This window comes from Vigna unguiculata, chromosome 1 (assembly GCF_037176805.1).
Source record: "Vigna unguiculata cultivar grain cowpea cultivar isolate G323 ecotype 2 chromosome 1, ASM3717680v1, whole genome shotgun sequence".
NCBI lineage: Eukaryota > Viridiplantae > Streptophyta > Magnoliopsida > Fabales > Fabaceae > Vigna > Vigna unguiculata.
The window spans coordinates 38,959,434-39,030,866 of record NC_140792.1 but is presented as its reverse complement, the minus strand read 5'-3'; the positions used below and the strand labels follow the sequence as shown (position 1 = coordinate 39,030,866).

General features: G+C 30.9%; 7 protein-coding genes and 1 pseudogene across 8 annotated transcripts; 4 read left to right on the top strand and 4 right to left on the bottom strand.

Annotated features, from left to right (window-relative positions):
• Positions 1–2,710: 2,710 nt before the first annotated feature.
• Positions 2,711–10,273, bottom strand: HAG1 (histone acetyltransferase of the GNAT family 1). Its single transcript, XM_028086675.2, has 13 exons — positions 9,647–10,273; positions 8,832–8,896; positions 7,881–7,961; positions 7,667–7,738; positions 7,052–7,220; positions 5,551–5,594; positions 5,276–5,375; positions 4,768–4,836; positions 4,571–4,619; positions 4,078–4,196; positions 3,777–3,870; positions 3,097–3,238; positions 2,711–3,014 (listed from the first exon to the last, which is right to left on the bottom strand). Exons 1-13 carry the CDS (start codon positions 10,271–10,273, stop codon positions 2,951–2,953), a joined length of 1,695 nt encoding a protein of 564 aa, XP_027942476.2. The 3' UTR covers positions 2,711–2,950.
• Positions 10,274–20,096: 9,823 nt separating this feature from the next.
• On the bottom strand, positions 20,097–21,548 carry LOC114185340 (uncharacterized). Its single transcript, XM_028073011.2, has 3 exons — positions 21,145–21,548; positions 20,865–21,060; positions 20,097–20,752 (listed from the first exon to the last, which is right to left on the bottom strand). The coding sequence occupies exons 1-3, from the start codon at positions 21,544–21,546 to the stop codon at positions 20,280–20,282; spliced, it is 1,071 nt and encodes a 356-aa protein (XP_027928812.1). The 5' UTR covers positions 21,547–21,548; the 3' UTR covers positions 20,097–20,279.
• A 16,195-nt stretch (positions 21,549–37,743) lies between these two features.
• LOC114164465 (uncharacterized) lies at positions 37,744–38,765 on the bottom strand. Its single transcript, XM_028049156.2, has 3 exons — positions 38,391–38,765; positions 38,186–38,302; positions 37,744–38,043 (listed from the first exon to the last, which is right to left on the bottom strand). The coding sequence occupies exons 1-3, from the start codon at positions 38,715–38,717 to the stop codon at positions 37,966–37,968; spliced, it is 522 nt and encodes a 173-aa protein (XP_027904957.1). The 5' UTR covers positions 38,718–38,765; the 3' UTR covers positions 37,744–37,965.
• A 148-nt stretch (positions 38,766–38,913) lies between these two features.
• LOC114164475 (histone H2A variant 1-like) lies at positions 38,914–40,326 on the top strand. The gene is made up of 2 exons (XM_028049167.2): positions 38,914–39,165; positions 39,815–40,326. The coding sequence occupies exons 1-2, from the start codon at positions 39,052–39,054 to the stop codon at positions 40,109–40,111; spliced, it is 411 nt and encodes a 136-aa protein (XP_027904968.1). The 5' UTR covers positions 38,914–39,051; the 3' UTR covers positions 40,112–40,326.
• Positions 40,327–42,535: 2,209 nt separating this feature from the next.
• LOC114191685 (calcium-transporting ATPase 12, plasma membrane-type pseudogene) lies at positions 42,536–45,821 on the top strand (annotated as a pseudogene). The gene has a single exon (XR_014994589.1). The product of XR_014994589.1 is annotated as a calcium-transporting ATPase 12, plasma membrane-type pseudogene (transcript).
• A 1,429-nt stretch (positions 45,822–47,250) lies between these two features.
• D27 (beta-carotene isomerase D27-like protein) lies at positions 47,251–56,393 on the top strand. The gene is made up of 8 exons (XM_028065397.2): positions 47,251–47,589; positions 47,665–47,804; positions 48,219–48,314; positions 53,000–53,061; positions 53,594–53,700; positions 55,037–55,129; positions 55,279–55,327; positions 56,166–56,393. Exons 1-7 carry the CDS (start codon positions 47,370–47,372, stop codon positions 55,317–55,319), a joined length of 759 nt encoding a protein of 252 aa, XP_027921198.2. The 5' UTR covers positions 47,251–47,369; the 3' UTR covers positions 55,320–55,327; positions 56,166–56,393.
• A 2,397-nt stretch (positions 56,394–58,790) lies between these two features.
• Positions 58,791–64,769, bottom strand: LOC114185788 (peptidyl-prolyl cis-trans isomerase CYP63). Its single transcript, XM_085672668.1, has 14 exons — positions 64,671–64,769; positions 63,995–64,182; positions 63,836–63,890; positions 62,839–62,927; positions 62,327–62,351; positions 62,186–62,224; positions 61,930–62,047; positions 61,493–61,659; positions 61,034–61,387; positions 60,826–60,942; positions 60,493–60,712; positions 60,101–60,388; positions 59,930–60,010; positions 58,791–59,406 (listed from the first exon to the last, which is right to left on the bottom strand). Exons 2-14 carry the CDS (start codon positions 64,070–64,072, stop codon positions 59,034–59,036), a joined length of 2,004 nt encoding a protein of 667 aa, XP_085528794.1. The 5' UTR covers positions 64,073–64,182; positions 64,671–64,769; the 3' UTR covers positions 58,791–59,033.
• A 4,163-nt stretch (positions 64,770–68,932) lies between these two features.
• Positions 68,933–69,840, top strand: LOC114194969 (uncharacterized). The gene is made up of 4 exons (XM_028085371.2): positions 68,933–69,104; positions 69,193–69,350; positions 69,445–69,522; positions 69,618–69,840. The coding sequence occupies exons 1-4, from the start codon at positions 69,029–69,031 to the stop codon at positions 69,750–69,752; spliced, it is 447 nt and encodes a 148-aa protein (XP_027941172.1). The 5' UTR covers positions 68,933–69,028; the 3' UTR covers positions 69,753–69,840.
• The last annotated feature ends 1,593 nt before the right edge of the window (positions 69,841–71,433 follow it).

The window sequence follows — 71,433 nt, the reverse complement described above, 5'->3', positions numbered from 1 at the left end:
GTGGATTAACCATTTGAGAGAGGAAAGACACCATCTTCTATTCAAGAGCAAGAAGTGGGTGAGACGAGCCACGAGGCACAAGGACCCATTGATGCGGTAACAAAATTGAGACGTAGCAAATGTGAAAGAAAAAAGGCACGAAAACTTAGAATTCATGAGGTAATAAAGGAATTGGAAATGTGATTAAAGTGTAGTTGATTTAGCGATTATTCCTTTTCTCGTTGTTTGTTGTTCTTTCTCCGTGACCAAACGTCATTCCGTGACCTTGGGTTCTCTTCTCTTTTCGTATCTTGTTTTTGAATTCTTTGCACTTGTGGAAACTTGTCATTTCTATTATATTGAATCAAGGGGAATTGATTTTACTAAATATTTCTTATTGTTGTTTGAGAATGGTTACATTTGGTGCTTTTGTTGTACCAATGACAGAAAACACTTGTTTGAAAGAGCTTTAGGTTGTTGATTAGCGTGCTACTTGGTTCTATGCGGTGGGATGGAAGCTTGATTCCTTGGTCTAGTCGCATGACCCAGATTAGTTTCATCATCTCCATCATCTTCGCCAGGTCTTCTACCCCTACCGACGAACTTCTGAACTTTTTTACTGATATGCATCCTTAGTCGCATTCGAACATTATGACTTTTCTTTTGCAAATGGCTCCTGTCTTTCACAAGCCACAGGTTTGCCACCTTCTAAGATTCATGATCATGTTATACCTCTTCTAACTGATGTACCACTAATGAAGGTACGTCCCTATCGTTATCCTTTCCATTATAAGACTGAAATTGAAAAGATTATCTCCAAGTTGTTGCTTGAAGGGCTAATCAAGCACAATATTACTAGTCTTTTTTTCTTCATTGGTCATACTTGTGAAGAAGAAAGATGGGTCTTAGTGCTACCCGCTGCATCTTTCTTTACTAGATAACTCCTTCAGGAATTTCATGATTCTGTTATTGGGGGATATGCAAGGTTCTTTCAAACATATCAGTATTTCATTTCTCTATTTTATTGGAAAGGCTTAGAAGAGGGTGATCGTGTTTATTTATATCCGTGACTGCCAAGTTTGTCAAATAGCTAAATCTTCTCATTCTTTACCATTTGGACTCCTCCAACCTCTTCCAATAGCAGACAAAATTTGGGAGAATATTGTCGTGGATTTCATGACAGGGTTGCCTCTGGCTAATGGGTATCTCTGCTTATCTTTGTGGTTATTGATAATTTATTCAAATATGCTCACCTTATTTCCTTGAAAATGAGGTTTACTAGTAATGTGGTTACAGAACAAATTCTTAATCTCGTTTCCAACTTACATGGTCTGCTCAGGACCATTTTATCTTAGACAGAAACAAAAACTTCAGTAGTAACTTGTGTCACACTTATTTAAAAGTTAAGGGACCTAATTGCTTGAGTATGGCTTACCATCCTGAAACTGCATTGGGACTGATATGACTCCTTTCCCGATTGTTTATGGTCGCCAGGCTCAGCCATTGCTGTTGGATTTCGTTAGTGATGCAGCCATGTGACATTGTGTTATTGACACTAAAAACGAATCTTAACTGAGCGCAAGTTTGAATGAAGCAGTTGGCTCATAGAAAACATGATGAGTTTCATATTGTCGATTTGGTCTTCATTAAACTTCAGCCTGGCCTTCTGTACTTTGTACTCACTGTTAAATATATACAACTCAATCTTATAAAATTAACTTATAATTTGTTTTTCAACACTCGTCAGCGTCACCTGGGGGCTTCGCTGTTTTAAAGTGGAGGGTGTTGATAAAGGAAGAGCGCCATTGACTATTTAAGCGAAAGAAGAGGATGGAACCAGCCACATGGCACAAGGACTACTCATGTGGTAACAAAATTGATGCGTAGCAAATTGGAGGATTGTTGTGGATTTGGGGTTAGTCCCTTGTTTTTGTGCTCTCTCTCTCTCTCTCTCCATGATCCAACGTTATTTACTGACTTTTGGTTTTCTCCTCCCTTTATGTTCCTTATGAAATTACATGTACTTTATACTCTTGAAAATTTTGTTATTTCGTTATATTGAATCTAAGGGTCTTTCTTTAAAGACAATAATTTTTTAATAATTTTTTTTATAATTTGAGGTGACATTTTAAATGATTTTAAAATATATAAAAAATGAGAAAATAGAAATATACAAAGTCTCTTAAAAATACTAAGCTGTCAAAATTTAGTTATTAATTTTTTTTTTTCTTTTACTTAGAAATATCTCTGATTGTTGTCTGGCATAAAAATAAAAATAGTAATAATCTTTTTTTAATTCTAACTGAAAAGCATTTCTGATAGAAGAAAATGTGTAATTAAAGTTAACGATTGTTCATTTTCAGGTTATTTTTAATCTTTAAATTTGATCAAATGCGGGCCAGTTTTTGTAACTGTAGCATTTAATCACAACAAAATTCTAATTTTCTTAAATATCATGTTCATTTTAAAAACATAAAATCAAATTGATTTTAATCATTAACATATCAGTTTTCCCCTTTCATATTTCTTGTTAATTCTCTTAAACCGAAAACTCATATTTTCACTTTATTTATCACTTCTTTCTTCGTTTTTCTATCATTCAGTTTCTTTCCTCTCCCTTCTACCTCTTTCAAACCCACCATTAAACAACAAATAAATATAACTAGAAAAACAAACTCGCATCGTGTAAAATGTTGACGCATTCTTAATAATAGAAACATATTGCTATGAATTAAATAAAAAAATTTAAATTTAGATACTATGAATATTTACAACAGAACATTCGGATCAGGTACCAGAACCTATTTTTCTAGCAGTGATAACACAATCCATGCACCCACCTGGGCAGCATTGGCTAGAATAACTATGAAACAACAAATTTGTTGGGACTATGAGAAAAATTAGCCTAGTCATAAACAAAATACTTCGTATGGAGTTTATTGAAGTGCCCCAACGGTCTCCATTGAAATGCCTACTGAATTTTTGAGCCAGACTGAAGACCCGCTTGTACTTTGCTTTGAAAGTGGGATTCTAACCTGCATTCAAAATCATAAATGTAAGAAACATCACAGGAAAAAAAGGGTAAACCAGGAGGTGGAAGAAAGTTCGAGCACATGCCTTGTAGCACATTTGTAATAAATGGTTTCTGGAGAATTATAGGTGCGTGCATTTGCAAACATTCTTCTGACATCGGCAACAAACATCTCAAATGTTACATAATATAGCTCTGATTCCACCCTCTTAGACATTGTCTTCAAATCTGCACTCAGAACGATTATATATATTAGACATAGAAAATAAGACTTTCCAAGGTTGTGTTCACAGATTTTGAATTGAACCAAACTAGTTCTGAACTTAACTGCAATGTAAAAAACTAAACATTTTAAGAAAATTAAACTGATCTGTTTAAAAAAATTAAACAAAACTATTCTTCTACTTGAGTTTTAAAATTCTGAATTATCCTTAACTGAAGTGTAATTCATGAGATTAAAATGTGTTTTAAAATAAGATGTTAACAAAGAATAATTCAAACAATTTGAATAGTTCAAAAATAATTCAAAGCACTTCAGTTCACCAAAGTTGTTACGCAGTTCAGTTTACTGAACAATATAGTTCAATTTAGTCAAACCTCTTTTACATGTGGAACACAAACGCACACATGAGCGGGCAGGCGTGCCCGCAGAAGAGGACCAAAGATAAAACAAGCTCCAAATAAAACATAGCTGATGAGAGGAAATCATAAGAATGTGATTAATAAAAGTAGCAGGTACTCAATGTGAAATATTTAATATACTTACCCATTGGATCTTTGATGATGTCATAATAGTCAGGGACATCCCGTGCATCAACTGGCTCCTTGAATGGCCATGCGTCGGCGTGATCAAGCATAGACTGCTCAAAAAGATAAATCCAATTATAAGAATTAATTTCTCAATCATGTGATTCTTCTGGTCTCATGCATGTTTTGACTTGCCAAGAATAAGGATCTATTCATCAATACTCTTGTGGAATTTTGCAGAGTTTCCAATGAAAATTAAATTATAACGAGTTAAATGAATGGAAATTAAACTAAATGTAAAGAACATGTAAGCAGCTTGCCTTTAGAAGTGATCGCATAAAACCAGACAAATGTTTTTGATTAGTAGTATTGTCAGTAGAGACATTTAGACTTCTGAATCGAGAATGACCCCACTGATCAGGAGTCCATCCAGCCTCTCCTGTCATTGCATTCAGTGAAACATTAATCAGGAAATTATCAAAGTACACAAAAAATAAATCATCTCACTCTAGCATATTATTGGTCAATTTTTTCCCAACACCCCCCGTTAGACAAACTAATCTATTGTCTGGACACTTGATAAGGAGGGGCACTGAAGACGAGGGGGAAAAGCAGTCAAAAGGTTAGGACCAAGCATAAGGTCTTGGACAGGAGGTGGACATTTCGTCGTACCCCATTAAGTTAGCAAAACCTAATATGAAAGGATTGACATAAAGTATCTATCTTTAGAGAGAGGTAATGCATAATTTTACACAAAGGTATAAAAAATTAATTCTTAAGTTATTTAATTCAGATTAGGAATTAAGTACTCACTCAAACCGGGGATGTCATCAATAATTTTTTTAGGAATGCCCGCTTCTTTCTGCACATCATATCAACCAGGAAGGACACTAGTTAATATTCCATCAATCAATGATTTTACTAATACAAGAAAAGAAAAGAAAAATGCGTAACTTCAGCCACGAAATGGACGACTCTCTCTAACACAGAAGTAAATAACGTGTTTGTACCTTCTGAAAATCAATTCCAGCATAGACTATGTGACAGTTTGACAGCTCTCTGATTTTTTCATCAATAGCCTACAATTATAACCAATAATGACTTAACACAACATGAATTGAGAATACAAAACAAAATGAGAAAAGAATAGGCAAACAGTCTCCACACAAGATAGAAACAAGGATAATATTGCAATTACAAATAAGGTCCCATTCTATCATAGCTCTCAGCTGCAATGTTTTCGACAGCCCCCTCCACTGCACATACTCTAGCAGTGGGTGTGCGAATGTCATAAAGAGAAAAGCCTATAACAAAAGCTGTAAAACAGAGGTCTGTTTTACCATAAAGAAAAACTAAGATCAAGTGAAACAAGCACAAACTTATACATTTGATTGAGATCTATTTTAGAAGTTTTAAGAAAAACTTCCACTAGTACATCTTACAACATGCTAATCGTAAACAGCATCTCAAATAGTGTAAAGAAAAACTAATAAAAGTAGCAAATAGAAATGATCTTACCTGTCTTTGACGACGGATCATAGTTGACAAATCAGTGTAAGGGAGCTTTGGATCTATCTTGCATTCCATCAAAATTCCTCCATCGTAATCCTTTATATAACTGAAATGACAATTGTATAAAATGAATCATCATAGATAGTATACAGCATATAAAAATAATGAATGATGAAATTATTATCTAATGAGATGTAAAAAAAAATAGAATGTAACTAAAATCCTAATAATAAAATCTTTAAATGACCTTTTCCACACAAGAATATCAAGTACAATCATACCCTTGCCATCGATCTTTCTCCAAGTGAATCTCCTTTGTAAATCCCTGAAAACAAAATCAAACATCCTCAAGATATCCAAAACAGAATCCAGTGAATTCAACATGGTCATTTCACAAACTCCGCCCCTCCTAATGCACAAAAATACCATCAAGAGTATTACAAGATGAAACCAAAAAACATGATACAGATTTCTATCACTGCTATAGAGCTGCTACTGGGAATTCGCTTCTATGTCTATCAGATTTTAGACTAACTTAACAAGGAAATATAAATCTTCACGAAAGTTTCTTGAAGGAAAACTGAACTCAATGACCTCCTATGAACGAAAAAACTCAGTTGACAGACTGGCTCAACAATCATTTTCTACATTTGGGAGCAATGTTCTACAACTCAGACAGGTAGAGAGATGCTAGGTTGGTGGATTAGTAGTTCAACTGGCGGGTCACTGGTTAAAGAACATGAATAGACAGGGTGGATGCACAAACACAGAATGATCCTTCTATTACAAAATGAACACTGATGTGTGAGGAGCTGTGCACCTGAGCATGAGACTTGAAAAACTGCTGCAGTACTATGAAGGCACAAATTTGAATAATCTCAGTTCACTCATACTGGACTATATCTATACTGGCTCAATCAAATTTTACACCAGTTTAATGACATCATCAGTCAGAGCCAGGTTTTAAAATGTTGCTTGCGAGGGAGCAAGACTTTGAAAATGTATTTGTTGACCTAGTTGTATGTGTTCTATCTTGAATGAGAGGTTGGCTTCACATGAAGGAAACTTATAAAATACAGTATAGTGCGAGCTGGTCATGTCTCAGATACATGATGTATGTCTTTCTTCCTTAACTAAACCAACTAGGACTATCTATAAAATCTCCCTTGTCAGACAGTAAGATCTTTAAACCCAAATTAGGCATTTTTTATTGATACAAATACCAAAATAATACAATTCCCAAAATGTGCTCCTCTAGCCATGACAAACTTTTTTCTGTATTACAAATGGCTGCACAATCCCTATTGGCACAATCCAAGTGGGACTCAATGCCCAGGTGGCACAATCCCCCCTCAAAACCATCCGTATCCCCTCCTATATTCCCTCTCCTCACCCTCTAACAGAAAATCTCCCAGATTCACCACTCTCTCTCCTATTGCCAACTCAGCTAAAGCCGTTAGCACCCTTCCCTCTCATGTTCGTGGACCCCAATTAATGGGTTTCCACTTTTTCCTTCATACACCTCAGTAATTTTTTCTACTTGTCTCTCATTTTCTTGGGCCTAGGCCTGATTCTTATCAATTTGAAAAGTATATTGTTTTTGTATTAAGTTAGAAAAATTGCAATTAAGAAAAAAAATAGTTAAAGCGTGTTTTCAACCCAATAAATTTGTTTTTAGAAAGTAAAATATTTCTCAGATTCTTGCTATGAGGTATGACTTAATGCATAAAAGGAATAAATATCAACACAGATATTAAGGATCTTAAATATAAATAATCAAACCTGTTTGATAAAATAGCCAACAGCATTGTTGTCAGCATATGTGAGAAAATGTGTCAGCCCATCCACATCACGTGCATACTGTTTTAAGTGATTCATCAATCTGGTACCATAACCCTTTACTTGCTCATCAGCTGTAATTGCACAAAAGGCTATCTCACCAAACTTCTGGCTGTCAATCATAATGCACTTATTAATAAATAAAACCATAGATTAGCCTCAAAGGAAGTGCGTCGAGGAAGAGAAAGACTAGTTCATTCTTTTTCTATTAGCTACTTTGGTAATAGCCATTGTAAAACAGTTCTCAGACATTAAAACAGGAAAAATAACAAATAAATGTCATAATAAATTTGAAAATTTTTAACCTGAATGAAAGAGATGATTAGTATTGAATTGATTCTTCGAAACAGTACATCAGCCTCTATAAATAAAGAACCCTAATCCTAAAGTAATGATTACAGAGAGATTTCTAGAATCTTCTAACAGCGTACTTGTAATTAATTACAATGTCCTATTGCAGTTTATCAACTATATTTTCTCCAGAATCAACATAATATGTAAATTTGAGACAAAAAATAGAGACTTGCACAAGAAAAAATAATGAAAACAAATTGTTACCTAGCATATGGGCGATATGTAATGCCTCCAACAACGTGATTACGCCTTATGACCATTACAGACTTGTGGCTCCTACAAATTTATAATAAAGGATTTATGATTTTAAAGAAAAGAGGAAAGAAAAGTCAGTTCAAAAAAAAAAAACTGAACAGAAATGGACAATTTGTATAAGAGATATCTCAATATACGTCAAACAACAGATTGCTAACATTACCTATCCATGACAAGTCGAACAATGTACTCCTTCGGCATATTGGGAAGTTGTCTAGCAAATATATTCTTCAATCCAATCAACCTAAGGAACAAATAACAAAAGCAAGAATGGAACTCATTATCATTAATGAACAATTGATAATCTTGCTAAAATTAAAATTTGCCGAGGTTTTAATCCAAAATAAATTGCCAACTCAATCTCGTTAAGCCAGTTCCAATGGTAGGTTATAATGTATATGCCGAGTAGATGTAACGGGAAGAGACTGGTGAGAGGTGTCATGGCATAATATATGTTCAATTTTACATATTAAACATATGGCTTAGGAGTTAATCTTATACTTAAAAAAGCCAAAGTAATCGTTAGATTATATCTATGTTAATGATTATTTTGTCTACTAACTCCATAAACACAAATAAACAAATTGTATGGAAAGAAATATACCAAGGTCTGTTTGGCCAACTTAGACAAGTTGTGTTTTAATATATCTTAACTTTTACTGTAAACATTCATTTCGACTTTTTATCCTTAAGTGTGGTTATTTGTTTGCCGTTTTAGAGGGCTCCCAACATCAGTTCATACTTTCCCAAACACACAATGGAAAAGGAACAACACTGGTGGATTGAAAATAAATGTTGCATTCAACTGAACTATAACCCAAAGACGCTGTAAGATATAAAACATGGAATCACATCTGTCTTCTATTATTAATTAGAATCAAATTACCCCTCAATGCCAATGAAGAATGTACGTAGTCCTTATATTTTACATTATTTTATTTTAAATTATTTGCCATCTCAAAAATAAAAAATGTTAATTTTTTAGTTATATTTTTATTAAATAAAATTACATGCTAGATAGTATAATCGTACGAGTGTATAATATATGCCAATAATGATATTGGTGACATAGTCAAAGGCGACACAATGTTAAAGGGAAACAAAAAACACATACCAAACCATATGCTCATCAACACCATCGTTTGAATGGCATACGAATTTAAGCCTTCCCGCTTCCTCCTGACAAATTTTCAATAAACAAGGTCACAACCATGAACACCTATCATCTCAAATAGTTTTTTAACAATTTATTCATCAAGATATATAAACCAATGAAAATGCACCAAATTATTAATCTAAATGTAAACAATGAAAATGCCCCAACTTATTAATCTAAATGTAAATAATGAAAATGCCCCAAATGTAAAAGACCATCACATTACATTGAACGAAATAATTATAACCATTGACAAGCGAGTAAAAATATTCATATACAGCAGGCAATGGGGCTAAAGGACGAATAATTGAACCTAAAAAATATTTAATAACTTTTTGGCTTAAATCCACTTCTACTCCCTCATAATTTAATAAACGGACATCCCTACAAAAATTTAATAACACGTTTGGTTATCCACTTCTCCAAAATTAAGCATTTTTTGTTCAAAATTATTATATCATCATCATCTAATTGCTAAAAAAATGTTGATGTGTTTTAAGAGACAACATAGGTTAAAACTTAGTTATTAAACATTGCTATTAATACGATACATGAATAAGTAAAATTGCAAACACACACTGACACCTCCATATTTCTAATTTTCCGTTAGAAATTGGATATCATAGGAATTGCTTAATTTTGACAAACTAGGATCAAATATACAGTAAAATTTCGAAATGAACCGAAATTTCACATTCACAAAAAGTATGGGATCGAACTGGATTTAAGCCTAATTTTCTTCATGAAATGGATGAATCAGACAAAGTGGTTACCTCCTTCTTGAGACTCTCTTCCCGAGCTGTATAAGCCCCACTCGTTTGCAAATTATCTGTAAAAATCTTAGTCGGGTCCTCCTTAACCACAATGCCAGGGACGGATCCAACTACCTCCATGGCACCAGCTCCGGCATTTGCGGCATCTTTTGCGCCGTCGGAGTTCTCAATTTTTACAGCGGAGTTATCAGTCTTGAGCTTGGTATTACGGGGAGCGGAGGGAGGGTTACCGAGTCTGGAGGCGGTGAAGGTGCGCATGGAGGAGTCGTTGTCGTAGTCCTCCTCGTCATCGTCGACGACGGCGTCCTCGGAGTCGTCGTCTGAGTCGGAGTCGGCGCCACGGGCGGAGATGCTCTCCAGGTCGTCATTGGAGGTGAGGGCACCGTCGCGAGTGTCGGCGGAGAAAGAGGAGGGAGGGAAGGGAGGCGCGTGGTCCTCGGACGCGCGTTTGCGCTTGTGGATTGAGGATGTGGCGGAGGCTGAGGCGGAGTGGGAAGGAGAAGGGGACTGGGAACTGCGAGAACGAATGGGGCCTCCGCCGTGCGACTCCATGTTAGGGTTTGCTCCTTCCCTCGGAATCCGAAGATCGAAGGTACTTAGTTTCTGCCACGTAGGTTTTGTTGTCATTTACATAACAGATTTAAATGTATGATTTTGTATTTATTTATAATAACTTATAATAATATATTATCTACTATCTATTATAATTTATCAAAAGAAAAGAATATAAAATAAAATTTATTTTATTATATATTTTATAACGTTCTAAAAGTTAGTTTTCGGATCATTACAAAGGTTTAAAAAGTAAATTTGTAATAACAAAAACATATTTCTTAATATTATAATATTAAAATAAAAATTTATCGAATGACATAAATAATTAATATGTTTAACTTTTTAACATAAAGATACATAAAACTTTTATTTTTGAAAGAATATTAAAATCGTCTTAAAATTTAAAAACTAAAAACATAATTAATCATAATAATAGGAAGACAAAACAAAAGGAAAAAGTTAAAAGATTAATTGGCTAAAAATATACTATCAATGTATTTATATTATTATTAAATGAATCTAAAGACATACATTAAACATTTATTGATTATATGAGTTTAAAAGCACACACTAAATGAGTATATAAAAAGAATAGACAAGTTTAAGAATATATCGAATAATTATCTCCATACAGATAAAATAGAAAAAAATTAGACAAGTTTAACAATATACCTTAAACAAGTCTATCTATATATTAACTATAGAGTATAACAAAAAACATTAGACTATCATTGTACACGTTTTTTTTTTTTAATTTGACATTAAGAGTTACAAATTCAGTTTTATTTATAATAAGATTTGTGTATTTGTAAAAAATAGTTAACGATGGCATATTTAATTAAAAAAAAAAAAAAACAAACAAACAGTCCCAATTATTGAATATAAACAGATGTATCCATAATAACATAAAATGATAGGCATATTTTAGCGTTTAGGAGCCTTGGTTAATACAATTTGAAATTAACATATCCTGACCATGCTCAAAGAAGTGGCATATACATAATAGAATGAACATAACGAGGATTAAATAAATTATTAGTAAGTACTGTGTTTGTGATTTCAAATCACATACACCAAATTTTTCACATCTTGAATAAGCTTAGTAGATATACAGTCATATAATGTGAGATGATCGAAGGAATAAAGCTGCGATAGAATTTGTGACTTCATTGTATCATGCAAAAGGAAAAAAAGTAGTTGGGGCTACGAGGTCAGAGATAATTGAGAAAAAACAAAATGGAAATTGAATGATAGTGGTAGTAGAGAAAGGTAACATCAAAGAACAAATTATGTAGTTATCGTTCCAAATTATACTAACAGTTTAGATAATCCTGTTCATGATGGGGCTTCCACAAAAATTTCTATGCAAATGTAGAAAGAAATTTAGGGTTGTCAAAAGTAGCACGACTTTAGTTCTAAGGTATACTTTAAGTCTTCATCTTCTTACGACTTCACCATTTTCTGTAACATTTTAAAAAACAAACCCGTATGTATAAATCAAAAAGTAAATTGACTCATTCACGTAAAATAACCAACATCTGATAATCAGAATGCGAATTAGAATTTGCAATCTGGCAACATTTTTGAACCAGTCAAATTGACGAGTAACAAATGGGTGAAATGTAGCGGTCCATAAACTTGTTTTAAAAATAAAATAAAATGAAAAATAATTTTAAAATATTTTGATAGCATAACTTTAAACATTAACGCTTACAAATTAAACTTTAACTACTAATTTTAGTTATAATGATAACTTAACACACACACCATTTTTTCTTTGCCAGTTTGACTTCACTAGTTCATGCTAGAAGTCATGCTAATGTTTTTAAACCCTCGCTGTTGATGGTGTTTTATGTTAAAAAGATAACAAATTTTAGGAGTATTACTTATGTCAAATTATCTAATGACACAACTTGATCCAATCCAACTTAATGATATCAAATTGAGTTTCATTTATGCTCGAGTAAATTCCAACACAACTTAAATTAACTCACTTTTATATGAATTGAATTGGGTGTTTAGTACAAGTGAGATGTGATTTAATTTGAGACTTACTTTTACACTTGTGTTTTATTGTACACAAGTTGGATTCTATTTTTATTTTGTCTTAAATTAATTTAGACAATTTAATATGATTTAATTAATTATTTTTTTAATTAATTTGATGCTTGAAAAAGTAAAACTTATAATTTTATCAAAATGTAAAGTCTTTCAAACCAATTAGAACTATCCAATCAAACTCACTCAAAAAATGAAGTAAATTTTTTTTATTATTTAAATTTATTCTGATTTTGATGAAAAATTATTGAATAGACATGGACAATGTTTAATTTTTTAAATTGAATATAGAAAAAATAAGCACTTAGATATCTGTCTTTTTTTCTTTATACATATCCTAATATTTGTCTGGTTCTCAAAGTCATTGTTATTTTAAACTATTAAAACAATTTAATTTGTTAGATAATTAAAAAAAAAACTTTATTTATAGTTTCATAACTTATTTTTTGGGACATACACGTAAATAGTTGTATTTTTTTGCTATAACTATATGAAATCATTATTTTATATTTCTATTTTATAGTTATATAATTATCACTTTTTTATATTTAATACGTGAGAAAAGAAAATGTATATATTTCTGATATTGAACACTTATAATATATATCATGTTTTCTTTTTTGGTAAAAGATTATTTAATTAATATTTGAAGTAATAATGAATTATAAGTCATTTTTTTCTTAGGAAAATGATTGTGCAAACTTGTAAATTTAGGAATTGGTAAAAAAGATTAGAGTTTTAGATGGTTGATTCCCTCCTTGCAGTCATTTGTTTATATATATTTTTTTATAGCAGGTGTGAACTTTCTTTTTTCTATTTCGTTTAATTCTTTCTCATGGAAATTTTTTTAAGTCTTTGCATGAGTATGGTTTAGTCTCCTACTATGTTTTTGTTTTCCTTTTAATAAATGATTTCATGTACTTAATGACAAATAATCGTTGAATTATAAAGTTATACTTGACAAAGATGCATATCATATTATATATTATATATAGAGAGGTTTACTAATAGATTTGTTCAAATCATACCGATAGGTAGATTCCCCTATAAACCTATATATGCTACTTATAAATATTTATCATAAGACTCAATTGTACTAGGAGTGGAAATGCGGGCTGGCCCGGTCTGTATAAGGCCCGCATAATGCGAACTGGCCCGTTCCGCCCCGCATACTTATGCGGGTTGAAAACACTGGCCCGTCCCACATATTCTTTGGTTCGCGGGCTTGCTTTTTTTTTTAATTTTTATGATAAAATTTTCAATGTTTAAAAATTGGAAAACTTTAAGAAGTTTACAAAATTAAGTAAAGACTTTGGAGAATTAGATGATAAATTGATAATTCAACATTTTCATCATATTCATATTATGACATACACAATGTATTCTTTAAAATTTAGCACATTAAAAATTACATAATACTTATCTTTTTCAGTTATACAAGAATTTGAAATGTTAATGCAAGAGTCCATAAAAGAAGTAATTAATATACACAAGTGCAATTTTTTTTTTAATTTTATGCAGGCTTGCGGGCTGGCCCGTGCAAACCTGTGGGCTCAATATCCTGGCCCGCCCTGCGTTTTTTTTACGGGCCTGCAGGCCGGACCCTAATTGTCATCCCTAAATTGTACAAAATTAAGGGAGAGATACGTTCCCACACACAATCCCATAACACTAGTGCAGAATTCTCATTTTACCTCGCCTTATATGCCTCTGTTGGCCAGGAACCGAAGCATATAATGGCACGGTGGCATTTTTGCAATTACAGCCAAGTTTTAGGCTTCGGTTCTCCAAATACTCGAAGCCAAAGATGGGTATAGGCCGCGGTTCGTTCAAAATCGGTGCCAAAGAGGTGTTTAGGCCTCGGTCCATCAGGACCCGAAGCCAAAAAGTGGCTGGAAGTCAGGGTATAGGCCTCGGTCCAAGGCGAACCAGTGCCAAAAGGGGTCAATGGCTTCGGTTCTTCTAACAACCGAAGCCATGGGGTTTATTTAGGGTTCAAAAATCGCGAACCTTCTTCTTCCTCCCCGCGCCAGCCTCTACAACTCTCTCTCTCTCCGCTGCCTCTCTCCGCTGCACCACAATTAATCTGAGGTTCATAAACATCTATGTAGAACAATCCACCAACCAAATTCCACGTGTCCAAAGCATATCCAAGAATGCTTCCCACTGCACTTGATGATTACAGTTTCAAAACCATTGCTTTATGGTGACAGAGTGAGGTTTCATCAAAAAATGGTGGCACCCATTGCTGTTTCTTCTCCAAAGTCCACGCTTTTGCAGAACCCCATCTATTTGGGTGACTCATCTTCAAGTTTTTTTGGGGGATCTTTGAAGGGTCTTTGCTTGCATCTGAAACCAAGGCCACAAAGAAGAGACTTTTCCAATTTGGCTGTGACTTCTGCTTCTGCCACCCCAAGTGTCGCAAAGAGCAATTCTGGTGGCAGGATTTACTTCAACATCACTGGATTTCCTTTAGCTGCTGCTGCTGGCTCCCCCACCGCGCCGCCTGAGGCCACCGAGGAGGTCCTCCTCCGCATCCCTGGTGCGATCCTCAACCTCGTTGATAAGGACTACAGCGTCGAGCTTGCGTGCGGTGATTTTTTCGTCATCCGCCTCCGGCAGGGAGACAACGTCGTCGCCGCGTACGCGCGCGTCGCCGAAGAGATCCAATGGCCTCGGGTTCCATTGAACCGAGGCAGAAGGGGCCTTTATGGCTTCGGTTCTTAACCGAGGCCAAAAGCTATGCTCTTTTGACCTCGCCCCAATATGCTTCGGTTCCCGAACCGGTGCAAAATATTAAAAACAACCGCTGCCAAAGGTCTTTCCTGCTCTGGTGTAAAGTTACATGATAATAAATTCAACGAATATGAAAATATGATCATGCTTAGTAAAAATTTACAATTGTTTTGAATAAAAACCAAAGGCAATAGGTACTCATAATAAAAAGAAAGGAACATCTATAATAATATATAAATACGATATTTTATTTTTCTTTCTTTATATTTTAATTCTATTCTTAATTAATATTTAAAAAATTAATTACTTGATAAATAATTTATCTTTAATCGTTGTTCTAAAAATATTTTTTGTTTTTAATTGATATTATTTTTTAATTTTATATTTAACAACTATTTTAAAATTAATTATATATTTTTTATTAATCTTAATTTAAATTTATATTTAAAATTAATTATATATTTTTTATTAATCTTAATTTAAATTTATATAAAAGTTAAAAAAGACACAAGACGTGCCTTTATTTTCGCTTATTTGTGATAAAGCAGAACCAACAAATGTTAAGGATGACAAAAAATGGATTGTAAGAGTTTGAACATTAGATCTCCATTCTCAAAATGATAAATCATTCTTATTAAGGGAAATGAAAATTTTTGTCATGCTCATATACAATAATCTAACTCGTTTATTATATATATATATATATATATATATATATATATAAAAGAAGATTTCATGCCACTTTATTTCATGACACTGTTTCTGTTTATCTCAATTGCATTAACCTCAACAACATCTCTTTGTGGAGAGCAAGATGAGTCATTTGTTCTTTGATTGTAAAGTTGTCTCTAAAATCTGGAACATGTGCAACAATTGAGTAAGAATCTTGAATGTTCACTATAATCAGCCTTGCGAAAGCTTTCTACATTTCCATGTATTGGAACTCAACCATAAAGGGAATGATATTTGGAAAGGGGTATGGGTGGCTGTCATGTGGAGTATATGGAAACATAGGAATAATGTTGTGTTTAGCAACGCCATATCTGATGTAGAAGAAATATTTTGTATGGCTCAACTAAGAATGTGGGCATGGATGAAACATAAAAGCACTAAGGTAAGCTTCTTTTTTTCGGATTGGTGCATGTGTCCTATACACTACATCAGATCTATAACATAACAAACCATATAAATATTGGACTACAAAGGTAAGAACATTTGTGGGGTGGGTGGTTAGATGGAAGGTGGGAGGGAGGGGGAGGGGTTGAATTTTAACAAATATATTCCAGGTTTGTTTGGATACAGGTGTGGATATAAAGGGCAGAAGGGACTGAAAGAATGGGCAATCGAAAACTACCCATAACAAGGAGAAGGCATGCTATTACAATGTCAAAGGGTGATTGCTAAAACACTCATAACTGGGATGAACACATGTCGAAGGCATAATTAGGAAAACAACAAGCAATGAACGAGGGATATTGATGCAACGGAAGAAATATGCAATGTGTTTCCAAGAGCACCCTGTGAAACCTCTATATGGAAACAAAGACAGTTGAATAATTTGATCAAAGTCCTGGAATCATAGCTAAGAGAAAGTGATGAATGGTAAACCAACCACAGAATTATAGTTGTGGAAAGATGTAGGGAGTATAGCAACACAATTCTTGTATGCTCTATTGAATATGCTTCCCTAGCAATGCACACATAAATCTATATCGCTTTAAGAGTTATAGATGTGATAGAAACACCTTTATTTATTTGGTTGGTAGGGATCTTTGATACCAAATGTACATGTCATTAACCTTGATATATAAAAATAAAATGACTGGGAACACTTTATATATATTTTTTGTATACAGATTGGAGAATCCCAAATACTCCACTATACATATAAATACTTATATTTTGCTGATAAAAAAAAATTAATCTTTAGGTTTTCCTTTTACTGTGCCTTCGTATATTTCATTCTTCCCACATCTCCATATCCATGTCAGATATATATATATATATATTGCACTTTACTATTCTTCCTTTATCACTCCCACTGATAATATAATATCAGTATTTCTTAATGCTCCTAAATGAAATATATGATTACCAAATGAAATAAAATAACTGAAAGGAAATTGAATAAAACTATGATTTCTTTACCTTTATACTTTTTAATAAGATAATACTCTTTTTTTTTTCTTTTTCTTTTTCCTAAAAAGAGGATAAGTACATTTAACCAAGTGGAGAACCCTTATATTTTTATATTACAGACTATTGAACAGATTTGGTCAAATTGGGCGCCCACCTTCTTGACCAAAACAAAATAACTATCAAAATATTATAATTCGCATATTTTTTAATTAGTTAATAAATATATAATTCTTGTATTTTCCTACTTCTTGTTAAAAACTTGAAATTCCAACTTTTACAAATAATATTTATCAATTGAGACTTCACTTTCTTTCATAACCATAATAATATGTTGAATTTTTTATTCAGATTTGTAACTCAATTAAAACATGTATTCCATTCCATCTCTTCGTCGCTACTTCAATCTCTACAACCAAATATTGAATTCAAATAAACATACCTAATACATCATCTACAATGTGTTTTTAGAACCATTTTTTAATAAATATGAACTTCTTCAAACAATTCTCTCCCATTAAAATATCTTACTAATACCCATAATATTATACATGGTATCTCACTAATTTTTTCTTTACTTTTTTGCATTGAAACATAAAAAGTCCACCATTTCAGGTCTAATGCATTATTATTGATCCAAATAATATATAAAGCAACATGTTTCCAAATTATTAAAATACATTCTCTTACCAAACAATTCTTTTTTAAATAAATCTGAGTTATAATATTTGTTTTTTTCCTAGCACACTTAAACAAAAATTATACAATGTATCTTTCAAAATTTTGAAAATACAAGTATAATTAAACATTTCTTAAAGGACTATTCTACTTTCTATAATCTATTATTATACTAGAAATTTAAGACGTTATAAGTTATTATTATTATTATTTTTACATAGAACAATAACAATCATAACACGAATTTTGTCAAGTATGACTCTAAAGAATCTGTAAATCTTGTTTTACAAGCAAATAAGCTGCCACCACATTATTAAAAGGTTACTAAAGAAAATATTTGTAGCTTGGCACATGCACGCACAGATATATTAATTGTATGGTTGGTTTAGTTAGATTTATTGAATTTGAAATCTATAAACCTATTGCCGTACTCAATTTCAATTACATTCACTAAATAAAATTCAACATGATTAAAATGTCAACCCAAAATAAAATATGATTTCTGTATAACCTAGATATTTCCTCTTCCTACTGTTAGTACTATGTTCAAAACCCATGCATTGACTTTGAGTATTTAAATTATGGTTTTTTTTTTTAATGTTTTTATCCATTATGCCATTCATTAATGATAAATTGCAATAAAATAATTAAAGCAATAAATTACTGAAAGCTGAGTCCAATCCATGGCACTACGTGTATCTTCAGAACTAAGCAAGGTGCCTCAAAACGACAAAATAGGGTTGAATCAGCAAATACTTTGATTAAAAATGAAGAAATGGGCTCAGAAGAAAAAACCAAGGGCATATTTGAAGGTAAAAAAAATCGGCAATGCTTTGTTTGACTTGATGATAATAGAGAAAAAAAATAAAAAAATAAAAAATTGAAAGAATATGGCCACGTGGTTCTTACCTTCGAGCAGGAATAACAAAAAAAAAATTAAATTTTTGAATGAGACAAATTCTTACAATTTAATCTAAATAGATATACCTTCTTCTCACATATTTGAGAACATTGGTACATCTACATTTAAAATCCTTTACAACTGTAATATTTCAAAAAAAAAATAGTATAATAGTATCTCCTCATTTATAATTCATTATTATATACCTTTATTATCACAAATTATCTCTTCATGTTTATCAACTCGTACACTCCAACACTCCACATCGAGCTTCTGCTCCCAATAACGTTGTTCACGGTAACTTAGTGGTACACTCCACATCTAGCTTTTAGCTTCTGTGTCCCAACAGCGTTATTCATTGAAAAATTAAATGGATCGACCAATTTAATAATGAATGGATCCACCTTAATACACGGTGCTAATTAAGGACTAAGACTTACCTATACTCTGTTAATTACCAAAAAAAATAATAATTACTGTATTCTTTGAATAATATATTGTTTTTAACATCAATTATAGTTATTTTAATAAAAGAAAATCCAATCATTTAGTCATCAAATAAATATTAATTATTATATTATAATGAAAAAATTAAAAAATACATAATCCTATAACTAATATTTAATCATTATATGTTATTTGTCAAGATAATAATAATAATTTTCATGACTGAATATGGTCTATTAAAAAAAAAAAAAAAGGTTACACTGCTGCAGGACTAAAGGTAGCCATACCTAGTTTCTAGATACCGACAACATTATCAGAGAAACCAAGTCATCCTACTGCACAATTCCCGGGGAGAGAATGAATAGCATTTTATGATGTCATCCCCTTGAACAAAACTCAATACTCAATTGTTTACTAATATTTGCTATGTGAAAAAGAAATCCTGGCGTTTTTGCAGAAAGTGAGGATGATGAATACGTGGAAGCATCCTGTGCACAGACATAAAATTTTTCTAAAAGTAAAACAAGAGAGAGAGAGTGAGAGTATCTTCCATTTACAACCCATTGTTCTTGCATTTTTTGGGAGTGTACAATTGAATGATTTTAAAGATTGCATTACAAAATACTCTATCTTCTTCACATATTTTAGTGTGTTTGAAGGCATCTACAGTGGCAGCAGATTTGTTTGTCAAGTCCATCACTTCCTCTTCAAGGAAAGAATCAGAATCAAGCTTCAAACAAGGAGTAACTTACAAATGTTCTATCATTTTATCAAGACTCCCAATCTCTTCCTTCAACCCACCGAATCAACTTCAAAATAATTTGTCGGAATAGAAGATAATTCAAGCCAAGCAACCAAAAAACAAAAAGAAGCAATCCACTAAAATTATCAAATAAGTAAAGAATCAACTTCTCACGATCTCTCAAATAGCTGACAATATAATTCTTTAACCTTTACTTCTTATTCCTGTCACTAAAAATCCATCCCTTACAATAAAAAGCAGAAGGGCACAGAGTTGTCATAGTAAAACTACTTACACAGCCTTTTAGAATCCTCACTCTGAAAACTTTATATGAAACAAAAAGCCCAAAAAGTAAACAAAAAAATAAAAGATAAAAAAAATCACGGTTTTTCATGGAACACAGCTGCCAAACCGGACTGTGAGCTCTTTGGTTTTATCTCCAGTGGCTTCTGAACCACCAATTTTGACTTTGATTTTTCATCATCTTCACGGGAAGTTTCGCATGCAGCAGCAGTTAACAACAACGCTTCCGCAAGCTGCTTTTTCTCTTCGGTCTCCTCTTTGACTCCACGCGAGCATGTGTAGGGGGAGAGCCATTTGGCTTTGACGTATTCCGCTTTTCTCCACGGCGGAACATGCATGCACCTTTTCTTCAGACTCAGTTTCGCCGCCTCCGAAGCGATTGCCACGATGCTCTGCAACCGGTCGCACGTGCCGACGAACACGTAAGGAAGAGTATGGAGGATCGCTTTGTATGTCTTGGTGGGTCGAGCAATCTCGAATTCTGATCTGAAGTCAACGTCAACCACCACCCGCTCCTTTCCCATTATCACATCAATGTATTCATATTCACCTGCACAAATCAATTAATTTACCAGCAAGACCCTAAATTAGAATTTCGTGTTTGTTTGAACGATTAATTCCTTAAGCCATATTTTCCAAACAGAGAGAGAGTGTGTGTGTACCGGCAGGGCAAAACGTTGATTTTTCCCAGCGAGATTTGCATACAGAAGCGTCGTATCCGAGAGCCAACAACCCTTCAGTGACGATCTTTCTGCAACAACCGTCCTTGCGTTTGCACGTTGCCTTGTTCTTCTCAATGATCTTTGTAGTGTCCGCTAGCAAATTCCTCTCATACACACTCGCACATGCCACCAAACCCTACCAAATAACACAAAAAAGCAACATAAGGAAAACGGATTGCGCAGGGGAAAAATAAATTACAGAGCAATTAATTCAAAATACCTTGAGGATTTCCTGTGTTTCACCAGAGGAAGAATAACTCGAGTCGCTAAAACTACCAAACGCTTGCGTTTCGGCGTCAGAGCTATCCTCGAAGCTGTTGTAGCGGTTACGCGCGCATTTCACGGCAGCGGAATGCTTCTCGTGATTCTCCTCCATGAAACTCTGCACCATCTTCGCCAGACACGCTGAGCTAGGTTCGAAATCAGCGAAACCATCTTTGCCGGAACGCGGCAGCTCCTCGGCCACGATCTTCTCTGCCGCCGAATTGCGGAGGACGCCAGAGAACTGGCGCTCCAAGAGTCGCTTCAGCCGCGACTTCATCACTGGCTTCACCGGCTCAAGCCGAATGGCCTCCTCGTGAACGGGCGAATCAATTGGCTGAATCTTCATTGTGAAAGGCATGATGACGATATATGACTGTGTTTCGGAACACAACTAGTTTCTCTCGAGTTTCAATTCTCCCTCTCGTTCATTTCCGAAGCACGAACTTGATTTTAAATTGGGAGTCAGAACAGATAAAAATACTAATCTATATAATCTATTTGAAAGCTAATTAAATCTTTGAAACTGAAACTCTGCAGAAGCTGGACCGCTATTTTGGATTTCAATGTGCACAAACAACTTTGCAGTAAGTTGACTAGAAACTGCAGATTTTAGCTAAATGAGAGATACAACAATTATGATATGTAATAAATGCTTTTCTGGCAGAACAGTCTTCGTTCTAATTTGTTTGAATTATTTCAAAAGGGACGATAATAGAATAACTAATAAACTCTCGGCAAGTTAAATCGCTTTTGCTTAGGGTTTCTACCAGATAAGAAGGTTGGGGCTTCCAAACAAGCGATGGCTGTTATTCTTTAGGAAATCGAGATCAGCAGCCGGAGCATCCATAATCTCCGGTGAGTGGCTGAAATTTTCCGATGATAGTGGCGGCGGCGACAACGGAGAGTGGAGAGAGAGTGTTGATTGATCTTTTGTTTGTTTGTTTGGCAGTGGAGCGGTGAGGAAGGACAGGATAAGGAGCGGATCAGAAGGGATGGTGTATTTAAAAGCAAACGACGAGAGAAGGGTAAAGATGCCACGTGTGTGTCTTCCACGTGGCGGATTATGATGCTGAATTCCAGAAATACCCTCCTCATTTCCTATTGGTTCGCGGTCACGACGGTGGCATGAGATGAGACAAACTGCGTGCAAAAATCTTCATCCTTTCGGGGTTATTTTGGGTATGGACGTTGAAGCGCGTGAATCTGATATGACGAAAATACCCTTACTAAATTGCAAAAGGATAAGTTTATTTAGCATAGAATTAGGTCCAGGAGGAAAAGAAGTGAAAGGGTGATTTTGTCCTGTGAATTAACGATGCGTCTGAAGCAGTAGTTAGAGTTAATGGATTGACCAAATTAACCCATGTCGTCACTAGTTTGGTTGGTTTAATGTCGATTTCAAGTTTATGAATTTTTTGACAGTTATACAGAAAATGTCATAAAGAGTGTCTTGTCCCGAGGTCACTTACATGATAAAATAATTTAAAACAATATTCTCATTTATTATGAAATAAAAGAAATATCAGCTAGTTGGTGCAATAGTTTTTGTGATATTATTTAAATGTTACATCAAACAATAGAGAATTATTAGGTTAATCTTTAACTTGCTTAACCTGCATTATCTGTGTACACACACACAACATATAAAAGAAGAATTAGGTTATTCAAAATTAATTATTTTTTGTCTCAATTCTTTTAATAGTAACAACTAGCAATACAAATGAATGCTTGGAATAAAAATAAATAAACGAGTTTAAACAATTAAGTATTTATTTGTCGGTGAGTTAATGTTATTTAAAAGTGAAAATATTCATTGCAAAATTTGAAAGGTACTATTATGTCTTTTTATGATAATTAAATGCTTATTTGTCCGTGAGTTTCAACGTCATTTAAGAATGAAAGTATGTACGAAAATTTTAAAACAAAAATTAAGTATTAAGCTTTTTATGTTCTTTATTTTCTCTAACCGTCGATTTTCTTTCAGTTCAACATTTAACCTGCTCTCATATTATGTCCGAAATTCTTTCATTTTGTTTCTTTCTTTTGTTCTTCCTCTCCTTTATCAATTTTACAAGACACATCAAATTTCATAATCAACGTAACATTTTCATCTCAACAAACATAACATATTTTTTTTATTCTTATTTAAGCACTTGTTTTTGTTAGGACCTAATTTATTTCCTTGTTCGTATACAACACGTATCTCTAATGGTTGCATCACTGGTTTGAATAACACTTACGGTATCATTACAAAGTCTCAATAAGATATTTCATTTTTAAAGCGAAAATAACAATACTAACAATACGTGGTAAATATGAATTTTTAGAATAAAAACTAAATTAAAAACAATCAAATTTTCATTTGCGGGTGAAATTTTAAATAAATGAGTATGAAAGTAATTTCACACTTTTCTCTATGTTTTTTCAATACTTAATTTTCAATCAACCATTTGCACATTTCTCGCACTTTCTTTCCTTTCATGTCTCCATTTATTTTCCTTTTTCTGATTTCTATTTGAGATTAACCAAACTTTATCATCGGTTCGAAGGTCTTCCTCTAAACTAACTAGAACATTTTTAAATTTTTTTTTTACCAGAATTTGCTTTATTTTGTCGGTGACAGGTGACACCTAAGTCTCTAAGGATTTTATTTTATGCAGACTATTTTAAATAAAATCTTACATAAAAAAACTTCATCGCGAATTCTATTCAATACCTTTTATTTTTTAAATATGAAAATAACAATTAAAAGGTTTAAATATACTTTTTAATTCTTTGAATTTAATTTTTATGAAAGACTTTTTACTTTTAGTTCTTTCAAAATTAAAACTGGTTACCTTTTTTTATCATAGTTATCTGACTCTTGTTTAGAGCTGACGTATCCTGAAAAAAAAAATCTAAGTGATAATTTCATTTATACGAAAATGTTATCTTTTAATTGATAATTTTATTCATTAACAAACAAAACTTGTTTATTCACTTATTTACCATCACAAATAATTAAATCGTTTTTATTTTATTTGTAGATAATTATATATATTTTTTAAATAACGGTTACATAAAATTTCTTGATATTATTCTTTTAAAAACAGTTTATTTATTTAATAGAATACATAAACAGTTTATTTTATTTTTAAATAATTAAATAATTAATCTTTTTAAAATTATTTTTAAATATTACATGTGTATTTTAAATTGTATTATTTTTCTATTTTCAATTAATTATTCATAAAAATAATAGAATTTTTTTTCAATGTAATAAAGTGTAATATAATGTCTGTATTTAGTATATTAAAAAACTATTTAATTATATTTGTATTTGTTTATTTGTCTTAATTTAGTTGCACTATTAATAAAAGTATCAACTAAATTCCTCGTTTGTATTTGTCGTAAATAGACACATTATTGTGTTTTGAATAATTGAGAGACTTAATTAAATTTAAAAAATTCACATTAATATATTTTTTAAATTGAGAGACTTGGTTGAACTTTCTGTTAATAAAGGAATAAAATGGATTAAAACAAATAAATAATAGGGAAAAAAAGTAATCAAGTAACATAATTTTTTTATTAAATATATCTTTTATATATTCTAAAACTGATGCCACAACTAAATTAGTTCTTTAAAAATTCAAAAGAGTAAAAGCAAAAAAATAAATTAAAAGATATCACATTGAAATTTATATATTTTACAATAACCAAAAATAACAATTTCAAACCTTATAAACAAATTATAAAATAAAAATTAAGACAAACTCGTTTTATAAAGAATAAAAATATATTTAAGTTTAAAAACAATTATTGTTTAAAACAAATAAAAAGTGTGAAAATATAAAAGAATTAATAAGTGAGAAAATTTTAATATAAAAAATGGATACAACTAATTGCATGATACTAAACTCAAGTTAGAGGTAACTGAGTGCAGAGAGTTAAGCACTAAGTTAAACAGACGTGTAGCATCAAAAAGTCCACTTAAGAAGAAATTCATAAGACCTAAATAGCAAAACAAGCCTAATGGACCAGAGTCAACCTTTGCACTAGTATGTGTTTGAATCTAGATCGGATTGAGTTTAGGTCAAACCAATGTTAATAAAGTTTGAGACAAGTCAGATCCATCTCATGCAAAGTCGAGTCGATCTAAGTCACAAGTCAGGACAAATCATTATAGGTTGAAGAATTAAGATGAAGTAGCTCTGACCAAAATTTGAGACAAATCGACTTAAGCTAAAGGTTAAAAGAAGTTGACCCAACCTAAAATTAATCCAAGTCCAAAGTTAAAATTAAGTATCACTCATTAAAAACTTGAACCAAATTGAAACCAACTTTACAAGAGTTAATTAAATTAACCTTTTACCTATTCTAAAAATCTTATATTTAGTAATTAATTAAATTCTAATTTCATTTTCACGTGAAATAATACTAAATTTTACATGAAAATAGGTTGTTCAAATAAATATTCCAACCTAAACCCAATTTTTATATTTGTTACAGCCTCTTCAAAACAATAATCTTACATCATTTTAATAAGTATTAGTAATTAAAATTTTACAAATTTATCTATTATTTATCAAATTACATTTTCTTTTACTTTAATTGAAAATAATAACTTATTACTAATCAAAGTCATTTTTTTTAATATTTTAACTAAATGTGATTAGATATACTTAAAAATGCTATTTATAGGTCAAGTGTTGGAAATTAATCTTTTTCAAAAATATTATTATATTTTTCGAACTAATTACTAAAGTTCACGATCAATTAAAACTTCTTCCTTTTAGTTCACTAACACATTTTTTATGATTTTCTTTATTTAATTTCTTTTCAAAGACATATATGTGGTCTACTTTTTATATTTTAGTATAATTAGTAATTTAGTTTATTTAATTTGCTGGTTTGATTATTTTGGTTTCTTTATTATTTTTTATTCAATTTACTTCTTTAATTTTTTTAAAAAGTTAAATTTTTGTCTTCTGTAAAGTCCTCTTATTTTAGTCCCAATATTTAAGGGATGTCCCAAGGTCTAATGGGCCTAAGGGGCCTAAGGGTTGGCCCATAGGGAGCTAAATGACCCAAGACCTGCCCTAAGCAACTCACTCGTATCATTGCAAAAAAATAGTTCTCCCTTACTTTCTCTTTGAGCAGTTGTGAAACTCTGCTAGGGTTCAGCCACTGTTTCTCATCAAGTGAACTCAGACCAGTTCTCTACTCTTCATAAGTCAGCTTCCAACTCATGCTCTTGCTCCATTTTGTTCATTCTTCGTTCCAACGAAGGTTGTCTTAATGAACTTGTTTTAAGCTCATTCCACTGTTTTCCAGCCCTCAAAGTTATTGTTTGAGCTACTGTTCGTCATTGTTCGGGTGTCGAAGTCCTCTGCTAACCCCTCTCCACGTAAGGAAAGCTAGGGTTTCACGTTATTTCTATTTTATGCGATAAATGTTTTATGAAATATGAGAAAAGTTTGAGGAAAACGTTAGTTTTGAGTTAGGGGTTCAAATATTCATGAAACTGTGATATTTGACGTTATTTATCGTATTCTGATGCGTCGCACAGTCACTGGGCGAGTTGACTTGGTCGTTGGGCGACTGTGTATTTTTCTGATATGCGCAGTTTTAGTAAAATTGACTTTCCCGACTCATTAACCGTTGGATTGAGCTCAAATTTTGACATTTGGTTCATAACATGCTATTTTATGGTTTGACCGGTTGGATCGTCGATTAGATGTTTTTAGATTGAGAAATGTGTCACGCATTACTGCATTGATTTTTGGTTTTGGTGATAATAAATTTTCTTAGGAATTTTGGTGTAAGAATTATGGTTGTGGGTTGTGCTTGATTGTATGGAATTTCAGGTACTTAAATGTTGGCACTCATTTATTTGGGATGAATACTATTTTGTGATATATGTATGTCTTTGTATGCATTTATAAAGTATGAGATGAATGAATTTGCATGAGTGATGTGATTCATGGATTGTGAATCATGAACTTGGATAAATCTTGACATGCGATATCAATGAAATGGTTGGTATCAAAATGGCATGGTATTGGTATGAAGTACAATTCCATATCATGGATTGGGAAGAATGAGTTGGAATGGATTCAACATGGAATATGAATGTGGATTTGGTTATAAAGGTTGGCATGAGAGTTATGTGCATGATAAATAATACTTGATTGATGGAGTATGATTGGTCTGTGTCAGTGCATAATTCCATGAGCCTCTAGGTGAGACCTCATGGTGGTGCTTCAGTGGTCGGGACGTAATTCCATGACCTCTGTTAGTGAGATTTCATAGTGGTGTCCCATCTATATAATTTGGTAAGGATTCAAGGTAAGGTTGCATCCTAACACTCTAAGAAGTCAGTTAGTCTCACTTAGAGTGGACAGACTGACTCTTGTGGTGAGAGTAGCAGGAGGCCTGTACTCATTAAGGGTTAACCTTGTGTGTGGGGATCGAGACATTGTACCACTTGTAACACTTAGCTCGGAGGTGAGCATCTCGGGGGTGAGATAAAATATCCACCACAAGTGCAAGCATCCGTTGAATCCGACTAGATTATATGTAATTCGGATGAGTTGAGTCTGAGTCTAGTGTATTGTTTGAGAATTCATAACATGATTGGTTGATAAATATTGTTTGGATTGTGTGATAACATGTGACTGCATAATAAATCGTTTCTACTCTAGCTTATCTTGTTGCTTGTTCGGTTGTCTTGTATGTGGTTCTTCTCCTTTTGTGATGATCATCAATTTATTGATGTGAGCAGATGCGAGAGGCACTCGAGGTCAATAAGGAAGGGATGATTCTGCTGCGTAGTCTGCCTGGACTGGATTCTACTACTTTGGGCTTTGTTATAAGGCTATGGCTCATGTATTTGCTTGGCCTTTAATTTTAAATTGGAGTATTGTTGAAATTTGTATCTTATTTGGCTTATGCCATCGTGCTGTACTTTGAGAATTGTAATGAGTTATACTTATGTTCCAAGATGGCGCTGCTATGTTATTCTGTGTGACGTTTTATTTAATTAGGGTTATCGATTAAATGAGACGTTACATCTTCAATTTTTTAAAATTGTTTATTATTTAAAAAAATTTCAATTTAATCCCTCTACTTAAACTTTTGATTCAATTAAATTCCACTATTTTTTTAAAACGATCAAATTTTGTTCTCTCCAATTTAAAATTAAATTAGTAATTAAATTTAATTAAAACTTTTATATATATATATATATATATATATATATATATATATATATGGTAACAAAATTAGAATTTATAAATCAAATTTCTCCATTTAAATGTAAAAAATTTGAATATAGTGAAATATAGTCACGATTTTAAAGATACACAAGAGGGTTACCAAATAACTATGAAATTAAAAACTTAATGAGAAATGAGATTGACTCTCTTGGAGATATCTATTTCCTTATTTTTTCCTTATATATATATATATATATATATATATATATATATATATATATATATATATATATATAATTCACTGTAAAAAGTTGATTAATTAAAACCTTATATAAACAATTTTAATTAAATGTACGAAAACAACACTGTATGAACTTCTAAAAGCAAACAAACTGCTATCTGTGAATGAATTAATCAGGGAGAGTTATGTTATGCCCGTGTATAATAAATTTACACTATTCTTTTTTATCCTTGATCGAACATGATTTTTTTTTATCTATTTTTTCCACTTTATACCTCTCGTTTGGATGTGTATCAAGGTCATTTTTTTTTTCATAAAGAAATTATCCTATATTAAATAAAAAACTATTAGCACGTGTGGTGGTGCGTGTGGCACATGTTTGCCTTTTCAAAATAAAAGTTTGTATTCCAAATCTATGAAAAACACGATTAAAAATAAAAACCGATACAGTTTCTATCAACAAAAATGAATAAATATTTTATATTAAATGACTTAAAAATATACGGACCTTTCTTTCATGAATTGACAGTCACTTTGATTTGTACTAATTTTTTTGGTGTTTCATTTTTATAGTTGTTGCTTTAACAAATGATCTTGCTTTAGTCGTTGCCTTTGGCAAAATATAGAACATTTTTTCCCTCTTTCCCTATTGAGAGCAGCAAAAGCAAAAGTTTGGTCCTGTATTTTTTTCTACTTTATTGACATTAGAGTCAATATATTTTCATCTTGAAATCATGCATGTTAGGAACTTAGTCTAATGGGATAATAATTCATGTGACCAACCTAAAAAGCAGTACCGAAAAAGCAACTAGAGATGGTGAAAGTTGAGTATGTTCTCATTCTTGCTCAGTAAAATCTAAAATTAGTCTCACAAGATATAATAATGACAGAATAGAATTTGTATTTGAATTTCTAAAAGTATTGCTATTTTTATTTCTTATGTGGGATAATTATATAATCAAAGAATAAAAAATATATTATATTTTTAAAATCATTTAATTACTATTTGAACGATGTGATAGGTTTATTAATTTTTATAATAACTACATACATTGAAAATATTTTTTCATGTACTACCAACCAATGGTGGACTTTCATAGGCACTAAGGAGCCATTCTCCCCAATTTTTTTTTATATTTATATAATTTTAAATATATTTTTCAAAAAATTAATATTTGTAATATATTTCATGTATTTGATATTGTAATAAATTTGTATACATCTATATTTATATAAGAAGAAGTTTTATTTTGAGTTATTCATATTTAATTTTTAATTGTATATTTTAAATGTTTTTAAATAAAAGTAATTATTTTATTAATATTATCTATTAAATGATTATTTGTGTAATTTAACTATTTTTTATTTGATTATTTTTTTGAACTTATTCATTATAAATTATAATTAATGATAAATTAGAATTAATTATATTAAATTATAAAAAATATTTATATTTAATTTTATAATTATAATAATAACAATAACAATAACTATATATATATATATATATATATATTTTTTTTTATTATCATGAAAAAATAAATACAATGTTTTTACTAGTTTATATAAAATTTTTGAGATTATTTTTTTGATTTCTATTTTCGCTCAAAAATATCAAGTTTGTACCTTAGTTTTATTTATCTCGATTTGGTTTCGATTTTTGAAAAAATTATATAACTTTGTCATTTTGGTTAAATTTTTTGAATTGAATTTTTCATCAAAATTGAAGTTGTGAATAAGGATAGTTTGATCTATTGGTGTAATTGACATAGTCCTAATATTAATTTTGATGAAAAATATTTCTTTCGCTTCAAAAAATTTAACGAGAAGAATCAAAGTACATCAATATTTAAAAATTCGGGACAAAATTGAGACTTAAAAAAACTAAATGAGAAACTTGACATTTTTTAACTAAAAAATGGATCAAAAGAGTAATTCAACCAAAATTTTGACATCCTAAATAATTGGCTGAAGATCCGTCACTACTACCAACATAACAACTTTTGCACCAATAGTGTATTTTATTGAACCATAATTAAAATGTTTCCTTTTTCATGTATCTTATCGAACACTTGACATTTTTTTCAATGATTTTTTAAGCATTTATAATGACACTACTAAAATTTCTTTAAATGTTATTCTTAATTTTTTTTAAATATTTACAAATTTTTTTATAAAAAATAATTTACAAAATATAGTAACCATTTTTTTTTGTAAAATATTTTTGTACAAAATATTTTTCAAAAAAAAAATAAAAAAATGTGAATTTTATAATTTTATAAGAAATAATTATCCATTTAAAAGTCCTAAAAAAACAAAACAAAAAGAAAATCCTTTTTTACAATATTTTATAACAAATTTGTAAAAGAATTCATAGAATATAAAAAAAATATTTCAATTTGTATTTTTTCCTTTTCATTTATTAATAAAATTAATCTTTTAAATCTTAAAAATATTTAACTTGAGTTTTTCTTTATATGTTTATGTGAAGTAAAGTTAAAATGCGAAAAACATACATTTTTCATTTATAATTAAATGTAAGCCCATGTCCGTGAATACATCCTAATTAAATTCTATTTTAGGCTTATCTTTTTACATCCTTTTTAAAGAAAAATTATATTGGGAGTTAATAAAAGATGATTGTGTAATGTAAATAAAAAAAATTTAGCGGCATCTTTCGAAATTTTGAATTCCTTTTAATTTTAACCAAACAAATAATATTATATTAATAGATAATAATATAATGTTATTAAATTAATATATAAAATAAAATTATATTTATTAAAAACAAAGTTAAATATATAAAAATAAATAAAAAAATAATTGTTAATAAAAAAAATTATAAAAATAATATTAATTTTTTAAAATTTAATAAATAATTATATTTTAAAAGATAAAATTGATATTTTAAAATATGGATACAAAATATAAAATTTATTTATATATTGTTATAGATTTACTTAATTAAAACAATGTCATTTGGGACACTCGTCTAATTTTTTAAAAAAAATTATTTTTATACATTATAAATATATGATATGATGGCAGAAAAAAATCACAATCATCATCGTTTGTGTTAATTTTTTAATATTCACTCTATTTTATGACTATTTTAAATTTGGGTTAAATCAAAATTTATTCAAAATCATAAATTAGAAAAACAATGAACCAATTAATTTTCATTAAGTAGTTGAAAATAAATTCATTTACAATTTAAAATTATCCATTATTGTAAGACTCATAAAATAAAATATTATGTATCCGTATAATTTTAAGTGTTACAAAAGTCATACAAATATTTTATTCATTTGGTTATTATGATATAGTCAAATGTTTAAATTTTTTAGAGTTAAATAATTATATATATATATATATATATATATATATATAATAATAAATTTACATCAATATAATAATCTCAAATCATTTATTGATGAACTGATAAGAAATAATAAATTATATAATCTCAAGATTTTTTCTAATTCTAATCATTACATGTACAATAGTTTTCATCCACTAAATATAACAGTTATAGTCTTAACTTTTAGTTTATTTATTATAATATGGTTCAATATCAATACACTTACTTAATATACAAAGTATTAAAGTAATGTATATGTTTAATGTAATTAAATGCCTCGAGGTGCATTTGTTTCGATTGAACAATATATATGACTCACACACACAGATTCCTTAAATTGTATAAGCCTCCATAGCCTTTGATTATTACAATATGAACATATACAATCAATTTACATACAAAAGTGTTAAAAAATATATTTAATGCAATTAAATACCCAAAATGCGCCCACGTTATTTTTTGTAATTTTTTTACCAGTCTACTCTGTAGTATATCACATCTCACGTATACACTAATGACAAACAAAAAAAAAACATTGATTAAACTATAACTATATAAAGACATGTTTCACAAATAAAATTAACATCTAAAACAATTTGTGACCAATACATGCTAACGTGTTCAATACGTCACAACAAAAAAGGTAACCATAACAAGATTATGATAAAACCTACCTTAACAAGGAAATAACTTGTTTTGAAGAGACCATGCACGATATTATGATAAAATTTAGAGAAGCAATAAGAAAACATTTATAACAATAATGCGACATATGACAGAACGAGAACAACATAAATAAGACAATGTTGTGAGAAGAAGAGAAAAATAATTACGGTGCGAAGAAAAGGTGAAAAGAACGACACAATAAAATTGCATAAAAAAACAAGTGTGAAGTTTTAATTAAATATAATGATAATTTTGTTAAAAATATCTAAGTGTTACTCAAAGTCCCATATTAGATACAAAAGAAAAAATTAGACATTATAAAAATAAAAATTCATAACAACATTATCTTCAAGTTTTGGTGTCTAGTGTCTTATATGTATAAAACTAATGTCGTATAACTATACGTAATCATAGTTCTCTGTATCAATAATCCTTTAACCCATATATAACCCAACATCTTTTTCATAAAACTATTATTCCAAATATCTTAATGATAATAAATATGAAATAATTGTTGTATTACGAGGCACGAAAAAACTGTGTATCTTGTGACTGAAACAGCACTCACATTGTTTACGTATATAGAGTGCAAAGAAAGGCGTTTCTGGTTAAAAGGTGCACTAATGTATCGTATCGTAGCTTGGTTAGAGCTTAATGATAGTGGAAAGTGTTGAAGACGGAACAAAGTGGGCAACAAGAAGTTTAAGGAAAGGAAAATAGGTGGTGAAAGTTGATTCACCGAAACGGAAAAGCATTAAAGTTTGAAGGTAAAGAGCATAGAAATATTGAGTGGGACCCAATTGAAATGTTACATATTGTAGGAGGCATTGTGTTAGCTAGGTAGTGATGTAGTGCATTTAGGAAGACAACAAAATCCTTTGATACGTACGCCTACAGTATTCCTTTTTTATCAACCCACTCTCCTCCAAAACCGCGTTCTCCCTGCCCTCTGTTTCCGTTTTATTTTTTTTAAATCTTAATATTCTTCATATGCTTTCTTTCCATCAAATCAATCAAACTCACTTTTCCATTTAGTTTATCAAACTTCTCGTACACGTTCTCTCATAAATTAACAGTAAGTTTTTTTTTAGATTTTTGAAAAATTGAAAAGAAAAAATACACTAATGTCATGATTCATTGAATGATCCTCCGGTTCTACAGTACAGTGACCTTTTGATTATGTATTTTGGACGGTTAATTGAAGTGTGGGATAACAGTATTGGCCTTAACTTTTAAGCTTGAAATGAGATATTTCAAAATGTTAATGTTTAAGTGAGGTGTACAATTTGTAAAATTGGGTAAGATAGGTAACTATGTTGACAAAAAATCATTTGTAAGATATGTATCGACTCATTTACCCATTCCTAACGATTGAGTGTACATTGATTAATTATATAACAAAAATTAAGGACATGATTATTTATTTTTCCTTCAAGTTATGTATCTGAAAAAAAAACATCGTGTATAAATGATTTCGGCAAGTAAAATAACTATTATGTGATTTAATTACCATGTAATATTATTCTAGTATTGCTATACGTTTTGCTTCTTTTTTTTCTTCCTCTTTTTGCGTTTAATTTTAAATATTGTACGTTACTATATGTTTTTTTTTAAATAAATTGGGACACAAGATATAGTATCCGATTTTAATTTAGCACATATATTTTAAAAAGGAAGTTAAGATTCTATTTTATCCTAGCTATAGAAATTATATATTTTTATTATTTAGTTATTTATTTATGAAAATATCATTATTTATCAAAATTGTTTCTTATTATTCCATTTGAAATGTTTTTTGTTCTTATTTTTTCTTGTACTTGATTTTTTTAGGGTAAATTATTTTTATGTATAATTACTCATTTGGTATTCCAATTTTTTGATTAAATTCAATTTGATCTCCATATTTTTGGTTTGTTTAGTTTAGTATCCAAATATTTAAAATGATTCAATTTGGTCATCTTCGTTAAGTTAGAGTTAACACCATGTCCGTAAGGGACATGTGTTGAGCCGTGAAATTTTTAATTTTTTTTTAATTTTTTTAAATTTTTTTAAAACTTTTTTCAAATTTTTAATTTTTTTTTCCAAAAAATTTTAAAACTGCCATGTGTCAGTTTATTGACTTACAATGATGACATGTGACAATGATAATAATTATTTTCAATTTAGTCCTCTATTTAAATTTTTGGTTCAATTTAATACCTCAATTCTTTCAAACTATCTAATTTTGTCCTTTCCAATTTGAGACCAAATTAGTAACTAAGTTTAATTATAATTTATATATACATGTTAAAGTAATTGTTTTGAATTTATACATCAAATTACTACACCTAAATATTCAAATTATTATATTTTTTACAAGTATACAAAATTTCAGGTGTAAAAAATTACAAAGGTAAAAAATGTAAAAAATAAAATAATTTAAATATTTAGGTGAAATGATTTGATGTATATATTAATAAAAGTTATTGTAACATGTATATATAAGTTGTAATTAAGCTTATTTACTAATTTGGTCTTAAATTAGAGAGGACAAAATTGGATGTTTTAAAGCATCGGAGTACTAAATTGAACCAAAAATTTAAATAGAGGACTAAATTGAAAACAACTATTACCACTGTCACGTGGTATGACGGTAAACTGACATGTAACAGTTTATAAATTTTACAAAAAAAAATAATAATAAATAAAATAAAAAATTATATGGCTTGACGTGTCTTGTAGGGACACACGGTGGAGATGACCAAATTGAATCTTTTTACATAATTGAGGTACTAAATTGAACAAACCAAAAAGTATGAGGACCAAATTGAACTTAACCAAAAAATTGGAGTACCAAATCAGTAATTATACCTTATTTTTATTAAAAGTGAGTATAATACATTGTTCATTTAATAAATTTTATGAAATGAAAATGGAAAACATGTTGGAGTAATTATTTATGATTTTGTTCTCAAGGTTGGCTCACAACTGGTTGGGTTAAAAATGAATGAGATCAATCTTGTTTACTTTATGGCGTGTAAGAAATTGTGAAACTCAACTCAACTCATCACGGATTGGTAAATTAAATGTGTTAACTCACTAACTTATCTAAAAGTAAAAAAATGAAATGAAAAATTGTCATTTTTTAGTTAAATTTAGAAGCTTATAATGAAAAGTAAGTGATCGTGTGTAAACAATAAAGAAAGAGGGAAGAGCGGAGGAGTGCGAAGCAATGTTAGATAAGCGCGAAAGGAATGCACAGGAATACGAAAGAACATGGAGGTGCACACAGGAGCAGCAGAGGACCAAATCAAAGGTGATTGGACCTAATGGAAAGAAGATCAAACAACCACCGGTCCAACAATGGTGGTCAAGAATCACAGACAGAATATTGCTTGTCATATTAACATAGCAGTGAATGTGGGAGTGATAGAGAAATCTGTAATGTGAAAGGGGCAAAGAAATTAGGATTTTTTCAGTTTTGAAAGATAATCTTTTTAAAATATAAGTGGATTGCAGGTTAGCTCACTGTAACCTGCTCAATCTCGTTTAAGTATTGAATTAAATGAACCTAATTCATTTTGACTTATAGTTGACATATCTAATTGTCATTAATTAAAATCATTTCATCAGTGTATATGTAACACTGGATTCTATTATTAAAAAGATTTTTGACAAAAAATTAGGCATTATTTAACATAATATTAGTTTATTTCATTGTATAAAACAAAAAAGCATAATAATAATAATAATTTATTGTTACTATTTATAAATAGTGAATTATAATAGTATTATTTTCATTTTCTATTTTCTAACCATACTGCTTTTATTTATTAAAATGATATACATGACTTATGGAGCTATGTTGGTATAACGACCAATAATAGTGTCTGGGTAAGACAGAAACGTTTGTATATCCATTCCCACATGATTGCTAGTGACAAAATTGATGAATTTGATAAACAATGGTCTTAAAAGTTCAATTCATCCTTACTTATTTCATAGAAATTCATATATAGTTTATTTATAAACATTGTTTTATGGATGATTATTCGCTTCGTACAAAAACACAATATTATCTCGTTCTATAGTACAATAAATTTAATTTATATTTAAAAATATCAATAATAATAGTTCAATTGGTAATTGTATTTAATTATACTATTTATAATCGGCTTCATTGCTTTTGAACTGATAATAACTTATGATGGTAATGGCCCAATGCATCAACTTTACAATGGTAAGAAAATTATTAATAAAGAAATAATTAAATAAAAATGTAACACAAATTTCATATTTATTAAAACCAATCTATTTGCTTGATATAGTAATATTTTAAAAATAATTATACAATTCTGTGCAATAGATAATTATTTTATATTTATAGTGTTAAAAATATAAATAACTAATAATCACAAATGTAAAAGAAACTTATTAATAAATTATACTTAATTTAGCTCACCTTAAGTTTATCTCATTCATCACCACTATCTGCAGATGTTGTGAAATATAACTATTCTTTGACGATTCCTTTGTCTCCAACATTTTATAGGATTTTATGATTTTACTAAGGTTAACATTTTTGCACTATTTCTAAGTTTACAAATTTGAATCATGTTTCTTAAACTTGTGTCTTTTTCCTATTAGGGATTGAAATATTCCTCACAATCTTAATATATAAATCATTTACCTAAAAAAATGCATGTACAACATTGTGATCCAGCAAGCCTTGGGCTAGTTGGTAGTTAGGAGAAGATGGATGCAAAATGAAATGACCAAGGGAACTTATTTCATGGGTTGGTTTTCATCCGATGTTTTCTCATTTTCTTTTCCTCTTTCACTATTGTTTTCAAACAGCTGAAATTTTCATTATCCTCAGTTTTCTCTTTGTTTACTTCTCTAAATCAATCAGCAAAAACATCAATGACTCGACTCCAAAATATATGAAAAGAAGATACGACAGATACACTTTACTAAAATAAATAATTGGAGTTACATCTTTTAGATTTGGTAATTAGTTTTTTTTTTTAAATTTTGTTTGACATTAACATCTGAAAGATTAAATTTAGATATTTATCAGCATTCATAGACAGATATCAAAATCAAACATTTTCAGAAGATTCACTTATATTCATCACAAAGCATTCTTATATTGACAGAAATTATGTTGATTACACGATGACAATGGTGCTCCATATTTTACCATACTATATTATCTGTATTCATACATAACATTAAATATTCACATTAAACTCTGACATTTAACACGGCATTATGTGCATTTTCCTCATAACTTACAGAATAAAGAAAGCATGTAAATCCCACTCCACCTTATAAATACCCATCCCTCTTGTCTTGTTCCTCTGCTTCCTTGTTAGCAGCTTGAACAGATTTGAACCAAAGAAAAGCCTGAATTAAACATTAGGAGTTCATAAATTGGCAAGAACCAACATTTTACTTTTACACATAATTTAGAAAAAAACTCAAAAAAATCAATTAATTTTAATTAAAATTCTGAATCTGAACATTGAGGAGAGTGATTAATTCTTACCGAAGAGGGAATGCCAGTGAAGACAAAAAACCCAAGCAAGGGAGCATAAAACACACTGTCCGAGGTTAATGCTCCAAACACCGGTCTTTGGTTCACATATTCAAATATGGAACCAATCTGTTGTAGAAAAGAGATACACTATCAAGAAACAAATCAAAAGAAAAACATTATTAATATTAATAGTGGTAAGAAGTTGGTTAATTACAGCAGCAATTGCTGTGATGGCAGAGGCAAGTAAATACGCGTAGAATGGGATTTCAAATCCTTGCTCCGAAGTGTTGTTTTTGGCCTCATCTCGGGCCCATGGTGGTGGTTCATCGGAATCTGGTTTGGCCCATGAAGGGATTTTTTCCTCCGACTTGCTTGATTCGGCGGAGCCTTGGGTCACCGCCACCACAACTAACGGTGTTTTCCTCTTCCTATGAGGGTAATGGCGAACTCCAAGAAATGTTGTAGGTTGTGATACATGTTGATTTTGGATAGTTCCGGCACAGGACAGTGTTAAGAAGCTGCCACCGCAACTGGTCGCCATGATATTTTTTCTAATGCACTAATTGGGAGTTGAGGTACTGCCAGTGGAATCTTATCCTATGTTTGGGCCTGAGGTAGTGTGATAGGCTTTAATGGGCCTGAGGTAGGTTGATGGGCTTTAATAGACCTCCTTGAGCGAAAAAATTTGGTGGACCCGGGAAAAAAAGTGAAATAATTTGAAAATCAAATTCCCACGCAAAAGTGACCGCGCCCGCCCATAGTTTGAGAATTGGAAATTTAAAGTGTTTATTAAGAAGATATGTTTCTCATTCAACCAGTCACTATTTCAGCATCATCCTTCTTTGCTTTAGCTTTCTAGGTTTCTCTCTGTGTCGATGGCGGGAAAAGGAGGGAAGGGGCTCGTGGCTGGAAAAACCACCGCAGCGAACAAGGACAAAGACAAGGATAAGAAAAGGCCTGTCTCTCGTTCATCCCGTGCTGGGATCCAGGTAACCCATTTTCCCTGTTCCTCAGATTTTGTTTTTTCTCTCCAGAATTGTCTTAGTTTTCAATCTTTACAACTTAATTTGACTAGATTTCACGAGCCACATGTTTGGTGTATGTTGGATCTGATTTGTGTTCTTGTGACTGTCGTGAAAGTTTTGTTTCCCACGTCCTGTTCTAATCTTAACCACAAAGCAATGACCTTTTGTTGTTTTATTTTAATTCTGGATTAGTGATGGAAATTCCTTCAGAACAGCACCAGATGATGCAAATCACGTTTTTTCAGAGTAATAATTATTTTGTTTTGTATTTGTCAATTTCACGAGGAAAAAAAAACATTGTTTTCTTTGTTCATGGGATGCCTACGAGTATAAGAAAGTCTCAAACTTGAGCCTTGAAAAAGGATTCACCCTTTAAATCCCTGACTTGACCAGAATTTTATCACGATCTGAAAGAAAGCTTGAGTTTTCGTTATTTTCGTCAAATTATCGTTTTTGGGAACAGTTGAAATGTTTGTGAATTGTTGGAATTTTTTGGTGTAGAATGCCTACAGTTAAGATTAAATCAAAGATCTGTGATAAACTACTGGGTCTTCGTGATACGGTTTGATGCATGGATTGAATTGTTTTGATTTTTTTTTTTGTGTGGCTGTAGTTTCCAGTGGGGCGTATCCACAGGCAGTTGAAGCAAAGGGTGCAAGCCAATGGACGTGTGGGGGCAACTGCTGCAGTATACTTGGCATCAATTCTGGAATATCTGACTGCTGAGGTTCTGGAGTTGGCTGGGAATGCAAGCAAGGATCTGAAGGTGAAGAGGATCACACCCAGACACTTGCAGCTGGCTATCAGGGGAGATGAGGAACTTGACACCCTCATCAAAGGGACCATTGCTGGTGGTGGTGTAATCCCTCACATCCACAAGTCCTTGATCAACAAAGCAGCCAAAGAATGAGACTCAATTGTTTCTTTACTTTTCCTTTAATCTTTCTCTTTATTTACCATCTGGATGTGTGTTAGTTAGGTACTAGATTTTCTTTTCTGTTTCTTAAGGACAAGATGTTAATGTTAGAGTGTAAATGATCATTCTATCTGTCTTTAACTTGGTTGATGTGCTACTCCTGGAATTGTAATGCTGTTGGATTTAATGAGTTCTTTGTTTTAGCTTTAGCAACTGATTTGTTTTTCTGATTGCTCATATAACTCACTGGATATTTGCTTGTTATATTTTCATAGACCTATCTGAGAATCTTTCCCAAATGAGTGATATGTTTTCTTGATTGTTTGATTTTCAGTCAGTGTAGATCTGTGTGGATGTGACTAATTTTTGTTATGGATTCTTGAGTTTTAGATTTGGTTATATTACACCCTTACTCTATCATCGTGATAATAAACTTGAAAATTACAACTTTTGTTTCTGTGTAAATGGACTCTGGAGCTCCTAGATCTATTTTGGTTCTTATTTGTACTTTTTTTTGTATGACTGAAGTATGTGAGGGATCATACATGTGCTATCTTTGTCGCTTCCATCTTGAACAAAAAAGAAAGAATTATAAATATTTTAATGGTTCTTGTTATTGGGGGCATTGTGTCTAAGCAAAATATGGGACAAACGAAGTATTTACTTTGGTTCGATAGAAATTGGGAAAAGAGAAACGGAAGAAATAAACATATTCATTATTTTGTGTAACAGATAAACAGATAGAGCAAAGAAAATAATAGCAGAGAAGTGCACAATAAAATTTCCTTTGGCAAGAAGGAGAAACGACATTTTACGTAAGTATAATTATAAGTTGTAATTTTATTATTTCTCCATCCGTGAATATATACGCCTCTTTTTTTTCTCTTGTATTTTTAGTTCAAATACTTCAAAAAACAACATATGCCGTCAATAACAAAGAAAACCCTAAATCCAAATTTTTGAACCTTCACACACTTTTAATTAAATCAAATTCAACGAAAACAAAAAAATATCTGATTATTATTACAATGTCTCTCCATCCATCAAAAGCTCCAAATTTTCTACATAAACAAACAAAATACATACGACCTACCAACATTGTCAACGTAGCTACCAACAACTCTACAACCACACAAACGAAAACATTCAACACCCACACCAGCACTGACTTCAACTTTTTCCTTCAAACGTTCAACACCCACAGTTTTAGAAACCAAAATTTCTTTTTAAAAAATTAGACGTCTCAACATTGAAAGAGTCATGTCTTCTTCAAACCATTTTCATCCACTATACAATCTTGTTCGACACATCAGCGAAACAAATGCTTAACGTTGTAAGCTCACAATGATGTAGTTCATGCATTAATAAAATATGAAGATGAGAAGAAATTTTTTCACAAGGAAGAATTCCAATTCCACATCAAAATTTGAGGTAAAAAATATATTTTACCCACTTTTATCTATAACTATCATTGGTCTTAATAGTTCTACATATACCATACAACATTTCAGAAAGTATTTACTCAATTCACGATCTTCACATTTAGTTATCATCATTCAAATTCTTACTTTTGTACTTAATTATCGAAAATTTTTATGGAAGTGTATCTTCTCCCTGATCTCACAAAAAGCTCAGCCCATGGTTCTCAACAATAACAACCCTATACCCAAATAACATTTACTCCACTTCCAAGACGATTTCCAGCATATATATATATATATATATATATATATATATATATATATATATATATATAATCTGGATAAAAAAATTGGGGGGAATGGGTACGGCTTGAAAGTGATTAAAAAAGAGTGCAATTGGGACCGGTTTGGTTTGAAAGGACAACAATTTGGGAACTTTATTGAAATTGAAATGACCAATTTTAAAACAAAAGGTACCAGACAGTGATATATATATATATATATATATATATATATATATATATATATATATATATATATATATATGATTTATACATCAATTAGTGTTCCCACTGTCCTGGGATCTGAATTGAATAGCAATAGGGATTATGGGTTACCTGTAATGAAGGGCAACGAAAAGAAAATTTACGTAGACAGAATAGTGATGCATTCGTATTCAACAATAGCAATCTTTACTAAGAATGCAGAAAGAGAAAAAAAAATATGAAAAGAGAGACAACAAGTCATGATTTCTAAGATAACATAAATATGGATGACAACGCAAGTTTGTTTTTTCTTTATGGTTTCGTAGTTTGTTTTCTATTATACAAAAACTAGACACGTTTAAAGTCATGAAGCACCATCATTAATGGTTGAAATTTTGCTTATTTTCAAGTTCACATGGAATAAAATATAAATCGGTTAGTTTAGCCGTGAATGCAATAAGAGTGGTCTTCAAATGTGAATTGGTATTTCTTAGCAAAGTAGGTACTATATTTTAAGAAACCACTTTCACTTACACCGAGGGTGTCTTTTGAAAGTTTGACTAAATTGAACTGAAAAAAAGCATTACTATTTGTAAGAAGCTACTCGGAAATTGCCTCTATGGTCGTCTGGTACGAAATATTACTATAGAAGATAACCAGATCTGAGTCATAATCTAGTTCTTTTCTTGTATCTTTTCGGCTTGAGATCTTCTGCTGATTCCATGGAAAACATAGCAAAAAAGAGATGGCGTTTAGCTTATACAGCAATTTATTCTAGGCGAGTCATGCTTGCCTTGGCCAAAGAAGTCATGTCTAAGACAAATACAAACACTCATCCTTCTTTGGTTCCTGATGTTGACAAGGTGAGGATTACGAGTATGGTCAAGGACAAAAACTTGTCAGCCTTTACAGAGTTTGGAGGAGTTGAAGGTGTTGCAAACATTCTTGGAACCATTCCGGAAAAGGGAATCACCGGAAGCCATGATGAGGTTGCTAAACGTGTTAAAGTATTTGGTTCCAACACTTACCAGAGGCCACCGCCTAAGTCTTTCCTGAGTTTTGTGGTGGAAGCTTTCACTGACACTAATATTCTGATCCTTGTTTGCGCCGGTCTTTCCCTTGGTTTTGGCATGAAAGAACATGGCCCGGGGGAAGGCTGGTATGAAGGAGGGAGTATATTTGTAGCAGTGTTTCTGGTGGTGGTTGTTACCGCACTCAGCAACCTCAGACAAGAGAGACAGTTTCACAAATTGTCTAAGGTAAGCAACGACATCAAAGTAGAAGTAGTGAGAAATGGAAGGAGACAGAATATATCTATCTTTGATGTTGTAGTGGGCGATATTGCATCCCTTAAGATTGGTGATCAGATTCCAGCTGATGGATTGTTCTTGAGTGGCCTTTGTTTGCTAGTGGATGAATCAAGTATGACAGGTGAGAGCGACCCTGTAGAAATTGAGCCTTCAAGAAGCCCCTTCTTGCTGTCTGGTGCAAAAGTTGAGGATGGCTGTGGTCGTATGCTAGTGACATCTGTGGGAATCAACACAGCATGGGGTGAAATAATGAGCTCACTATCGACAGACACCGAAGTAAGGACACCATTACAGACTCGCCTTGATAAGTTAACCTTTTCTGTCGGAAGGGTGGGTCTCACAGTCGCTTTTCTTGTTCTCAGAGTCTTGTTATTTCGTTATTTCACTGGAAACACACAGGATGATAATGGGAATACAGAGTTCCAGGGGAGTAAAACTGATGTAAACGACATTTTCAATGCGGTTGTGAGGATTGTCGCCGCTGCAGTCACTATTGTGGTGGTGGCAATCCCAGAAGGTCTGCCATTGGCCGTCACTCTCACTCTTGCTTACTCCATGAAAAGAATGATGGCAGACCAAGCAATGGTGAGGAAACTTTCTGCTTGCGAAACCATGGGATCAGCTACAGTTATTTGCACGGATAAAACTGGTACCTTAACCTTGAATCAAATGAGAGTCACCAAGTTTTGGCTTGGCCTGCAAAATGTAGCGGAAAAATATTCCAACGCAATGGCCCCTAAAGTTCTTGAATTATTCCAACAAGGAGTTGGCCTAAACACAACTGGCAGTATCTGTAAACCTTCACCAATATCTGAACCTGAAATTTCTGGTAGCCCGACGGAGAAAGCTATACTCTTGTGGGCCGTGTCAGATTTGGGCATGGACATGGATGAACTGAAGCGCGCACACGAAGTTCTCCATGTTGAAGCGTTTAACTCTGAAAAGAAACGAAGTGGCATCGCGATAAGGAAGAAGACTACCAACACAGTTCACGCTCATTGGAAAGGTGCTGCAGAGATTATTCTCGGGATGTGTTCAAATTATATTGACAATAACGGCATAGAGAAGCCCCTTGATGAAGAGCGGAGCAAATTGCAAAATATAATTGAAGGCATGGCTGCTAGCAGCCTTAGATGTATCGCTTTTGCTCACACGCAGATTCCGGAAGATATTGATTATAACGATAAGGAGAAAGCAGATGAAATCCTGAGAAAAGATGGCTTGACCTTGCTAGGTATTGTTGGCCTCAAGGATCCATGCCGACCCGACGCCAAGGAGGCTGTGGAAGCGTGTAAACATGCTGGAGTTAGTGTGAAGATGATCACAGGTGATAACATATTCACTGCAAAAGCAATAGCAGCAGAATGCGGAATATTAGACTTTGATGGCCATGTGAGCACGGAAGAAGTGGTGGAGGGTGTGGAATTCAGGAATTATTCTGAGGAAGAGAGAATGGAGAGAGTAGAGAAGATCCGCGTGATGGCAAGATCATCCCCTTTTGACAAAAGTTTGATGGTGCAGTGCTTGAAAAGGAAAGGTCATGTTGTTGCAGTGACAGGAGATGGCACAAATGATGCACCTGCTCTGATAGAAGCTGACATTGGACTTGCTATGGGGATCCAAGGAACTGAAGTTGCCAAGGAGAGTTCCGACATTGTCATCTTAGATGACAACTTCAGTTCTATTGTGACTGTTGTAAGGTGGGGGCGATGTGTTTACAACAATATCCAAAAGTTCATCCAGTTTCAACTAACCGTGAATGTCGCAGCTCTAGTGATAAATTTTATTGCAGCAGTTTCTTCGAGAGATGTTCCCCTAACAACAGTTCAACTTTTATGGGTAAATCTGATTATCGGTACGCTAGGAGCATTGGCACTGGCTGCAGAAAGACCTACAAAAGAGTTAATGGAGAAAAAATCAGTGGGTAGGACTGAGCCTCTTATTACCAATATTATGTGGAGAAACCTTTTCGCTCAAGCTTTATATCAGATTGTTATCCTCCTGGTTTTACAATTGAAGGGAGAGTTAATCTTCAATGTTAGAGAGGAGGTAAAGGATACTCTAATCTTTAATACTTTTGTCCTCTGCCAAGTATTCAACGAGTTCAACTCTAGAAGTATGGAGAAACTTAATGTGTTCCAAGGCCTTCACAGAAACCACCTGTTTCTTGGACTTGTGGGGATTACCCTTGTTCTTCAAGTTGCGATGGTGGAACTCCTTAGGATGTTTGCTGGTACAGAGAGATTAACATGGGAGCAATGGGGAATTTGTATTGGAATTGCAGCTGTGTCATGGCCAATTGCTTGGGTTACAAAGCTCATACCAGTTTCAGATAAACCCTTCTTCAACCACGTTAAGTGTGTAAAATTATTGGTCTCCAAGATTAAGGATTGTGTATAATTTTACCTTGTCAGTCGCTTCAAATTTCAGTGCAGTTTAATTTTAAAATTGATAGCTTCAATTCGAGTAATAGAAAATAATTTTTGAAGTTCTGAGAAAATTGCAATTTAATTTTAAAAATGCAAAGGCAGGACATCATAACTCAATTGCGTCTGCTCACAGTTTGGCTTATAACTTTTGCCACAAATGTTCAATTGATATGATCTTTTTTACATTGAATTATAGACTTCAGAAACTTTAAGTTGAGCACTGTACTTAACTTTTGGAGCTCTAAACAAGGTACTGATAAAGGTTTTTACAAAGGGAGAGACAACATTGTCACATGGGTCATTAGCCCCACACGGTTTCTATCATTCAAAAAGGAAAAAAGGTTCTGTTTGGGTGATAATTTTCCACAAGCAGCAGCTTTTTAAACTAAACAGTGGTGAGTAACAAAAAGCTGGGTAGTTGTGTATCATTTTCGAAGAATATATATATGTTAAGGGTGGGCAAAAAAAATTGTTTGAACCAAACTGTTTCATTTTTTCTCTGATGTATTAAAGATCCAGTTTTCAGATCAAATTTCTATTTTATTTATGTAGATTTTAAAAATTGGAACATTCAAATTTCACCTTTTCTCTCAAGTGTTTTTTTTTAATGAATGACTACACCTCGAAAGTGATTAAAAAAGAGTGCAATCTGGATTTGGCTTGGTTTGAAAGGACAACAATTTGGGAGCTATTGAGATCGGAATGGCCAAATTTTAAAACGGAAGGTATGTGACGGTGATATATATGAAGATGCATTTTAATTCTTCGTTGTACACGTTTTTTCTTGTATTTTTTAATTCAAATACTTGCAAAAGTTACCTGTTTTTTTGTTTATTATATTTTTCTATATTTCCTTTCTACTTGCCCTGTCTTTTTTATACAAAGATGTTGCTAATGAGATACATATGCTTGTCTAATTCGATTAATTGATTGAGGGTAATGACTTTAAGTTGATTTACTAGAGTAATAAAACTCATGCAATTGAAAAGGCCTAAATGATCTTGCTTGTGTGAGTTACAGAAAATAAAATAAAGACAGATATTTTTTATCGATGATGATTGTCAATGAAGAGTACAATATTAAACCTAAATTGTTGTGGATAACAATAGTACAAGTGTCCTCATCTAAATAACATAAACAGGAAAATATCCATACAAAAAAACTAAGCCTGTCCTGTATCTTATTTAGTTACTTTGAATTTCAGAGCATTTTAAGTCTCTCTCTTTCTAATTTGGACATTTTCTAATTTTAATTTCCAATTTTTTTATGAACTATGGTTTCTTTATTTTTAAAACTAAAAAACATAGTTTATGACAGTGAATTTTGTAGTGTTTATATAAACAAGGCATAAGTTTTGACACTTAGCCCGTGTAATAAAAAAAGATATATGATGTGAATTATATGTAATCCAAAGCGGACAGAAGAAAGCATCTAATATACATAGCAAATGCCAAGACCGGAATCTATATGAGGAACTGTGTGAGAACGTGCTATTCACACACACTCTTCTTCTTATATCTGCCTCTCACTTCTTCCTCTGTTAACATTCTTAAACAACAACCACCATTCCTTATTTTTCTCTCACTCCAAACTCATAAAATTCACAAATGGTCGCAAATTCCTTTAGGTTCAACAAGACTTCACCACTATGTGCCACTCATTGGAACCCCACCAAACGTAAACTACAACACCCTTCTGTGGTTGCAATGCTCAGAAGACCTTCAGACACCATTACAGAACAAACAACAAAAACTAATGCCTACAAAGATAACCTCTTTGATCGTTTAGCAATAAACCATCTTTCCAAAAACGTTCAAGAAGCCACAGGTGCATACCCTTTTGCCACTTTGTTGTAGTTTCTTTGAAGGAGAGAATTTTGTAGAGCTTTTGATTCCTCTGCAGGACTTAGTAACAACAAGAGCGGGTACGAAAGCTTGGTTGAAGCAGCTACTGTGGCTAAACAAAAATTTGACCCTATTCAGCAGCAAGAGGTTATCATTCAAGCACTGGACAGAGCCTTTCCCAGGCCAATACTTTCATTCGTGAGTTCGTTACTCGTTGTTTCATTGTATTGGAATTTTTTTATTTCAGTCATTTGATCTTCCTGTCTTTGTCTTGTGTCTGTCACCACAACTCCATCCTTTTTTTTTTTTTCTGTAATGGAGAAAGTTGTGATTACATTTTAATTTGACCTCTATTTTTTTGAAACCACTAAATATGATTTAGTTATGTGATTTGTTAAAATTAGTAGTGTCTTGGTTAGGAAAGTTAATGATCACACTATGTTTAGTGAATCTGACAATAAAGGCACAGTTGCTATGTAGAAGCTGCCTTTGTTTTCAGTTTATGCTATTTTTGTGACAAATGGGTTATTCATGTTATGTTTTCTGCCATGCTTTTTGATTTGAATTGTTGAGCATTGTGATTTTGAACAATGAATACGTTGTTTGTTGTAGATAAAGAGAGTGGTACCACCAGCATCTAAATTTTCAAGGGAATATTTTGCCGTTTTCACCACTTTGTTCTTTGCCTGGTTAGTCGGTCCTTGCAAGGTAAACAATTCAGACTCTAGTTTTTATTTTTTCTGGGTTAACAATTCACATTTTACTTTACTACAATAATACTATAACTTTTAATTTTTAACATCATTTTTTAGGATTTTATTTAAGTTATTTATACTGTTTGACATATTTTTGCTTTAATGTTAAGTCAAATATTATTATGAAACGTATTTAAAATGTCAAATAAACTTGGGTTAAATATGTTTTTGGTTCCTTAACTTTCACTTAATTTTGGAATTAGTCCATTTCAAAATTTTGGACTAATTTAGTCATTCATTTTTCGAAATATGTGAATTTAGTCTTCTTAATCAAATTTTGTTAAGTTTATTTGACATTTCAAGCGCGTTTCATAATAGTATTTGACTTAACATTAAAGCAAAAATGTGTCAACTAGTATAAACATATCAAATACAATTATGAAATGTGTACGAAACATCAAATAATTCTAACAAAATTTAATTAAAATGACTAAATTTACGTATTTCGAAATATTAAGGACTAAATTTGTCTAAAATTTCGAAATGAACTAATTCCAAAATTCACTTAAGTTAAAGGATCAAAAACATATTTAACCCAATAAACTTAACAAAATTTAATTAAAATTTGTATTTCGAAAGATGAAGGACCAATTAGTCTAAAATTTCGAAATGAACTAATTTTAAAATTTACTAAAAGTTAAGGACAAAAAACATATTTAATCCTATAGTTTTTTATTATTTTTTATCATATTGGTAATTTTATTTTCCTTTTTTTATATTTCTCCTTGTTATAAAATATATGTCATGAATATGAAATATGATTACTTTTATTGAAAAGTTATTCTTTTACACTGTTTGAAACACTGTCAAACTAGTTTTTATGATTAATTCACCACGATCATTTACATTAGTGTTATATTTCAGTTTCATTAGCAGCCATAGAAAATCGATATATATATATATATATATATATATTATTGTAGGAGTTATTATAGTTATAATTAGATGTCATTTTTTTTCTTTTGGACTAATCTATTCCATATCACTTGCTATAATTAATGACCGTAATTTGTTTCTATTTAATCCTAACTCATTAAAAGGAGTTTGGATTAATATTTAAGGAAAACAAGTCACGATTTATAACTCTTTTAGAAGTACTTTCTACTAAATAGATTTATAAAAATATATTTAACTCAAATTTAGTTAAAATATTTTAAACTATTTTGGTGGTCAAAAGTAATTTAATTTTGATCTAAAGAATATTTTTCATTTGAAATTTATGATAATAATTTCAACAAGGTTCAAAAGATCTCCACCCTAACACTGAGGAGATTAAATCCAACTCAATCTTTACTTTACTCTCATCTAAAATAGTTTCAATTCATCCTCCATTAAAGTTTCAACTTATATGTATCTTTAATGTAATTTCAATCAAAGTATTTTAAACTTTGTTCTTCACCGAATTATCTTGAATTCAACATCGATCAAAGTAAGTTTTTTAATTTAGTTATCATAACTTCAATTTAGGTTGATCTTATTTAATTGTTTTATGCTCAACCTCAACTCTAATATTTTTGATTCGATCATATTTAGAGTAATTTCAAACTGACTTCAACCATAATATCTTCAACTCAATCACAATTAAAATAATTTTTTCTTCATCATACCTAAAATATTTTCACCTTTGCCTAGTTAGAATATCTTAACATTAATGTCACTTGTAAATCTTCTTTTAAAGATGGATTTGAAGGAAAAAAGAGATGAAAGTGTGAGATTGATTGAATTAAAAAAATATATATGAGAAATGAAAAAAACAATTGTCAAATTTACAAGTGTTGTGATTTGGTTTAATAGATTAAAAAATATTTCAATTGATAAATTTATAAAATTATAATTTTATTCTAATGTTTAAAATGTAATTTAAAATAAAATATTATTAGTGTAAGTTATGTTAAAATAAAATTTGAGTTATTATTTAAAATAAAAAAAGTAATTGATGAAATTATATTAAATAAAATGGAATTATTATTATTACTAAATACATACATTTTATTTTATTAATTATTTATTGTTGTTTATTTTATATAATAATAAAATATATTTATAAATATTTAATTATTATCTTACATTTTAATTTAAAAATATATAATAAAATTAATTTAAAATTTTAGTAATTAGATTTAATTTTTTAAACAGCGTTTCCCTTCAAATTGAAGGCATCTTGAACGCATTTATTTTCTCGCAAACTTTCCATGCATTGAAACAAATGCACAATTTATTCAAACTCAATCAAGGTATTTTCAACTCAATCTTAATCTATTCACCTTAATCTAAGATATCCTAAACTTAATATTGATAATAATTCTTCATTCAATCTTGATTATAATATTTTTAATGTGATCTTGATTAAAATTTTAACTTTTATTTATGATTTTAGTAGCAGAAATTTCAGGTAAATTATGTTTTGGTCCTCCAAATTTAAAGAGGTTCAGTCTCTTTAATTAAAAAAGTGATTTTAATCTTTGAAAATTAAATTTAAAGGACTAAAAATAGATTTTTTTTTTTACTTTTTCAAATTTCGATGTTCTTTTTTTTAATCGTGAGTAAAATATTTTTTCTTTTAAATTTATGATATCAAAACCATATCTATCCTAAATTTCAAAGATAGTAATTAAGCTAATTTTTAAATTTAAGACACATGGACTAATCCAAACTCACACAATAATCATTCGTATTTTCATCCTATGAGTTTTTCAAGATGGATTAAGTCGGGTTATTTGTAAATATATATCTTACGATAAAATGCATCTTAAATATATAAATCATATTCTATATTTATAGCTAACAATTTAAATTTATAACTTTATTTTGACTATTAGCATTTAAATTATCGAAATTTAGTTTAGATCCAAGGATAAAAGAGATAGGGATAAAAAGGACGATACTTGAGATGATTTAAGATAACTTTTATTGGTAATTTCATGAAAAGTAAATGAAATGAATCTTAAAAAAGAAGAAAATAAAACATTGATGAAGTGAAAGTTAAGTGTATTTTCTATTTAAAGTGTTTCTCGTTCTATCTATGAATAGTATTTCAATGGTTTAATTAAATTTTAAATATCTTAAAAATTTTAATTATTTTTAATTATTTTTTTATTAAAAAAATTGTTCATGTTTAATAATTTTTATTTAAGTATTTTACTATTAACAGAATGATCTATTTATTATTTATTATTTTTTGTTTTCAATTCGGTGATCGATCACTCTTTAATCTCCATCAACTTATTGGTCAATATAAAAAATTAATTAAAAATTATTGGTGAAGGAAATAAACAAATCGATCAACAAATTGAAAAATGTTAAAGGAATAAACGGATGAATAACTGAGTTAGAGATGAGAAAACAATCGACCAACATGATACTTAAACAAAAGTAAAATATATTTCAAGCACTCAATAAATCTAATTTTTAATAAAATATTAATTAAAAACACAAAAATTTATAAATCACTTAAAATTTAATTTAATTAAGTTTATTTTAATTTATAATATGTAAACACATTAACCCTGACATCTATATAACATTTATTGTATATTAATTTATCACTCCCTTCTATATTGTTTACCGATTACTCACATTTATAGTATATATCTTTAGTATATCACTCTCTTCTGTTATTGTTTATGTTGCTCGAAAATACTAAAATACATTGTGATATAAATGTGAAATGAGAATAAGAAGGAATGTATATAAAATAATCTAATATTAGTTGTTAAGTAAACTTCTTCATTTCATATATTCCCACACATTATTTCGTATTTTAAAGTTATGTAACATTTATTTATTTTCACTATAAGATACTTTTTTATAGTTTTTAGACGTAAATTGATTATACTAAATGAGAGTATGATCATTTTATTTAAAAAGTTCACATTACTTTGAATGTATGTGGGTTGGTTATTCTTCTTACCGACACCCGAACTTTCTTTCTCTTGTACGTGGTTGATGCACTTTAAGTACTATAATTTGACTTCTAATTAGAAAATAATTTCAAAATAATCAAATTCAAAACTAGATGGGTTTTAATTAGATATTATATATTTTTTGTTTTTATTTATATTAACACAAATATCATATATTTGATTTTTTTTTATTATTATCAAATATTTTATTTGATTAGGTTTTACTTTTTTTTTATATAATCAAATATTGTACTCTATATAATAAATCAGTAAGAAAATTCTCTTTAAACTGTTTTCACTAAACATTTTTTTACACAGTTTTGTACGCATTCATTCTTTTCATGACTTATACATATTAATATTAAACTTTAGTCGATAAGAATGAAACTTTTAATCGAATCTTCAGTTCATAGCTACGATTTGGTTTCTCTTTCAAAGAAGAGTGTCTCCTATGAAAACTTTTTTATTCAAAAATAAAATTGCAAAACCTTATTAAAAAACTTAAAATAAAAAGCATAAAGTTGTAGTTTGAGTTAATTACATATGATAAAATTCTTAGTGCATGGTTTGACTCTAATATGGAATTGGATTTGATAATATGATGTGATCTAAAAATAAAAATTAATGTATAGATGATAAATAACCTACTTGACCTGTGCAGACATCCTTTCACTTTCCGACAACGATTTAACAATAATTTTTACGGATTAAAACTCATTAATCTCACCCTTCATAGGTGAGAGAATCGAAAGTCAACGGCAGAAGTGAAAAAAATGTAGTCTACATCCCAAAATGCAGGTTAGGTTCTTTTTTTAATCTTAAAAAGTTAGTTTTTTCGATTTGTTTTTGTGTTTTATTTTGATTCATATGATGTTCATCTTTAACAGAAAATGGTCCCCCAATTCACCCACCTTCACCACATTTTGGCGACGCACAATCTTCTAATAATTATGATTCACCTTCTCTCCAACACTCTATTCTCTATTCCCATCATCATTATCATCGTCACCATCAATTTTTTTTTTCAATACCAAAATCATTATTATTATATGGAGAATACTAACCGGTCCTAACTATCAAATTAGATTCTTCTTTTTTGAAATGTTAATATTACAAATGCATTTATATTGATTTATATTCCAATTAAACTCAATCATTTGCATCATAAAATCTTATTTATCTATTTCTAATTAGTATTTATTGAACACTTGTTATGTAATATCTTTTATTATATCATTTTATGATTTATTCAGCAAGATAACCAAACATATGTTCTTTTTCTTTGCTTCTCTACTTGTCTCTCAAAACAATTTAAACAAAATTTATGTAGGTTTTTAGAGGAGACGAATTGTGTAGGCATGTGTATCAATCTTTGCAAAATGCCATCTCAAACTTTTATAAAGAACTCTCTGGGAATGTCACTCAACATGGTACCCAGTAAGTATGTTCAACCATATCTTCATGGACATATCTCTGTTTTTCAGACACAATATATTTCTGTTATTATTATTCGAGTTTTAATCCTTTCTGGATTTAATCTCTCTCACTAACAATTTAGAGAAATAAAATTAATTTGATAAATTTAAAAAGAATGATAAAAAAGTTGTGAGTTGAATTTTCTCCGTTAAAAAAATTATAAACTATGATTTGTCGATAAAAAAAATCGAGTTTTGATCAGTTTACTATAGGTTGTCATATTTAATTGTATTTGACTTATACTCAATTTAAAAGAGATTACAATGTGATTGAATCTACCAAAGTACAGTTATAGTCAATCCTTAAATAATACTTAATTGAGTTATATTATATCCTAAAGTATGTAACATTTTTCTTTTAAAATTGTTTATCATGAGTTCATGATGTTAGCAAGATGTAAGAAATGAAGAAACCAAATGTGTACAGTAGCATAGTGTATATATATATATATATATAAAAGGTTATCTCTTTTTGGTAAGTTCTGCAGAAAGATATGAAGAAAAGAAATAAATAAATTTCAGAAGCAACTAAGGATCATGGTCTCTATATAAGTCCACTAGTATTAGGGTTATAATCATGATTTCAATATAGGACCCATGCACACACCACTAAGATACAAAATTGCAAATAAACCCATCCAAACTCATTTGAGAATTTTGAGAAATCCAAATGTATATACATGACTTTAATTGTTATACACCAGTAGTATTAGAAATTCAAGTGAGTTCAAGGATAAGAATACAAGAGTTGAATATAAAGTTAATGATACTTTAACTCATTTTTTTTGACCCATTTTTAATCCACTACTTCAATTATTATTAGATCATCACATTACATCACTAAAAAAAATCAAAATAGATGATCTATTGATAATTGAAGTAATAAGTTAAAAATTAATCAAAATATATGAGTTAAAATATCATTATCCTATATTATAAAAACAGTTCCACAGGGCATAGTCTATTATTTCCATACCTAAGTACTTTTTTCTATGAAACAGTTGAATTGAATCTAAAACCGTATAATAACAGTGAGTAATGACTTTAGTGTTCATTGGTAGTGTTATTTTCCATGAATAACATTGATTCTGATACCAAAATTATTGAAATGGTATAATGATGGTGGAGTAACATAAATTAATGATAGTAATTTGTGCTAATGTGAATTTGAGTTGGTGAAATGTACAGGACCTCGTATTGGAGAAGGGGAATTCCTGTGATAAAATGATTAATTAAATCCCACTAACACAACTCCTAATAATAATAATGGATTGTTTTATTTATGTATTGATATGCAGATTTTGATGACATGAGTTGTGAGATGATATTTGGAGAGGATCCTCCAGCATCAACTGATGATCCAGCACTGAAGCAACCATGCTATAAACTATGTAATTATTTCATTGCAAGATTCACCACATTCATTTTGGTCTACCAAGTGTCACCATGAAATAAAATATTTCAGAACTGCCAAAAGTCAAATCTACATTACAAAAAGTATAATTAACTAATTAACATTCTATTTTCATATATCATGCAGGCAAGGCATATAAAAATCATGGGACCAACTGCCTCAGTTAATGCAGAGGGTATGGAAGACGGAAAAAGGATATAATATTTTAAATCACAACTTCATTCTCATGCCACCACTATTGTTTGCATGAACATTTTTTTCTCCTCTGCTGATATTTGACTTCAGTACTACTTATTAATTCAAAAAGTAATGATTTCTAATTCTTTGGCCGGGTAAAATTTTATCATATGAGCAAATTTTTTTTAAAGCTAATATGTTAAAAATTAATATGAACTATTAGTAACGATTATACTTAATATGAATTATTAGTAACGATTGTAGTTGAGAATTGAAATATAAGTTTAAGTTTTACGTTAAATAGATATAAAATAATTAAATATCTTATAAAAAAGAAAAGTCATTAACTATTTTAAATATTTAGGTTGAAAGTAGTGTTGAATCTCTTATTTACATGACTTCCACTCATGTCTTCCCGATAAAATCGTCTCATTTACAATTTGTTAAACTAATAGTGATCTTTGGAAATATTTTTGGCATGTGATGGGTGATAAAAGAAGACTGGATCAGGATGTTAACAAACAAGTATCATCTGATAAATATTTATGTAAAGATTTGTTGTGTTTTAAAATAAGCATTACATAGTTTTTTTATAGATTCTTAACTGATCCTTCAACTACATACATTAAATATAACTATTATTGAACCACAATAAATATAATTGTCGATCTAATCTTAAAATATTTTTTCAACTATTCACATTTAAATTTATCCACGATATGAATGTGAGATGATGAATGAACATTGTATATGTTGTTTGAATTGAAAGGAAAATGAAATAGTTTCCTTTTTTGGGAAGTAGTGGTTTGACTGAAGATTTTGTTGTGGGGTTTCAGGTGAACATGGATGGAACAAGAGTGTCTCCCACATTCACATTGTCTGTGTGCTGCCAAAGCTCAGACTCATCAGCCATAGTTTCTCTCATTAAGAAAACAACCAAGTGCTCCACCGCACCTCCAACCAATCATTTGCAAGTAGATTTCCATCATTTTACTACTTTCAAATTAATCTTCTTTCTTCTGCATTTCGAATATATAAAGAAAACCACCATAATGTTTTTGTCCTTTCCCTAGCTACTATATGTAGTATTGGAACAAAATTTTCGTGTGATTAAAGTTTTTTTTTTTAATTTAAATAAAGTATAAATTGAAATAATAATAATAATAAAGAAAACTTTGATTAATATTATTGATAACAAAATTTAATGAAGTGATTATTCTCACATCTACATTTAAGGAAGTGTTCATTTAATTCAAACAACTTGAACCAGATTTTTCAATTGTGATATATTATACAATAAAAATCTTATAATTTGATCATTTTCCTTTAATGATTCTAGAGCAATCTTTCAAACTAAGATGAATTTTGCAAAGATATCCTTTACAGAACTTTCTTCCTCACTATAATGTTCTCTAAATTTAAAATGTATGAAAATGTGTTTTTTTCATAATTTTTTTTTGAAGTAACTGAACAAGATAGTTAATTATTAATAAAGATAATTAATTAATTTGTTCGTTCATCCAACAAAAAAAACATTTCAAGATAGTTTTATTAGTTGATTATAACTTGATTTAATCAATTGTACCCGGAGATAATTGACTGTATTTCAACTTAATCAATTATATCATAAACATATGAAACTAGATTTGGAAAGTGTAATTGATTATTTCACAATATATCTTTGAAAAAATTCTCTGAAAAGAGCTAATCAATTTCTTTTTACCATAATCAATTATTTTGGGAGCTTGTTTAAAAACACTAATTTAAATTCATATGATCAATATATATTTAACCTAATAGATTGTTTTGTTTATAAAATAGTTTTTCTGCTTAAAATCATGATAGAAGACAATTCAAACTTAATAATTTTACACTATAATAATCCATGGAGAGAGAGAGAGAGAGAGAGAGAGAGAGAGACAGAAAACATAAACATATGCAATTTGGACATTGTTAAAAACTGCACAACCTTTTAACTTTTACACTTTGAAGTAACAAGATTTAAGAAGATATAGATAAGTAATAAAATATGAGATGCGTGAATGAAGTGGAGTTGATGATGAGAATTTGAGTAGAAAAATGTACAGTGGATATGAATGGGTTGCATCAGAGTGATGTAATTGGGAAGTATGGGAAATTAGACATGTGGGATGTGGAGGTTGCAGAGTCTAAGTAGTAAGTGGAGGTATCTGCTTACAGTACCTCCAATTTATTACCAATCATCAACTCATCCATGCAGTCAACAAAAGTGAAATTAACACCATAAAATGTATATTTTTTATTCACCTTTTTCGATAATGGTGGATTAATAGCAGTCATAATTAAAAATACAACACGTGACCATACGATCAATGGTGGTATGGAGCAAATTAAACTGCAAATTTATTAGGACCACTCACTCATATATCTATTTTCTAATCGGTAGATTATAGATAATTAGTCACATAGTTAATTAAACCATAACTTATTTCAATAAATTTTTCTTGAATTTTTTAAGCAGAAAAGAAAAAAAAATCAAAATAACATTTCAGAAGTTAAAATTAAAATCAATTTGTATACTTCAATTTTGATAGATGTTCTTTCTACATATGATATATTATTTATTTTAAGCCTTGAAAAAGGTTTATTCCTTTTACTTTGATAATCTTTTGTGTTTATCCAAAAGTATACCCAAATATAATCAATATAGTTATTCTCTAAAGTTCATGGAAATTAGAAAAAAAGACGTCATAACCCATATGTTTGATCCACTCGTTTTTATTTTTCGCTATTGACTCAAGCATCATAATATTTATTCGATTCCTCCTCCAAGTCGACCACACTAACACCAACGTCAACATCAACTATTCCTGAAAAATAAAAACCACCCAAACCCATTAATTTTACCCTCATCATTTACCCCATATCTCATCCATAGCTCCATGACGCAATCGTATATTCGTACATCAGCCACAACAAAACTCTATTATCTACAGTGAACCACTATGGAGGTTGCCATCTAACTGATCTAAGTTTGCACTCACCATACAGTTCCCAACCCCATCTCAACATACAGAAAAAACCCCGTGACCCACATTTGCAACGCAACAATTTGCACTTCAAAGCACACATGATTAGGAACGATTAAGGTTATAATGACAGATTTGGACAAAAGTTGAAAAGAATGACTACAATTTTAATAGAGGTTTAAAGAGGGGGCTTCGATCGACAAAAACTGAGGTATATATATACCACACCCACACTTCGCATGTAATAAATTTCTATACGATTTATTACTTAATATATTTTTTGAATTAAATGTATGATGAATTCATATGAACATTGCTTCGAAATAAAATACATATGTTGGTTTAAAAAATAAATGAAAAAAAGGCCTTTTCTCTTTATTTTGGGTAGGATGAAATTCAAAAAAAAAATGATGTTAACAAAATATTATGAACACAATGACTCAAGGCGCATCATTCACGTTTTGACACCGATAACCTTTGTTGAACTAACATATGCTCGTTTTTAAGCTAATGCACAATACTAATTCCTTGAATTCAGGATCAATATCAGAACTTCAGTGAGGACATGGGAAATAAGCAGAGCCATAAAATGCCCAACATAACTCATTCGGGGACTCGTAAGAGAATCAAAGTACAGCAATTTAAGGTCGCCCCTGCTGGTAAGACTTGAGAGTTGGTATTGAGTCAGCGTAATACTTACCTTACTGCAGAATCAGGACTAGCATCTCCATAAGAAACTAAACCCTTCTGACCGGAAGAAGATCTGGACCTAGACCTGCTACGAGATAGGGAAGTCCTTTTATCATATCGTTTTGGTGGTGTAGCATCAGGGGATCTGGACCGAGATGAGCCACTGCTCCTAGAATTGGACTTTGACCTCCCCCTTCTGTCTGCCAATCGTTCATCACTTCTTGGACCAAGTCGGGATTTTAATCTGTCACTTATTGGAGGCCGCCTGTCTTCAGGACTAACACTACGTCTTGGGCTCCGACTCCGGTCACGGTCTCTAAAACGCCCACGCACTGGACTGCGAGAGATGCTCCTACTGACACTTCTCCTGCTTTGGTATCTAAAACCATGAGGATAACATATTAAGCTCATGTATGCATTTTCTTTGTGTATTTTGTCTTACTCTTCTATGAGAAAAAAAACACAATGTGATATGCACATGATTTCGCGATATCCATAATTTAGGGATCATTTGCTTGATTTTTTTTTAATAAAAATATTTAAGTGATCAAATTTCATAGTAATTATGTTTGTCTTTCCACAAAGGGAAAACCTAAAAGAAATTACTGTTACGGTATTTTTCTTATATTAAAAATAGTAGCTTACTAAAAATATAACAAAAACTGCATTGTAAAGAATTTACTTTTTAAATAAAAACTTCAAACAAATGGACCCTTATTTGTATTAGAACATAACAACATAAGCATGCACAGAGAAATGCAGTTTAATTCGAGAAAATTTATATTACATGTTAAAAAATTTTAGTAATATATAATTAAGAAAATGCTAAACTTATGCAACGAACGGGAAGCATCATGGTCTAACTACATACAAGAGTCAAACAAAATCAAACGAGGAAGAACCTTGGACGATTTCTGCCCCCAGGTGGGCTTCGATAACGTCGTGGTGGAGAGCGCTCAGAATAACTTCTGTAGCTTGTGTTTCTTCAAGCAAACATATAACAAGTAAGAACAATGTCCAACATTTTATTAAATAATCCAGTTAAATAAAATAGTATAGACAATTAGACATACCTATCAAAGTTCCTTCTTATATTTCTATCACCATACCTATATGCACGCGGTGATCGCTCAGGAGATGGAGTACGATATCTGCGTGCAAAGGCATAACGCTCAGTAAAGCCACGTCCTTTTTTAATACGCCTAGGCGTGCCATTTGGTGAAGGGCTTTTTGAAAAGCCCTGACCATGTTTAGGGGCAGCAGGTTCAGATGCCTTTTGACCAGAACTAGCCAGCAACAAAGCACGTCCCTGGTTTAGCTCACCAGAATCCCTGGTAGGACTTCTCCCAGTTCTTGCACTTCTGGATATAATACGCAAACTTCTCATGATGGAGTTGAAATTTATTGAAGCAAAATTTACATGACATGAATAACAATTAGCTGCTAAGAAAGCAAGAGGCAAAACCTATTGTCATTTGAATCCTCTGAATTAGCATGTTGCTTAGCAGGTTCACTAAATTCAGCTTTAGTATCATGCCCATTATTCACAAATGCCCCATTTTCTGGAGACAATTCACCTTCTTCATGTGATTGCTTGTCCACAGTTCTTCTAACCTCGGTATCCGTTGTTTGCTCTGGAATAATTTGATCTTGCCGAGGAAGGCTAGAAGATTGCTTTTCTGTGTCTGTAGCAAGGGCAGCTATAAGCTTAGATGGCAACATAGAGAATTTGTTGAGGGAAAAAAGAAGAGAAGAGATGGCACAGGACATATAAAAAAAATTTAAATAAATAGCATACCTTGATTTCTTTGTGCTTTATTGTCAACATGTCTTTTACGAATTGAGGAGCGACGATCAGTTTTCTCATCACCAGAACTACTGCTGCTGCTACCACTAGAGCTATCACTTGAATCATCTAACTGCCGAAAAATGGAAGGTAAAATCACTTAAAGATTACTGGAGGATTACTACAAGCGATAAAAGTGGGGGAGCATGTGAAAAGAAGCTATAATCAGACCGCCTAGATTTGTGCTTTGATCTTCTACTTCGACTGTGCCTGCTTCTCTTGCTCTGCTTTCGTCCAAATTTCCTCTTCTTCCCATGCCTGCGCTTATTTTTCCTCTTCTGGTGTTTCCCATAACTAGAAGAACTAGAATCAGAATCAGATGAATCTGATTCAGAATCAGAAGCTGAATCTGACTCAGAATCTGAGGAATAACTATCACTATCAGATGTTGAGTATCTTTTCCTTTTTTTCCTCGTGTCTTTGGAAGATTTTTTTCTTTTCCCCCTTGACTTTTTGTCAGAAGACTCGGAACTATCATCAGAAGTAAGGGTTTTCCCTGATTTTCTCCTTTTCCCTAAAACACGAAGCAGTTCATGTATTATAAGCATCATTTAGCAGGAGACTGAAGCAACAAGTTTATAGTATATATTCATCAATATATATTTCCTATATCAAGTACCTTTTTCCTTCTCAACAGTATGCTGAGTTTTTGTTTCAGTTGCAGGAACTTCACCGCAATCAACAATTTTAACTGTCTGGGTAGGTTTACCGTCAGATGTTCCTGCCAGCTCAATTTTCTTCAGAACATCCAATCCATTGACAACTTTTCCAAAAACAACATGTTTCCTGCATTAGCAAGTGAAAGACCATAGTAAAAAACCTCACCAATATTTCAACAAAGCATAGATTACGGACATTACAAACTTAAATATTTTGAGCAAATGAAAACAAAGACTCTAGACACCAACAGCAATCAAAAGAAACTGAGAAATAAAAGTAAAACTAACAAGGGCCATCATCAAGGAAAAAGAAACGCACACAAAACAGCAGCAGCAAAAAGATTAAAAACTGAAGCAAGTCAAACTAGTACTATGAAAACATTCAAAGATTGTATACCCATCAAGATGTGGTTGGCGCTTGAATGTAATAAAAAACTGAGATCCATTTGTATTAGGACCACTATTAGCCATAGAAAGAAAACCAGGTCCATCATGTCTTAGTTTGAAATTTTCATCTGCAAGGCAGGAGTAGTTGGTGGTATAGTCAAATGATTAATAACGAAAAACATTGAAGTATGCATAAACCTTTTTGCTTCTTTTATCCTTGAATGTAGAATAAATAAAACCCTCCTATTATAAAAAGGTAAACTTACCTGCAAATTTTCCACCATATATACTTTCCCCACCGGTGCCTGTAATGCAGTCAAGGGTTGTTCCTTAAAATTCCTTGTACAAGATATTAGATCGAAAAGAGAACAACATTATATAGGTAAATAACAGAACAAAAGACATACCATTACCCCTTGAAAAATCACCACCCTGTTTGGACACAAGAAATGAAGTTGGTGAATTATCACGTTTTCAAACAAATGAACTTTTAAAAATAAGTTCGGATAAATAAGGAACAAAGAAAGGGCAAACTTCAAAACATTCTTTAGGTACCCTCACCTTGCCTCCGCAAAAGTTTACTAACAGAGTTTACCATTTCAAATGTTTAATTGGCTAACTTTCCATTTAGACATAGAACCCACATGCAACATAAAAAAGCTTCTATATAGTTATCAGTTAGCTCATGCCAATCATGGATATAGAAGGTGAGTCTTCAGGAAACTGTAAGGCAGCTACAGCCTTGTGACCTGGAGACTGTGAGTTCAAATTCTGGAAGCAACCTCTCCACTTATAGGGAGTGGTAAGGCTATGTACACCTACCATCCCCAAAATCCCACTAGGAGGGAGCCTCGTATGCTGGGTCACCCTTTGTGACAAGACAATTGTGAATAATAAAGTAAACATGAAGCCAACTTACTTGAGCCATGAAACCTCTAATTATACGATGAAAGCTTGTTCCCTTATAATGCAAAGGTTTCCCAGTTGATTCTCCAATGCCCTTCTCACCTACAAACAAAAGCTGAGTTACAGCAAAAGTAGAGTAAAAAGTTTAAAGCACCAATGAGTATGAAAAGCATACTATCATCAGAAACAAATTTTAATATTCCAGTGGTTTTTTGAGAAAAAAGTTTGGCACCATCTTGTCTATAGATTAACTATCATTTCACATTACTAATAGGCTAGAATATATTTGTATCAACAGCAAGATGTGCCACCATAAATTACAAGTGACAGGTAATCTCACCCACATAGACTAGAAAACTTTATATCCAACTATACAAGTTGCCAAAGAAGCAACAAGAAAAGGTTCTACGAAGATATCATAAAAAATTTGACATATTTGGTCTTTTGCCTCGAGTTTTTTACAGATAAAGCTTAAAATGAGTAGGCAATATTGTTCAATATTTATGTGCAACTGTGAACAAAAGAAGCGAATAAAGTACTAAAACAAGCCTATCTTCTGTTTTATACTCGTATCAGACATTACCTTTATAAATTATACCTAATGCAGTATACACCATTCATACAAATTAGCATTATTTGCTTCATGTAAGTTAACCAACAGAACAACTATAAATTTAAGTCAGGGTCGGGTGATAAGAATTTAACCGACACTTCTATTTCATATTCACACTAATATTTTCAAGTTCAGGGCTCCTCTCCCGGCCCCAAACATGCAAGGGGGAGGAACAGGGATCTATATGTAAAATAGAATCATGCTCATAAGTTGAGAAGCATAATGGTAGATATCACTACGTAGACCAACACTTTTCTTGGTCAACAAGAAGCTCCACAGTCTCACAATACCCAATACATTCACAAAAAAATGCATGCCCCACAAGCACAGCCAAACTATTAAGAAAATGAGAATGATGGAAAAACATAGAAAGACGCCTATTTGAATTTAAAGATACCTGTACAGAGCGCCCGAAAATTCTCGGCTGTCTTTGGAACAATATTATCAAAAAGCTGCACACAATTCAAAAAGAGTTTATTCATACCAACCTAAGATGTTGAGGCCACGTCAGATATACTTACAAACAAGAAAACTGTATAAAAAGACTCTTGCTTACCTGAATAACAATTCTTTCCACGGGGTCCGCATCAATTGACACATCAAAAAATACACGAAGATTCTTTTCCAGACCCATCACCGGGCTCAGAAGATGCTTCAGACGTAGAGAAGAGGTTTAAAACTATCAGAAATCAGCAGCAATGTTCCAGGCGAGAGTCATAAAGAGCATTCGATGCCAGCGATCCCCTTAAAAAGAGAGACAAAGTTGTACATTTAAACACACTGAATTTTCAAGGTGACACGCTGAAAACAAGTTTCAAAATGAAAAACTATAGTCTCACTAACCAGTTGTTTATAGTCATAGCTACATGTCCACTAAAAACCAGCCCCTTTTTATATACTAGGAACTTAAGCTTCCAAATATCAGTTTACTCACATGCAATGCAACAAAACCCTAAACCCTAAGTATACATTTCAACGCGTAACTAGACTCGAGTTCCCGGAAGTGCAATTTAGAAAAAATTGAATCAGAACATTCGTCGGAAATGGCATTTTACACCTAGAGTGGAGGAAATGAGTATCCAATCAAAGAGTGGAAAAATCATAAAAGCAAAGGCAAAAGTGGAAGAGACTAGCAAGTTTTGAGGGTTAAGAATTTTACACTTGTTCAAACTGTTCTTGCTTACGCGGACACAGAAGAAATGGAAGTGTGAGAGAGAGATGAATGAACTCACCTTGAACCTTGAAGGCATGAATGAATGGAGGCGACGGTTCTGTCTCACGGACTATAATCAAGAAAGGTTCTTCCTCAGCTTGAGAAACTGTGAGAGCAAGCGCATTCTTATTGGGCCGTGTCGAACAATATTTGGGCTGTCCATACTTCCTCGAGGCCGTTCTTCCCGTACCTCCATAACTTTCTTCCTGCAACAAATATAAAAGCAATTTCCCATTTTGCATTTTCTGGATTGAACAATTTCAAAAACTTTTTTTCACTTTTGAATTATATAAACTAAAAGTTAAAAATAGTTTTCAAACTGTACGATTAAAAGACATTTTTTCGCTTAAAAAGGACTTTTGAGTTACACACTTTAGAGATCTTACATTAAAAGAATCTCTATAACATATTTCTTGCAAACACACTATTACATGCAGAACACTTATTTATTTCACAAGAGAGTCATGGAATAAATTTTACAGGTATAGGTTTTAAACATTCTAATATATTGAATTTAAATTGATTTCATTTTCAACTATTTCATTTTTTAAATGTTTTGTTTAGATAGGACAACTTAATATGTAGTAAAATTATTTTTTTTATAAAATATTCCAATTATCACAAAATCTAAAAACCAAAATATTAAATAATTGTTGAAATTAAAAACAAATATTGATAATTTTTGTAGTTGATATTCATTGACGTTACTTTTTGTCAAAGTTCTTTGATATTCTTTCACTTTATATTTGCAAAAAGAAAATCTAAATTTAGATCATATTATTAAAGGCAAGTAATATAGCAAGTCCAAATAGTATGAATTAAAGTCAAGTAAAGTAGTTATGAGTCTAAGTTGAGTCAAGTCGTTATTAATTTAACCTAAGCCAAGTAAGTTTGGGATCTCAATCAAACTGAGATATCCCATAGCTAAGTTAAGTCAAGTTGAATTGGATCCAAGTTAAGCCAAATTAATATGGGTCCAAGTTTAAAATATGTAATAAATATGTGGGCTTGATCGACACAACAAGTTTAAAAATTTTAAATAAATTCATTCTTAATTTATCTCATAATAATTTTTAATTATTTTTAATTAATCGTGAAAAACATGAGTTTGGCCGATATAAGCATTTTTAATTTTATAAAAAATAAATAACACGTGATATGACATTTGCTACGTAGGATAAACTTTGACGTTGTTAGAAAAATAGGAATTAAAGTCAATATTTTTAAAAGTACACGAACCAAACGATATCAAAATTTCGATCATAGACCATTTTCACTTTTACATAATACTTTAGGGCCAAAAATGCATTTTACCACAAATGTTTTAAGCAACATTACAAGCCTATGGTATGGAAAGAAATTGCGTGTGTGGTTGAGGGAGTTCGACAATTTCAATAAATTGAAATACCTAGTAATTCAATTTCTTGCTATTGAATTAACTTTATTTCTTAAATAATTAGTTTGGATGAAGTAATTGGAATATATTATATTCTAATTTTATTTTTGGATAAAAATAATTTTATTTTTATCTTATGGTGAACTCAACTCTATTTTTGAATTTAATTCAAGTTAGCTCAACTTTAATTCGATATGACTCGTCTTGATTTTTTTTTCAAGTCGACTCGAGCCAATTCAATCTCGATTGGTTCGACCTGGACCGATTCGAATTGATTTGACCTCGCACAAATTGAATTGATTCAACCTCAACTAATCTGAATTGAATCTGCTTGAGTTCACTATACTACTCAACCTTCAAATAGGGCAAGTTGGTTTAAACCTTATGTCTAGGACAACTTGACTCACCCTTCAGTCCGGGCCAGTCTGGCTCGACCTTTGTCCTGGACGACTTGACTTGACGTACCTGGGTTGGCCTGGCTCGACCTTCGTCTTAGATCAACCTGGCTTGACCTTCATCTTGGGCTTGTCCAACTCAACCTTCATCCCAACTTAACCTTCGTCCCAAGTAGGCTCAAATCAACTCGTCTCAACTTTCTACCCGACTTAACTTGACTTTTGGACATATGAATTTTGAATGTTTTAACCAATGAGGAATTTCACAACTTGAAGAATTTCAATTTCATTATTTATTGAGTGAATTTCAAATTGCACTATTTTAGTTATTTGAAATATCTCCTTAAAAATTCTCAATTTTTTTTGCTTTTAATTTCCTCATCCAAACAAGTCATTTTTCTTGAAAGAATTTCAAATTATTTAAATAAATGAATTAATGTATTAAATTATCTTATCCAAACACACAATTAAATTATGTTTAATCGAAATTTCAATATATTTTTAAAGAAATTTTTATTTAATATAAAAAAGTGTTGTGATATTTAATAACATGTTTATATATTAAAAAACAACTCTCGTAATATTTTATAAAAAACGATCAGAACTTTTGTAGAAAACAATATGATACATTTATTTGAGAGTTTAGAATACTAAAGCAAAAACATTATTTAAAATAATACGAATTTAATAGTTTATTTATCTATTACATTTCGTATTGTTTTTATCTATAAATAAATGTCACCCATACAGAATAATTTCACCACATACTCATTAAAACTTTTCTTACATCGGAGCTATGGCCACACTAGTGTTATTTTTTCAAATTTCAAATGACTATTTTTACTTGGGATAGTTTCTGTGCTTTATTATTCCAAGGTATTACTCTCAATAGCCAATGATATCATTACCTGTGACATAACATATCCTAACATTAAAAAATCATAAATATATTAACTGTTGATATATTGATCAATGACCTTTAATTCATGGAAGTAGGTAATGATTAAGAAATTAAAATGATTTTTTCATTAAAATCACATGAAAACACATTTGAAATTATAATAATTTATTAATTAAAAGGCAGTAACTTGCTTACACATAAATTACAACCATTATTGACATGAAATAACCATTTTAAAAATTTATTAGCGTATGTACAGGTGCATCGATGAGGTCTACGCATTTTTAATTTTTTATAAATTATTTAAATTCAAAAAATAATAAATGAAAAGGTAAAAAAAAATGTGTGCGTAGTTATAGATATATGGGTTAAATATATTTTTCGTCATTCAAATTTTAATGAAATTTGGAATTAGTCTCTCTCAAAATTTTTGACAAAGTTAGTATTTCATTTTTAAAAAATGCGTGAATTTAGTTCTTTTAACAAAAAATTGTTAAATTTATTTGACGTTTCAAACGCATCTCATGATAGTATTTGAATTGTTTACATTGTTTGACACATTTTCGCTTCAATGTTTACTCAAATATTCTTATAAAATGCATTTAAAATGTCAAATCGACTTAACAAAATTTGGTAAGAATGACTAAATTCACGCATTTTTAGAGATGAAAGACTAGATTGATATAAAGTTTCGAAGATGGACTAATTCCAAAATTGACTGAAACTTGAGAGACCAAAAACATATTTAACCCTAGATATATCAATAAATAAAATAAATGTTAGTTATTGAAATAAAAAAAACTATAAATAATAGTGTAAATAATTTTTTTATTATGAATAATTATTTTAACTTGAAAATATATTTACTTAAAAAAATAATTATTTTATATGAATATTTAAATTTAAAAATAATAAGTAAGAAGATAAAAAATAGAAAAACAAGTAGTTTATAGGCAGAGTATAATAATGTTAAAAGCGTTGTACTTACAGTATCATCTAATAAAGTATTGACACCCATTTATTTTAATTTTTCCATGATGTTAATTAGTTATTTTAGTTTCTTTTTTGTCATATACTGACAATAAATTAATATTGAAGAGCAGGAACTTAGGAGGTTGAACTATTCTAGACCACACAAAAACACAACAAACGACTAAGTTAATTTGGCATTATTCTTCTGGAAATCACGAGCCGAGTCAAAGATTATCGAACATTCAACACGCGTATTCACAAAAATGCTTGTATTTGGTTGAAATCAGATTCTCCATGCGAAGCCATAAACTTTTCTGTCTCATTATTTGTATTAAGTTTCCGTGACAACACTAGTTTAACACATGCGCAGTCGCATAAACTATTACTTTTTCATAAATTGTAGGCTAATACTTAACCGGGGAAGAACTTTGAAGTCGCGTTTTCATTGACTCTATGAATCAAATAATTAAGATCAAACACAAAGTCTGACTTGAAAATTTCCCTAATAAAGAAAAGTAGCCCTTTTAGTTTGAATTGCAAATTCAACTTTGATCTTTGACTATTTGAAAAAACTGGCTACTTCACATGACACATCTATATATATGTAAGAATGATTATGCAGGTTCAATTCAATCAAAGATAACCGTGCAACAACACATTACTCATTCAGATTTTTTTTCCCACTACAGTTAGTTGATACTGCATAACAAGTAATGGCTGGTGTACTGACAGATGATCAAATAGCTGAATTCCAAGAAGCCTTTTGCCTCATTGACAAGGATTGTGATGGTGTGTTCTTTTTGCATCTTGATGATTTTTCATCGTTTGTTTTTCCATTTTGATGTGAAAATGTTGAACCTTTTGGTGGTGTATATAGGATTCATTAGCGTGGACGAATTGACAGCCATTTTCCGATCAATAGTAGGGAACCCAACAAAAGAAGAAATCGAAGACATGATCAGTGAGGTGGATCTTGATGGGAATGGAAGTATAGATTTTGAGGAGTTCTTGAATATTATGAGTAGAAAACTTAAGGTGAGAGATAGATAAACATAAACATAAACATATATCAGATAAAGAGTGATTAAATTTTGGTCTTTGAGGCTAACGATCACAACACTATTTGTAGGAAACTTTATCTGAAGAGCTGAAAGAAGCCTTCAAAGTGTTTGATAGAGATCAAGATGGATACATATCCGCCATTGAGGTAAAGAATTAAAGGTTTTGTTATTCATGGTTTTGATTTGTGCTCATTTATTCAATAATTGTTTTGTTAATTTGGTTTGTTGTGATGTTTTTCAGCTAAGGCATGTGATGATGAATTTGGGAGAGAGACTGACGGATGAAGAGGCAGAACAAATGATTAGAGAGGCAGATTTGGATGGGGATGGACAAGTTAGCTTTGATGAATTTGCAAGGATTATGATGCTCAAATGATTTCATTTGTAAAAACTTTTTTATTTGTTTCTTTGTACAATGACTAATGTTGTAAAAGGTTCAATATGAATTTGGATTTTCTTTTGAATTTTTTTTGTGTTGTTCTTCTATCGTGTCTTCATAATACACTGATTATCATTAATTTTGACATTTTAAAATATATTAAAAAAATATTTAAAATATCAACATAGTATATTTTTAAGTATTAAATATGTTTTTGGTCCCTCAAGTTTAAGTGAATTTTGGAATTAGTCTCTCATCAAAACTTATACCAATTTAGTCCTTCATCTTTCAAAATGCGTGAATTTAGTCCTTTTAACCAAATTTTGTTAAGTTTATCTGACGTTTCAAGCACATTTCATGATAGTATTTAAGTTAACATTGAAGAAAAAATGTGTCAAATAGTGTAAATAATTTAAATACTATCATGAAATGCACTTGAAACGTTAGATAAACTTAACAAAATTTGGTTAAAAGGACTAAATTCACACATTTTGAAAAATGAATGACTAAATTGGTTAAAAGTTTTGATGAGAACTAATTCCAAATTTCGCTGAAATTTGAGGAACCAAAAACATATTTAACCCTATTTTTAATACTCAACAGAGGACGACGCCAAACAAATCAGTAGAAAATCTAGATTCGGTTCAATGCAGTTTTACATTAATTTAAAGGTACAATGGTTCAATATGCTTTATATTGACTTAAGAGACACTTAACTGAATGAACCTGCCATGCAAATAGTTTTATCTCACTCTAAAAGTGCTCAAATGTTTTTTTGATAGAAAATGATTTGTAAATATGTTTCCATTTAACATTATGATTCGAATTTGTAATAAATGTATATACTTTTGTATATGCAGATTTTATTTATATTACAATCCATGAGGTTATCTTTAATTATTTATATACGAATTCGATTTTGAAATAAAACGAAATAATAAATTTAAAGAGGCATAGAGTTTAGTATTTTTTAAAGAAAATCGTAAAAGATTCATTAAAAGTATTTCTAAAATCTTAAATTACAAATAGTTATTATAGTTTGATATAAGGGTTTGAAAAGAATAATGAGGATAGATGATAAACTATTATTTACTGAAATTAAATATATAATTTAAGAAATGATATAAGCTTTACATACAAATAATTAAAAAAAAAAAAATCAATACTTACTTGTATGCAAAACTCATAACACATAAGTTTAACATTTTGTAATGAGAATTAACTAGTGACAAAAAAGTAAATGATAATCTAGTTCTTTTAAGAAGAGTTATGATTTAGTCACGGAATATAAAAGAATGTTCCAATTTATAAAATATAACGGTCAATTTGGTTATTATAACTTAGGTATTATGTTTGGTTAAGGAAACAATTAGTTTGTGGAAACATGAAATCAGAAAACTATTTAACTTTGAAAAGATAACATTATAAGTAAATACAATGTTTTTTGTAAACAAAATTTTTATTAAAATTTGCATCAAACAATTCTTCTAAGAAGATGTGTGAATATTAATTTTCAATATTAAAATTAAAATTAAAATTAAAATTTAAGTGACAGTAACAGATGTGACAATAAGTTTTAGGCAGAAACATGCAAAATGTTTTCATGAACTAAAAATAAAATAATTTTATAATATATATAAAAGTGGAGATTCAGCTTACAGAATTGTTTTATAGAATT

What these genes read in the sequence shown, in the direction of transcription:
- LOC114164475 (XM_028049167.2), top strand. Translation starts at nt 39,052, where the DNA reads ATGGCGGGAAAAGGAGGGAAGGGGCTCGTGGCTGGAAAAACCACCGCA. An exon ending in CATCCCGTGCTGGGATCCAG is followed by an intron (nt 39,166 to 39,814) that starts GTAACCCATTTT and finishes GTGTGGCTGTAG; the next exon opens with TTTCCAGTGGGGCGTATCCA.
- LOC114185788 (XM_085672668.1), bottom strand. Translation starts at nt 64,072, where the DNA reads ATGGGTCTGGAAAAGAATCTTCGTGTATTTTTTGATGTGTCAATTGAT. An exon ending in TTTTCGGGCGCTCTGTACAG is followed by an intron (nt 62,928 to 63,835) that starts GTATCTTTAAAT and finishes TTTTGTTTGTAG; the next exon opens with GTGAGAAGGGCATTGGAGAA. An exon ending in TTAGAGGTTTCATGGCTCAA is followed by an intron (nt 62,352 to 62,838) that starts GTAAGTTGGCTT and finishes GTGTCCAAACAG; the next exon opens with GGTGGTGATTTTTCAAGGGG.
- LOC114185340 (XM_028073011.2), bottom strand. Translation starts at nt 21,546, where the DNA reads ATGCCTTTCACAATGAAGATTCAGCCAATTGATTCGCCCGTTCACGAG. An exon ending in AAACACAGGAAATCCTCAAG is followed by an intron (nt 21,061 to 21,144) that starts GTATTTTGAATT and finishes GTTATTTGGTAG; the next exon opens with GGTTTGGTGGCATGTGCGAG. An exon ending in ATCAACGTTTTGCCCTGCCG is followed by an intron (nt 20,753 to 20,864) that starts GTACACACACAC and finishes TGATTTGTGCAG; the next exon opens with GTGAATATGAATACATTGAT.
- HAG1 (XM_028086675.2), bottom strand. Translation starts at nt 10,273, where the DNA reads ATGACAACAAAACCTACGTGGCAGAAACTAAGTACCTTCGATCTTCGG. An exon ending in TTGGCTATTTTATCAAACAG is followed by an intron (nt 5,595 to 7,051) that starts GTTTGATTATTT and finishes TTTTGTTTTCAG; the next exon opens with GGATTTACAAAGGAGATTCA. An exon ending in CTGGAATTGATTTTCAGAAG is followed by an intron (nt 4,620 to 4,767) that starts GTACAAACACGT and finishes TATGATGTGCAG; the next exon opens with AAAGAAGCGGGCATTCCTAA.
- D27 (XM_028065397.2), top strand. Translation starts at nt 47,370, where the DNA reads ATGGTCGCAAATTCCTTTAGGTTCAACAAGACTTCACCACTATGTGCC. An exon ending in CCAGGCCAATACTTTCATTC is followed by an intron (nt 47,805 to 48,218) that starts GTGAGTTCGTTA and finishes TGTTTGTTGTAG; the next exon opens with ATAAAGAGAGTGGTACCACC. An exon ending in GTCTACATCCCAAAATGCAG is followed by an intron (nt 53,062 to 53,593) that starts GTTAGGTTCTTT and finishes AAATTTATGTAG; the next exon opens with GTTTTTAGAGGAGACGAATT.
- LOC114194969 (XM_028085371.2), top strand. Translation starts at nt 69,029, where the DNA reads ATGGCTGGTGTACTGACAGATGATCAAATAGCTGAATTCCAAGAAGCC. An exon ending in CATTGACAAGGATTGTGATG is followed by an intron (nt 69,105 to 69,192) that starts GTGTGTTCTTTT and finishes TGGTGTATATAG; the next exon opens with GATTCATTAGCGTGGACGAA. An exon ending in GATACATATCCGCCATTGAG is followed by an intron (nt 69,523 to 69,617) that starts GTAAAGAATTAA and finishes GATGTTTTTCAG; the next exon opens with CTAAGGCATGTGATGATGAA.
- LOC114164465 (XM_028049156.2), bottom strand. Translation starts at nt 38,717, where the DNA reads ATGGCGACCAGTTGCGGTGGCAGCTTCTTAACACTGTCCTGTGCCGGA. An exon ending in CCATCACAGCAATTGCTGCT is followed by an intron (nt 38,303 to 38,390) that starts GTAATTAACCAA and finishes TTTCTACAACAG; the next exon opens with ATTGGTTCCATATTTGAATA. An exon ending in TCACTGGCATTCCCTCTTCG is followed by an intron (nt 38,044 to 38,185) that starts GTAAGAATTAAT and finishes TGTTTAATTCAG; the next exon opens with GCTTTTCTTTGGTTCAAATC.